Source organism: Triticum aestivum, chromosome 7D, assembly GCF_018294505.1.
Source record: "Triticum aestivum cultivar Chinese Spring chromosome 7D, IWGSC CS RefSeq v2.1, whole genome shotgun sequence".
NCBI classification, from domain to species: domain Eukaryota; kingdom Viridiplantae; phylum Streptophyta; class Magnoliopsida; order Poales; family Poaceae; genus Triticum; species Triticum aestivum.
Genome location: NC_057814.1, coordinates 475188825 through 475260913, shown reverse-complemented (window position 1 = coordinate 475260913; position 72089 = coordinate 475188825).

Here is a 72089-nt window from a genome sequence, read left to right as displayed (position 1 = left end):
GGGCTAGCAGATGTAGGGGAAAGTAGGTGTAACTGTCCATCCGGAGTAAAGGGTGATTGTTTCTGAAAGACTGTGTCTCGGTCATCCGTTTCTCAAACATCATGCAGTGCGAGAATTAAGCGGAGGCGATCGAGTCTTGTGGGGAAAAGTGCACAAACCTCTGCAGAGTGTACAAACTAATCATGGTTAGCCGTGTCCCGGGTTATGGACAACTTGAGTATCTAGTACCTGGATTATCATGTGAATCTCATCACCATGTTACTTTAATTAATTTTGTTGGGTTAATGATGACACTTAATTGGGATTGAGTTGGGGGTACCTTCTCAATGTTTAACAACCACCATGATAGTTAAACATAACTTATTCCTTTGCAGTAGGGAAAAATTGGCTTTTCGCAAAACTGTACCATAGAGCTTTCCACCAGCCATATATGCATGTAGTATTGCATTATTATGTTCATTGTTCTCTATGTGTTATATTGCCAGCATATTCCATGTGCTGACCCGTTTTCGGGCTGCAACGTTTCATGTTGCACACTTTTCAGACGACGAGTTAAGGTGCCTTAGGTCGTGGTCTTATACTCAGTGATGCCGTTGGAGTTGATGGACTCACTTATTTCCAAGCCTTCCGCTGTTATCATTTTTAGATGGCCTTAAGCCATATTTATCATACTTATTCTCTTCTGAGATATTCGATGTAATAAGTGTGTGATTGCTACTCTGTTATAAATCCTCCATTTGTACTGTGCGTGTCAGCATTACTGATCCAGGGATGACACTGGTGCACAGTAGCACAGACTGTTTGAGGTCTGGTCGCTACAACCCCAAACCCTGGGGCGTCAGTCTATTCTGCTACAAAGTCGGCGAGCGCGGCTCACTTGATGACCCTGGTTGTGCTGAACTCCAACTGGAATGCTTGCAGCTCGACATTCCATTCGGCGACTCTTCCCGCAACATTGGGGCTCCTGAGTACCCTCTCCAGTGGGTAGGCCGTGACGGCCTTGATTGGGTGGCCTTGGAAGTAGTGCCGCAGTTTACACGAGGCCACCAAGAGCGCGAGCAAGAGCTTCTGAGGCGTGGGGTACCGTGCCCTTGCATCCCGCAGTACCGTGCTGACGAAATACACTAGGTGCTCAACGTGGGCTGGCGCGTCGACGGAGCCCGGTCATCCTCTACCGCCATCTTGATCTGATGATAGCCTGAGAACGCATCCAGGAAGCATAGCAGGTCGCACTCGGCAGTGGAGTCAACGATCTGGTCGATGCGTGGAAGTGGGAACGGATCTTGGGGACAGGCCTTGTTGAGGTTGGTGAAGTCGACACACATGCGCTCCTTCCCACCTTTCTTTGGCACGACGACGGGGTTTGCCGGCCACTCAGGGTACCGAACCTCGCGAATGACACCTGCTGCCTCCAGCTTGCGGGTTTCCTAGACGATGAAGGACTGCTTCTCCGTGGATTGTCGCCGCGCTTTCTGCTTCACGGGGCACACAATGGGGCACACCCTCAAATGATGCTCGAACACCCCTCTTGGGAACCCTACCAGCTGTTTGGGTTCCCATGTGAATACTTCCTTGTTTGCGCGCAAGAACTTCACCAACACCTCCTCTTGATCCAGGTCGAGGTTGGCAGCTATGGTGAACATGGCTCTAGAGGACCCAGCTTCCTCGACTGGCACCTGCTTGGTTTCTGCCTGATCTTCAGTGAACAACTACTTCTTCTTAGCTGGTCCAGCCTCATTGAGTCCGGCGGTGGCCTCGTCAGATGGTCGTGCTGTCGCGGCGGTTTTGAGGGCAAGCCGGAGCGCTGCCAGAGCTTCTTTGGTATCTCCGACTACGGTGAGGACGTCCTTGCTCCCGGGCATCTTCATGAGGTTGTAGGCCGGATGGGTTGCCACCATAAACTGAGCCAGAGCCAGGTACCCGAGGATGGCGTTGTACGGGAGGCCAATACGGGCGATGTCGAAGTCGATCAGCTCAGTGCGATAGTTGTTGCGGGTGCCGAAGGTCACCAGAAGACGGATCTGCCCCGGGGAGCTGGCGGAGCCGCAGCCAACCCCGGAGAAGGGCTTGCTAGGGCGGAGCCGCTCGAGTGGCACGTGAAGGAGGCTAAAAGCCTCCACGGAGAGTACGTTGAGGCCGGTGCCCCCGTTGATGAGGGTCTTGGAGACAGCTACGCTGCAGATGGTGGGCGTGCAAAGCACTGGGAGCATGCCCGAGCCGACGGTGGTGACTGGGTGATCCCCCGAGTCGAAGGTCAGGTCGGCCTTAGGCGCCGCCCAACCCGGGGAAGCTCCCTGCCGCGTGGAAGCCGCGCCGATCTGGTGAAGGAACGGTGTCGGATGTGGGCTTCCGGCAAACCCTTAAGGTTCGAACACTGGGGTGCGCGTGAAGTCTTTCCCTCCTACCGATCTATGCCCTAGCTCGCTAAGATCTCGCAGACGAACTCGACGAACTCGACGAACTCGCAACACAGAAAGACACGAGGTTTATACTGGTTCGGGCCACCATCGTGGTGTAATACCCTACTCCCTTGTGGTGGTGGTGGATTGCCTCTAGGGCTGATGATGAACAGTACAAGGGAAGAACAGCCTCCTGAGGTTGAGGTGTTCTTGTGGCTAGGGTAGGCTCTCGATCAGGTTGGATCAAGCTAAGATGAGATGCCTCTACTTATATAGGCCCTGGTCCTCTTCCCAAATATCAAGCGGGAAGGGAGCCAACAACGGCGGGCAAATTTGAAGGGGGATAGCTAGTACAAGCTATCCTGACAAAAGTGGTCTTCGCCTGTGAAAAGCTCTGGTGGTGACACCGTCTTGGGCTCCACGATGACATCCGTCTTGCCGTCCTCCTGGTCTTGGTCTCATTGCACCAATATAGCAACCATTGCCTGATGCCTCGGTACTGTTCGCCTGCGCTGGCCTCCTTAGCACCAAAGAGGAAATAAGGACGCTGTGTGCACTGGCGCCCGCCTGGTGTCGTTCGTCATGGCTCACGTCACGAGGGCCTCGTGAGGTTTTGCCCCGCCTTGATATCTCCGCTCCTCGTGAGCCTTCCTGGCTAGGCTACTCCAGAGGAGGTCTTGTGTCGTCCACCTCGCGAGGCTTGGACCCTCGCGAGGGTCTTGGATGTCTTGTTGATGGAGATGGGCCGTACGGCCTACTGGCTTAGCCACGCTGTGGGCCGCAGGCAGGCAAGTGTGGGGACCCCCGTTCCTAGAACGCCGACAGTAGCCCCCGGGCCCAAGGTGCACTCGGGCTTGGCTTCGCGGCGAAGCCAAGGGTCAAGTTCCGAGCACCGCGGGCCCCAAAAGCCTGCGGCCTCGGTTGACGCGTGGCGGTTGATTGGACGTGGGCGTGTCCGCTTCCCCACGCTGCCTCGGCAACTGCTTGTCCTGACAAAAGGCTGGCGCGGGCAGTTCTTGCCTTCATTCCTTCTTCATCACCTCACTCCGGATCCCCTTTCTCGCTCTTCGCCGCCGCTACCTCCAGATCTGTTCCAGCCTTGCTCTGCATCTACCGCCCATGGCGCCGCGCAAGGTCAAGACTTCCTCGACACCGGCTTGGTACGAGCCCGCTCTTGAAGCTCCCACCGTCATAGAGAAGAGCCTCGCCTCCGTGCGTCTACTGATGGCGGGGGAGAGCAATGAGTGGGGGAAGACGGAACTCCAGCTTGCTTCCGACGAGCCGGAGCCTGAGGGGAGCACCTTCTTCCCTTTCTTCTCGAGCAGCGTCGCCATTGGGTTGGTCCCCCCTTTCTTCGACTTCTTTTATGAAGTCCTCGACCACTACGATCTGCAGGCGTTGCATCTCCATCCCAACTCTGTCCTCCTCCTGTCCATCTTCGCCTACCACTGTGAGGCGTACCTAGGCGTGATGCCGTCTGTGGCGCTCCTGCGCCATTTCTTCTTCCTCCGTGTCAGCGAGACGCACATCTTCGAGTGCGCTAATGTCGTCGCATGCGGCAAGGCCAACTCGATCTCGAGCACCGGGAAGAGGGCCGACAACATTCGTTCCAAATGGGTCATGATGGACGCCAAGCACGCCGACCCGCGTCTGGCGTTGCCAACGGCGGCGCCCCCTTCCAACGGGGGTTGGCCCAAGGCGGAGCTTGTCGATGAGCGGGCATCGTCAGTGTTGGGGCAGACGATGACCGACTTGAAGCCGGGCAACGCGAGGGCGGCCAAGGTAACGGGGGCGATGCTCCTGAGGGAGTTCTTGATGCTGCGGGTTGCCCCACTCCAGGCGCGCGCGCGCCCCCTCTGGGAGCTTGAAGAAGAGGAAAACAAGACCCGCCTGAGGCCGGGGGACTTGCCTGGCGATGAATTGGACGCCGTCCTGCGCCTCATTGTCGGAGACAACCAGAAGTACCCGCCTAGCGCCTTCGTTCCCCCGTTCCAACGCAGGGACCGGGAGGAATTTGTCGCCTCCAGGCCGACTTTTGATGCACGCGGGCTGGTGCCGCCAGCGCTTCCGGGAGCTCCTACGGCACAGAAACCGGTGGAGGTGTCTTCTGGCGAGTCCCGCGGAGAGGGGGAAGAGGAGGTGGACTCGCAGAAGACTCTGGAAGAGGTGGGGGAGACTCCCCCTCTGAGCAAGGCCAAGATTCTCCGCGCCCTTCCTGATGATGCCGAGGCCGACGCATACCAAGGGGAGAGGGAGCAACCCCTCGTCCCGACAAGGGGTAGGTCGTCGCTGGTGGCCCGTGGTGCCGCCTCCACCCCGACACCTCCTGGGGCTGGATCCGGTTCTGCTTCCGCACCGCCTCGTGCCGCCGGAGCCCGAACGCCTGCTCCTCAGGTCCCGAAGCTATCAGGCTTCAAGCTCCCCAAGCGGAAGTATGTTGCGGTGGATCAGTAAGTGTCTTAAGCTTCGCCTTGTCCTTGTTTGTACTCGCCATTTCCTGACGCTCGCCCTTGGTCGATCAGGCCGACATCTTTGGCAAAGAAGAAGAAGGAAGACGCAGCGGCCGTGCCTCCCCCCGCACAGAAAGGAGGCAGCAGCGCCCGAGTCTCCCCAGCCCTGTTGTCCTCGCTAGGCCAAGAGGAGCATCGCTGCATGGAGTCAGCCCATAGGGTCCCGCTGGCTCCGGAGGTGCCGGCGCCTGGTGCGGCTGACGAGGTCCCAGCTGCTCCGGAGCCCGCGATCCCCCAGGTCCTCGTGATGATGTCGCCTCCTCCTACTGCTGCACCTCCACTCCCAGGTTCTTCTGCAGCTGTTGCTCTGGAGCGTGCTCTTTCAGAGATGACCCAGCTGGAGGCGGATCTCCTGAGCGCGGACCCACGTCTTGTGGCCAGGCGCCTGGAGCTGGCCTCAGGCTGGCTCCACTCCGACTTGGCTGTTCGCGCGGCGCTGGGCCAGGCCGCCGTGGCTTCTGAGAAGGAGAAGCAAAGCGCTGCCAATGCCCTAGCCAATCGCGAGACGGCGCTGAAAGACGCCAAGGCCACCCGCGACCGCTGCCGTGCACTTGAGGACGAGTTGCAGAGCCTGCACGACCAGCACGCTGAAGAAGCACGCTGCCGCCAAGCGAAGGAGGAGGAGGTGAAGGCCCGAGAGGACGTCGTGAAGAACCGCGATGCCGAGTTGGCGGAGTTGGAGAAGACGCAGGCCGCCGAGCGGAGCCGGTTGGAAGGGCTGGAGCGGAAGGCGAAGGCAAGGGAGGCCGATCTCGACGCCAAGGTGCGTGTCCTGGGCGAAGATCGCATGGCCTTCGCCGACCTCGAGGAGAGGTCTAGCAAGGCGCTGAAGACGCTCTATGAGCACGGCCTGGAGAAGTCGCTGGCCACTGATGAGGACGGCCCCGCCCGGCTGCTTCCTCTCTTGGTGAAGGCGCTTGAGGAGGTCGTTGATGGCCTCGGTCCCATGGCGGAGGCAGAAGCTCGTGTCCTGTCTTCGGCTACACTCACTCGCGTCTTCAGCCATCTGCACCTTCGCGACCCCAGCGCGTCCCTTGACAAGCTGCTGGAGCCTGTTGCTGAAGATCAATGTGAGGCCGCCGCCGCAGCCGTGCGAGGTCAGGTGGAGGCCTTGCTGAAGAAGTTCCGCGGCTTTGTCTCCGCTCCTCTGTCCGGTGACGCCGCCGATCCTGCAGTGGGTGGTGAAGGCGAGAACATCATTGCCCACGGGGAAGCGCCTTCTGCAGGCGATGGCGACATCCAGGGGTGACCTGTAGCTGTTTCTCCCGTTTCGTTCCTGCAACATGTATTAGGCCTCGTGGAGGCGTTTAGACTTTTCGTTTGATGTCGTGAGGAAAATGTGTTTGTAATATTTGCTTCGAGATTTTGCGATTTCCTTCCTATTTGCTTTGTGTTCTGCGTCGGCAGAGCTCGGCCTCGTGCATACCTCAACCGCCATTGGGCCGACCGGAGACCAGGACGGACCAAGGAGTGAGGGGCTACGTGACCAGTTAGGCTCCTGAGTCGCGATGCTCAGGAGCCCCCTTGACGCGCAAATAGCATATAGGGAGAGTTCGTGAGGATAGATTAATGTTCTACGTCGGTAGAGCCCGGCCCCGCGCAGACCTCAACCACCATTGGGCCGATCCGAGACCAGGACGGACCAAGGAGTGAGGGGCTACGTGACCAGTTAGGCTCCTGAGTCGCGATGCTCAGGAGTCCCCCTTGACGTGCAAACAATTTCCATACCTGCCCTCGCCGAGGCCTCGGGAGGGGTGCACGACGCCCCGGTCTGGGGGACCTGGTTGGGTGGCGTGCGCTTGGGCGTGACCCGAGCGCAGCCCCCGTGCCCAGCCCCCTCGTGTGGCTCTCCCGAGGGGAGGCGTTGTGGTGAGGCTGGCCGCTGAGCTCTGGGCTCCCTGAGGTTGGTACGACCATGGGGCCGCCCTTAGTTGTTTAGCACCAGCGCGGAGCATAGTGCTTCCGCTTGTGCACAGGCATAGCCGCTCCTCGGCAGTGTCGACAGCCAGTGCGGAGCATGGTGCTTCCACTTGGGCGTGGGATGGGGGCCCCCTCCGGGAGGAGCCCCCGGGGCGTGTACAGCCCCGCCCTGACACGTGGCTTACATGGCAGGGCTGCGAGGTGTATCTGGGCACTCGTGAGCCAGCGCGGGAGTCACGAGGCCCTACCTCATGGCGGGTTGCGCCTGGTGTTGAGTCTTGGTGACTGTATGTTCCTGCAAGGCGGTTAGATGCAAGCACTATACGTCCTCATGTCCCGGCCCTCGAGCGAGCTCAGTCACCGCTGGTAAGCCAGGTCGCGATGCCGTGGTCAAGGCCAGGGGGTGAGGGCTAGAGAGCCAGTAAGAGCTCATGAGTCGCGATGCTCAGGAGCCCCCTTTTACGTGCAAGCGAATTGCATAGGATGAACAGACCCGTGGAGGGCGGCGATCAAGCAGGCGATAGCCGTGAGCAGGCCAAGCATGGAGAGCAATTCAGCTTGGATAAATGCAAGAAGATAAATGCCACCGGGTCCAGCCCGAGCGGCTTGGGGATGATGCAGCCCGAGAGGCACCCCCAGCAAGGTAAGCTAAACACATAAGAAAAGGGATACATGCCACAGGGACGGACCCATGTGGCCTGGGAATAATGCAGCCCGAGGGGCACTCCCAGCTAAACAAGCTTGGAAGATGTCACCTGGTTCTGTAGACGAAGTAGAGTTGGTGCAGTTGAAGGCGTGCGTCGAAGAAATGACCCCTCATGAGCCACCGGGACCCTGAGCCTCGGGAGGCTCTGGGGGCTCGGGAGGTTCCCTAAAGACCATCTCCATCTCCTCTAGGACGGCGTGGTACCTGGCCTCCTGAGCCGCCAGGACACGCCGCATGTCGCGTTGATAGGCTGACGCCACGCTCGGCAAGCCGAAGGGCATGCGAACGTAGCTGTCTGGTGGGCCCTCACAGTGGCCCACACGCGATGGCCAGAAGCGCTCCTGAGATGCGGCCCTGTTGAGCCCTGGGACGTCGATGTAGACACGCAGCCCAGCATCCTCGCCAGGATGGGGAGCTGCACCTCGTGAACGGCGGTCGCCGTGCATGGCTCTTGCGTCTTGCAGTTCCTGGGTGGTCTTGGTGACGAACTCCTGAGTGGTGGGCACTCCCTGCCCTGTGCTCTCCTGAGGAACATGTGCCGTGAAGCACGCTTCCAAGTGGTGCTCAAGAACCTCCCTCGTGAGGTTGGCAAGGTCAGAGGCCCTCCAGTGGAGAGCCCACGAGCCCTGCCCGAGGAGGGCGCCGGGCGCACTTTCCTATCCGACGGAGGGAGGCGCCCCTGGGACGGGCGCCGATCCTGATGAGGCCCCTGCTTATATAAGCTAGGGTAGGCTCTCGATCGGGTTGGATCAAGCTAAGATGAGATGCCTCTACTTATATAGGCCCTGGTCCTCTTCCCAAATATCGAGCGGGAAGGGAGCCAACAACAGCGGGCAAATTTGAAGGGGGGCAGCTAGTACAAGCTATCCTGACAAAAGTGGTCTTCGCCTGCGAAAATCTCTGGTGGTGACGCCGTCTTGGGCTCCACGATGACCTCCGTCTTGCCGTCCTCCTAGTCTTGGTCTCGTTGCACCAATATAGCAACCTTTGCCTGATGCCTCGGTACTCTTCGCCTGCGCTGGCCTCCTTAGCACCAAAGAGGAAATAAGGACGCTGCGTGCACTGGCGCCCGCCTAGTGTCGATCGTCATGGCTCACGTCACGAGGGCCTCGTGAGGTTTTGCCCCGCCTTGATATCTCCGCTCCTCGTGAGCCTGCCTGGCTAGGCTACTCTAGAGGAGGTCTTGTGTCGTCCGCCTCGCGAGGGTCTTGGATGCCTTGTTGATGGAGATGGGCCGTACGGCCTGCTGGCTTAGCCACGCCGTGGGCCGCAGGCAGGCAAGTCTGGGGACCCCCGTTCCCAGAACGCCGATAAACGGCTTGGTGTGATGGCCCGAGGGCGGCGTTCTGAGCCGCCGAGGATGGCCGCGATGGCGAGGGGCGCCGGTGCCGCGAAGCGCGCAGCGAAGAGGCAGCGCAGCTCCTCCCAAGATGCCACCATAGATCCAGGGAGGTTGTGCAGCCAGGCGCGTGGTGCACCAGTGAGGGCCATGGGCAGCCAATTGGCCATGACCTTGTCGTCGCCTCCAGCCTTCAGGACGGACTCTTCATACGCCAGCAGGAAGGCCGACGGGTCCGGCGCGCCGTCGTAACTCGGCGGCATCTCTGGCTTGAACTTGGGTGGCCACTGCACCCGCCGCAAGGCGGAGGCTAAGGCTCGGAGCCCCCTGGCCCCGCCATGGGCATCTGTCATCGCAGCCGGAAGAGCAACGCCGGCCATGGGGGCAAGGCGCGATGATGGCGGAGCGTGGATCGATGGAAGGAAGGCTTCGGCGCACCACTACCTGGCACGCCAAATGTCGGATTTCGGGTTCCGACAAAACCCTTGAGGTTCGAACACTGGGGTGCGCATGAAGATCTCCCCTCTAGCTCACGCCCTCACCGCAATCTCAAAGCTTCAGCGCGTCGAACTCATAGAGCAAAGGGACACAAGACTTATACTGGTTCGGGCCACCGATGTGGTGTAATACCCTACTCCAGTGTGGTGTGGTGGATTGCCTCTTGGGCTGGGGAAGAACTAGTACAAGGGATGAACAGCCTCCTGAGGAGAGGTGTTCTTGAGCTCGGGGAGCTTGCGTAGTAGAGAATGGTCCAAATCTCCCTCGCTACGGTGGTGGCTAGTCCTATTTATAGAGGCCCTGGTCCTCTTCCCAAATGCTGGCAGGAAGGGATGCCACAATGGCCAAATTTTAAGGGAGACAACTAGTACAAGTTATCCTAACTAAAGGTGGTCTTCGCCTACCAAAGTCTCTGGTGGTGACGCCGTCTTGGGCTCCACGGTGACCTCCGTCCTTCCGTCCTGCTGGTCTTGGTCTCGTTGCACTGATATGGAAACCTTTGCCTGATGCCTCGGGACTCCTCGCCTGCGCTTTCCTCTTTAGCACCAAAGAGGAAATGAGGACACTGCGTGCACTGGCGCCCGCCTGGCCCCGGTCGTCATGGCTTGCGTCACAGGAACCTCGCGAGGTGCCCATTGCCTTGATCTCTCCGCCCCTCGCGAGCCAGCCTGGTGAGGCCGCCCCCGAGGAGGTCTTGCATCGTCCGCCTCGCGAGGCTTGGCCCCTCATGAGGGTCTTGAGTGTTTGTTGGTGAAGATGGCCGTACAGGGCCGCTGGTGGAGCCACGCCGTGGGCCGCAGGCAGGCAAGTCTTGGGACCCCCGTTCCCAGGACGCCGATAGTGGCTTGCTCCTCCGCTTGCCCGCCTGCAGCCTCACCCATGGTACTGACAGCCTGGGGCGGGGAGGGAGGCGGGGAAGCGTGTTGCCTGGCTCGTCGGGGCACCCAGCCAGCTTTTATGTCGGAGAACTCGTCTTCGTGCTCACCGGATGCTATGGAGAGTGTGGGAAAAATGGTGGAAGTAGCATATGGCAAGCGGCGGTGTGGTGCGGTTTTGATGAGATAAGGGAGGAATGTGGTTGGTTTCAAGATTTGAGAAGTGGTATATTGTTGCAAAAAGCCCATGTGTGTGTGTGGTGTGAGAGAGAGAGAGAGGGAGAGAGGAGGAGGAGGACGGAGTACGTGTGTGACAAAGACACAAAGAGTGTATTTGCACGATCGAGAGGGCGTGTCTCAAGAAGAGATGAAAAATCTACATAGATACAAGGAGACATGTATGAGATAGTGGAAGCACGAGTGTGCGGATGTATAAACCAATCTGGAGGCTAGTCGATCAATGTTTGTGAGAGAAATACGAGTCGGGGGTGCGAAAACGAGAGTTTTGTGTGTGTGTGAGAGAGATGGTAGTCGGGAGGGGGAGTGGAAGCAGGAGTTGTGTGTGTGTGAGAGAGAGAGAAGGGGGGAGAGTTTGTCTGATCGGTAAACAAATGAATAATGTGAGTTTTATAACCGAGAAGAAGACGAAAAGGAGACCGCAACAAACGATGTGTGCAGGAGAGAGTAATTTTAGTGGTAGGAGTCATATCTAGAAAGATATAGGGTGCGTGAGAGAACCATAGAGATAAAGACAAAGTGAAAGACGAGTGAGTGTGTGTGTGTGTGGTGGTGAAAAAGAAAGCTTAGGTACCTAGTGATACCAGAGAACGATGGAGACGTGAGAGATAATGAAAACCGTGTAATGTATAATGATAGGGAGAGTGTGACACTTCTCAAGGGAGACGTCGAGCGACCATGTTTGCGAAAATAGGAGAAACATGAAGTGAGCGTGCGGGTGAGCTGGAGAAAAGAGAGTGATAGCTACATGAAGGAGCACGCGAGAGAGGTGGGCGTGAAAGGAGATTCAAATACTTAGTTACGTGTATAGAAAATGGCAACATAAAAGGGATTCAAATATTTGAATACAAGATGATGATACATGTAATTCATACTCGAACCAAAATTGATCTATCAAACATGCATACTCATATGAATTCACGTGCATCTATGTTATTTAATATCTAGATATTACTGATCCATACATTTGAGTAGAACATAATTTGGTTTAAAAATTTCGAATTCAACCTTTTGATTTTGAGATCATTGTATTTGTAAATCATATTATATATATAAAGTAATATAATTATTTGTTGTGCTTTTGAAAGTATATATAAAAAATGATGTATATAGAATTTTATTCAAAAAAATGGATGTTGCCTGAAAAAAAGGAATACAAAATGGATTGGAATTGAGTTGGCATGGTAAACATGCAAGCTTTTTCTCAAAAATTTGAACGAAGCGGCCAAACTCGCAGTAACCGCCCGAAACCAAAATATGGGAGAGGGAAATTACTGCATGTCCCTGGCATGCAACACATGTCGGCTCGATTTCAGTAGGTCTTGATAGGGGCAGGTTTGTAATTTCACTCAAACATGACATAACCGCCTCTCACCCGGATTCATACACGGTGGGCGCCAAAACACAGTGTCTCCTCGGCCGAAATTGCCTCTCACCCAGATTCATACACGGTGGGCTCCAAAACAAACTCTCCTCGGCCGAAATCTCCGTCGCCAAATATTCGGTGTATGCGAGATTACCGTCCTACCCCCAGCAGCCCAATATTCCGGTGATGTCTGAAAATTTAAACGGGGGATAAGTTGGTAACCTTCCCCGCATTTGGGACAAGCGCGTCCCAAAGACATTGTTCCCCCTACCTCTCTCCCTCCATTTCCCCATTCGTACTCCGTGGGCGCCAAAACACCCTCTCCATCCCAGCCTCCTCCGTCCGCCACCCCATCCACCGCCGTCCTCCTCCACCATGCTGGAGATGATACCCTGACGTCGTCGTCCACTACAAGAGATCGACCTCTCTCATCCACGGCTTTGGACCAGCATCCTTGCATCCTGTCCTATCGCTTCATCCCCTCCGTCGTCCACCTTGCCGGCGCCGCTCCTACGACCGTCTCGTCCACCGCGCCGGGATATTTCCCCCGCGGCCACCGTCTACCCTCCTAGATCTGCTTCCACGCTGCCGACAGCCATCGCAGCCACAACATCGTCAAATTCTCAGCAGATGCATACACGGCGCCGCACCAGAGGCGGCACTCTTTCGTATCTGCTCAACTTATTTATCACAGCAAGAAAATAGATCGCCACTGCTTTACTATGATTTCTTGTCCATCACTTAGGATCTTACTTGTTAGTTGAAAGTAAACATTGGTTGTGAAGTTGCCTTTGTTCGATTTGCACCTTTAGATCTGCCATGGCATGCTCAACACTATACTCACAATGCTTATGGTTTTCCCCTTTTATATTCCACACCAGTTAAATGACAGTAGACTAAATTTCAAAATTGGGTCAGTCAATTTTTGAGAGCTCGCCGAGTTCGCCGGAGGGAAGGAAGGGGCTCGGGTGGGTACGGTGGTTGTGGGGGTGGTGGTGGGGACTCGCTGAACGAAAAAAACTCGACGCGGGTGTGGGCGGGGGTGGCGGAGGAACACATGCGGTGGGGGCGGTTCAGGGGAGGGCGGGGGGAGGGGGTCGGGGCCGGTGGTTCGGCCGGCGGCCCGTGGGGTGTTGTGTAGGGGAAGAATCAGAGACGAGGAAGAAGAAGGGTTAGGAGACGTAGGATCTTCATCCAACTACCTGAAATGGTTGACAGACCCAAATGACGAAAGTCACGCGACTTGCATGTAGACATTCCTTTATATTTAGTACCATCATCGTAGCTGCTTACCGCTGCTCCTCAATCCATCAAGCTAAACATCGTGCCACTCATAAGTCCAAACTTGTTGCTCAAATACGAATCTGATATGATGCTGGTATTACTAAAATAGATAACATCTAAATTGTCAGCTAATTCCTACTTTACATTCGAAAAGCACATGCACCACATATAGAGAGACATCAGGGAGTTGCATTCTTAATGCGCTCTGGTTCACCATGTTTGGGCACAGCGCAACGAACATTTTATTATCCAAAATCTGCTTGCTCTTCTTTAGCATGTTCCTCTTCTGTCCTTCTTTAATAAGTACTCTCTCTGTTCCTAAATACATGTCTTTGTATAGATTCCACCATGGACTACATATAGAGCAAAATGAGTGAATCTACACTCTAAAATGTATCTGTATACATCTGTATGTGATCAATAGTGGAAAATCTCTACAAAGACTTATATTTTTGGAACAGAGGGAGTATGATAGTAGTACAGTATGTTCCTTGTAGTGAAGAGGAGCAGGGACATTTGCAGTGTAGAGATCTATTCGGTTGGTTGTGATGGACACTTTCAAATCTTTGGGCCTCTTTGATTCGTAGGATTTTGTAAAAATAGGAATAGGAATTGTAGTGGCTTGCCCACTTGAATCCTATAATATTAGCAAGGAAATGCGGGGAGCTATGTCGCCTTTGAGAGTTACACTGATATTAACCTTATCGCACCTTCAGTTGAAGAGAGATGGTCTCCGAAGCCTTTCTAGCCATACCAGCAATAGTAGCCCATATTTTCCAGCAAGTTCCACTTTCCTGATTTTACTTGTGATGCTTACAGTTTTCCCGTTATATCTACACTATGGTGTGTAGCTGCTTTGTGTCACACTAGCAGCAATCCACTCTTGAAGCTAAACAACACACCAATCATAAGTCCAAAGCTTAATTCTTCAAATACGAATTGTGATATGATACTGATATAAGTTAACAGACACACATTTAATTGGTCAGCTAATGCTCCCACTTGATTTTCCAAATGCATGTGGCCACATATAGAGAGACAACATGGAATTGCATTTCTTTGGGCGTTGTGATTCATCATGAATGGGCAACCAACATTGTATGGAAAGAAGCGGAACCTCAAGAATATGCTTCATCTTCTGTTCTTTAACATGTTCCTCTTTTGTTATTCTGTATTTAGTGCGGACAGTATGTTCCTTGTCAGGAAGGGGAGCAGGGACATCTGCAGTCAACAGCTGATAGAGCTAGCCTGTATGTGATCGATAGGCTTTCAATTAGTAGCAGCAATACAACACCGCATTTTCCAGCCAGTTCCACTTTCCCGATTTATATATGCTGGTTATGGTGTTATGTACACTACGATCTGCCTAGTTGTTGTGTGCTCTTGTTATCATAGTTTGGCAATAAACTCTCCATACAGTATATTAAGAACCTATCATATGCCACCTATCCTTATTTCCGGAGCCTATTTTTTGTGTACTTGTGCCAGATTATATTAATGCACGCACCGTATTACAACACACATGGGCTCTCTCGTTAGAATCCAGTGATAGTGTCGGAGTAATGGGCCACGGGTAGCCTAACCCGGGTCCCAGAGCATTTCAAGACATCGGGGCCGGCTGCGCCCCTCTAGCATCAAGGATGAAGCGTCGCCTTCTGGTGGCCGGCTGGATCAAGCGGCCGGCTGCCGGAAGACGGCAAGCGCGAGAGGGCGGCCCCAAGACGGGCTGACTCCTAGTAGGCGGTCTCCAGAGAGGCCGCCTCCTAGAAGGCGGCCCACGACGCTCTCAAAGTGTGCGCCCCCATTAAGAAGACAAGACAGGATGTGGCTACAGTGTAGCCCATCATCCCCGTATCCAGGGCCAGGCGCGGCCACGGTGCCCCGTACAGGCGGAGATCTCCGCACGGCGCGGCACTGTTGCCACTCCATCATTGACGTCACCCCTGTCAGGTGGAGCCCTGTTCCCACGATGGCCTGTCGGTACGGCCTGCTGGCGACGGGCCTACCAGGCCACGAGAGCCCGGAAGGCGGCAGAGCCTGGCCAGACGGACCCGAGGGAGGCCGGCTTCTAGCAGGCGGCCCCCTCCTCCATCGGAGTCCGTGCACCATTAATCGGACGAGACACGGTGTGGCTACAGTGATCTCCCACCATACGGAGGGACTGTAGCCACGCCTCACCGACCAAAATAACAGACCCTTTCCTACTAGTTTGTTGTTCCGGTTGGGAAAGCAAGAAATGGGATAATCATTTCCAGTCAATTTCTCCTAGTTTTCCGTGTGTCATTAGCATTACGGCTACAGTAACAAGCAGCCGGCAAGACCCGCAAGCAGCGGGAGCGGCCTTTTGGCCCCATACCAGGCCAGTCGGCGGGGCCCACTAGGCGACGGGCCCAGCAGCCGGCGAAGAAGCCGGCGGCCAAAGACGCTGAAAGCCGGGTCCTACACCCGACCAGATTACCATTGTACCCCTGGGGGGTAGGCCTATATAAACCCCCCAGGGCGCCCATGCAAAGGGTTCCCAACCTGTTAGACCTAGACTCACACATAGAGAGAGGAGAGAGCTGGCCCTGCTTTCTTCTACCTCTAGCATACAGCTCGAGGAGCACCATTGTACTCACTAGTGCCTTAGTGATCATGCGGAGACCCCGCAGAGCAGGACTAGGGGTGTTATCTGCTAGGAGAGCCACGAACCTGGGTAAAGTACGCCGGCGTTCGTGTCTATGCCTCATCCTGCTTCCGGGCACCGGCGACGTTCTACTTGCTCCCACCATGATAAGCAATCCCTTGGCATATGTCGCACCCAACCCCCAACATTTGGCGCCCACCGTGGGGCGAGGTGCACCATCGTCGAGACCTGTTCTGGACGGGAACCTTGTTCCTTCCTGGCAAGCGCAGACAGCCCGGCACGCCAGACGGCGTCTGCGCCGACGCGCTGCGCGGCGCGGAGTTCGCCTACGCGGCGAGCTGCCTTGCCAATCTTGTTGGCGAGATTCGCCTCTCCGACGAGCCGTATCTGACGCGGGCACAGATGGCCCCGAGAGCCGCCTCGTCAGCCTCCTCGACCAGCTCCACATCGTCAACGAGCCGGCTGTGGACTTGGAGTCGGTTGGTTCTACCGACCCGAATCTTGTCGATTCCGACACGGCGTTGCTCGATGCATTCCCCACCAACGTGGTGGTCTACGACGAACCGCTTCCTCGCGCGGACAGTGGCAGAAGCACCGTCACGGAGGTGCTTGTCATCAGCTATGGCGAGCACTCTGGCGGAGGTGGCCAGGATTCGCTGCAGGCGGCATTGCAGGACCTGGCCGCACCCATACCCGAAGACGCCGACGGCGAGGCACTGGAGGCGCATCGCAAGGCGCTCTACGACAGTGCCCAGAAGCTGGCCACGATGAGGCGCCTTTCCGAGGTCTATCAGCTCGAGGTCGACCACGCCATTGGTGGCACGCCGGCTGCTGGCGAGCCTAGTCGCATAGGCGCCATTCGGCAACGCGGGGCTGCCATCGCCAGCATGCTGGGGGCCGATCGCCCGACTTATGCCACTCCCCAGGAGAACATACGAGCCGCCCAGGCGGCGAGAGCAGACCTAGAGCACTTGGAGGGCGTTGAGCGTCGCTGCATGATGGAGCGAGTGCAGCATCTCCTTGACGCGGCTGCCACTTAGCAAGAGGCCGGCCGCCGAGTGGTAGAGCCCGTCTTGCAAGATGAGAATCAGCCGCCTCGCCGAGAGCATGGAGCGACCTCTCGGACGCCAACTGGCGGCAACCGAGGACGGCGTAATAAGGAGTCGGCTGCTAGCCGCGGTCGGACGTACATCACCATCGAGAGCGACCAAGACGGCCGCCCGCAAGCGGTGGAACGACCAGGCGACTACCAGCCTCCCCAGCGCAGAGGCAGGCGTGTCTCTCCGCCGCCTGTTGATCATCCGAGTCTCGGTGGCCGGCTTGGTCCCCGAGAAGGAATCAGAGAGAATGATGCCCGCCACCGGATCGATCGTCTCAATCGATCCCTGGCTCTAGAAGAGGAAGACGCATTGGGCCCGCCTTGTTTTGGCCCCCGCATCCGCGATGAGACCTTCCCCAAAAGGTTCACGCTCCCAAGAGATACGTCCAAGTATACCGGCTCCGTGAAGCCGGAAGACTGGCTGGTCGACTACTCCATGGCCGTCCGCATAGCAAATGGCAACAAGCACATTGCCGGGAAGTATGTTCCGCTCATGCTCCAAGGCACCGCCCGGACATGGCTGAACAACCTGAAGCCCCGTAGCATCTGCAAGGAGAGCCTTGAATGCACAAGGAGAGCTGGCGGGGCTTAGGTTGATTTCACCGAGGCTTTCGTCTGCAACTTCACCAGCACATACAAGCGGCCTCCCAAGCCCCGCCAGCTCTCCTTGTGCATTCAAGGCCCCAATGAGTCGACTCGCGACTACCTCACACGCTGGGCCGAGCTGCGCAACTCTTGCGAGGGCATGCACAAGGTGCAGGCACTCGAGTACTTCACCGCGGGGTGCCGAGAAGGCACCCTCCACTACAAAAAAAAGACACATCCGTGACACTTTGGGCCGAATGAATTTTTTTTGTCATACTTATGACACTTCTATGAAAATAATTGTGACAAAACACGGTATCATCATAGATGTGGTGGGGTCCTACTTCTATGACAAAAAATCATGACAGAAAATGGGCTTTTCGTCCTGGGCGGGCCGGAGACGCAGCTGCATGACATTCTTTGGGCCGTCCATGACGGAAAAACCGTGGTAGAAGCAATGGCAAGGAAAATATTCGGGTGTTCCCGGTTACGGTGGGTGGTCGGGGCCGAGTTATGCGCGTTTCTCTCGTACACGCACGCGCGTGGGTGCGAGGCGTTGGGCTCTAACTGAACCCGAGCGATTGCACTGCACGCTACTCGTTACTGAACCCGAGCGATCGATCGATGGCTGTTAACTGAACCCGATCGAGCGATTCCTTCGCTACTGCTGCTAACTGAAGCTGATCGAAGCTGCCTCTGGATGAACAGTGAGCGTTGCTGGGGGGTTTGGATGAACAGTTCCCGGTGGGGGTGGATGAACAAGACCCCGTGGTGTTGCATCTGGATGAACAGGACCCCGATCGATCGAGCCGGTTGGGGCTGGATGAACAGGACCCCGTGGAGGGCTGGATGAACAGGACCACCCCGTGGAGGGCTGGATGAATAGTAGATGGTGGAGGGCTGGATGAACAGTAGCCCATGGAGGGGTGGTTGAACAGGAGCTCGTGGAGAGGGCTGGTTGAACAGTAGCCGGTGGAGTAGCGCACGGTGGAGGCTGGATGAACAGGAGCCCGTGGATGAACAGTCGCATGTGGAGGCTGGAGGAGGTCGACGGTGGATGAACAGTAGCCCGTGGAGGCTGGAGGGGGTCGACGATGGAGATGAACAGTATCCCGTGGAGTCCCGTTTTGCGGAACGCCACACCCCTCCCGATGAACAGGACCCCCGTTTCGACCGTAGCGCTCCAACACAAGTCCATTTCCTCCGTTTTGCGGTACGCCACACCCCTCCGCTTCGACCGTAGGAGGTCCGTTTCCTCCGTTTTGCGGTACGCCAGACCCCTCCCGATGAACAGGATCCTGTTTCGAACGTGGCCGGTCGAACACAAGGCCGTTTCCTCCGTTCTGCGGTACGCCAGGCCTCGTTTCCATCGGCTATTCCGTCCAAGCCAGTTGGCTCCCACGCGTTCCGTTGCCTCCCAATGAACACAACGCATTCCATTGCCTCCCCATGAACAAGACGACGACACAGTTTCTCCATTCTGACCCAGCCATGTACACGAGCCCTGGCCGTACGTATGCGCGAGTAGGCGTTCGAGACCCCGCCCGTATGTACGTACATGGCCATATTTTATTTCTTGCACACTGGCCGCTGTAGGTATGTGTACATGCTACATGCGCGCCTCAACTACGACACGTGCGCGCTCTACATCGACCAGTATGTACGTACACGTTCGCGACCAGAATGACAACGCTACGTACTGGTCCCGACTGTCAGTCACTTCCTTGCGTGCGAAGATATAGCTGGTGGGTCCCAGCAGTCAGGGGGGCGAATCGTTTTTTTTGCCCGGACGCACTTCCTTGCATGCGAAGATGTAGCTGGTGGGTCCCAGCACTCAGGGGGGAAACATTTTTTCAGGAAATACGGTGGCCCGTCCGGTGGGTCCCCGCTATCAGGTACAGGAATAATTATTTTGCGCGTAATAAGGAGGCACTTCCTTGCGGCTGTCGTGGACCTGGCTGTCAGCCTCTCCACATATAGTACTCTTCCGATGGAAGTCGGTCGTTGACCACATTGACCACGTCGCGCCGAGAGCACCAAGGCGGTGGATGACGGCGAGGCCTAGGAAGGGGACGACGCGGAGCCAGAGAAGACGCGGCAGTGGATGCCCATGCGTAGAGGAGTATGAGGGTTCACTGGTTCACTGCGGTGTGAGGCTGCCGTCGCCGTAGAATAACATGGGGTTTGGGCGGCTGGAGAAAGAAGACCAGAGGTTGAAGAAGCACTACGGCCGTTGGATGGACATCGTACGGTCACTGGAGCTAGAATCGTGCATATTGACTAAGTTGACAAAGCCCTCCATCCCCGTCAACTTAGTAGGCCCACAAGTCAGCCTGCCACTATACTGGGTCCCAGCTAGCAGGGGGGTATTCTTTTTTTTTCATGCGTAATAAGGAGGCACTTCCTTGCGTGCGAAGATATAGCTGGTGGGTCCGAGCTGTCAACTGCGGTAACGTTTTTTTCGCAAAATACAGAGGCCCTTCCGGTGGGTCCCAGATGTCAGGTGGAGGAATCATTATTTTGCGCGTAATAAGGAGGCTTTTCCTTGCGTGCAGCCGTGGACCCAGCTGTCAACCTCTCCACGTACAGTCCACTTCAGATGCATGTCGGTCATTGACCACGTTGACCAGGCCGCGCCGAGAGCACCAGGATGGTGGACGACGGCGAGGCCTAGGAAGGGAACGACACGGAGGCAGGGAAGACTCGTCAGTTGTTTCCCACGTGGAGGGGAGTACGACTGTACGAGGGTTTACTGGTTTGTCGCCGGAGAATAACAACAGGTGTGGGTGAGTAGAGGGATGGCTAGGCCAGCGATGGGAGTACGGTGGGGCGGTGAGGCCTGCGCGGCAGCACAGCCGGCCGCGGGAAGGAGGGAGCAGGCAGTCCCGCCGGCGCTTGTTTGAGCGGCTAGAGCAGGAAGAGCAGAGATTGAAGAAGCACGACGGCCGTTGGATGGAAATCCAACAGTCACTGCTTGTGCATCAACCTTTTTTTAGGAAAGCCTCAAATCTGTGGAAAACAGCATAGAACCCATCTGCCATTATTTCTATTAATTTACAGCCCATTTGCTAATTCTTAAGGTTTTTTTGGATCCCATATTCTTTTTGTTAGCATTACAGCCCATATTGTGGCCACGGTTAAAAAATTATACGAAATTTTGCATATTTCGGTGCGGTCCGAACTGTTTTTAATCCCGAAATTTCGAGTCACATTCAAACTGATTTTAAAAATAAATGTATATCAATAAAAAATCCAACAAATTGTCAATGCAATTGAATATCTCAAAATGAAAAATATAAATTTGAAACTAATTGCCGGTTTGATGTGTTTTAAAAATGTACAGCCCATTTCTCATTACTGATAGGCGATTTTCTCGGCCAGCCGAATGAAGCTCTCCTCGTCTTGAAAGATTTGCAGCCCAACAGGACTGACAAAGCGACTTACTTGGCAAATCACAAAAAAACTAAGTTGTGGTCGTGGACCCAGCTGTCAGCCTCTCCACGTACAGTACTCTTCCGATGGAAGCCGGTCGTTGACCACATTGACCACACCGCGCCGAGAGCACCAAGGCGGTAGACGACGGTGAGGCCTAGGAAGGGGACGACGCGAAGCCGGGGAAGACGCGGCAGTGGATGCCCACGCGGAGAGGAGTACGAGTGTTCACTGGTTCGGCTGCGGTGTGAGGCTGTCGTCGCCGCAGAATAGCAGGGGGTGTGGTTGAGTGGAGGGATGGCCTGGCCAGCGGTGGGAGTAGTATGGGGGCGGTGAGGCCTCCGCGGCAGCACAGCCGGCAATGGGAGGCAGGAGCAGGCGGCACGACCGGCGCTGCTTTGGGCAGCTGGAGCAAGAAGACCAGAGGTTGAAGAAGCACAATGGCCGTTGGATGGACATCGGACGGTCACTGGAGCTAGAATCGTTCATATTGACTAAGTTGACAAAGCCCTCTGTCCCCGTCAACTTAGTAGGCCCACAAGTCAGCCACCCACTATGGTGGGTCCCAGCTAGCAGGGGGTATTCATTTTTTGTGCGTCATAAGGACACACTTCCTTGCGTGCGAAGATATAGTTGATGGGTCTGACCTGTCAGCGGGGGAACGTTTTTTCGCGAAATACAGAAGCCCTTCCCGTGGGTCCTAGCTGTTAGGTGGAGGAATCATTATTTTACGCGTAATAAGGAGGCATTTCCTTGCGTGCGGCCGTGGACCCAGCTGTCAGCCTCTCCACGTACAGTCCACTTCCGATGGATGTCGTTCATTCACCACGTTGACCAGACTGCGCCGAGAGCACCAGGGCGGTGGACGACGGCGAGGTCTAGGAAGGGAACGACACGGAGCCAGGGAAGACTCGGCAGTTGTTTCCCACGTGGAGGAGTATGAGGTTGTACTGGTTCGTCTGCCGTCCCCGGAGAATAACAGCAGGTGTGGGTGAGTAGAGGGATGGCTAGGCCAGCGATGGGAGTACGGTGGGGCGATGAGGCCTGCGTGGCAGCATAGCCAGCCACGGGAGGAGGGAGCAGGCAGTCCCACTGGCACTTGTTTGAGCGGCTGGAGCAGGAAAAGCAGAGATTGAAGAAGCACAACAGCCGTTGGATGGACATCCAACAGTCACTGCTCTCGTGTGCATTATTTCTAATAATATACATCCCATTTGCTAATTCTTAAGAATTTTTTTGGACTCCATCTTCTTTTTGTTAGCATTACACCCCATATTGTGGCCACGGTTAAAAAGTATACGGATTTTGGCATATTTCGGTGCGGTCAACTGTTTTAATCCCGAAATGTCAGTTCACATTCAAACTATTTTGAAAAATAATTTATATAAATATAAAATCCAAATACACGCATAAAAATAAATGGAATTTAAAATCTTGTAATGAAAAAAATTGAAACTAATTCCCGTTTGATGTGTTTTAAAAATGTACATCCCATTTCTGGGAAAACCGAATGAAACTCTCCTCGTCTTGAAAGATGTGCAGCCCAGCAGGGCTGATAAAGCAAGTAGGGCTCGTTTGGTTATTTCTTTTAAAAAAATAGAACTGGGCTAGCCATTATCAGCAAGAAAAAAACACAACTGGGCTCATGATGCGGTAAACATAAATAAAACCATGGCTAGACGGGCCACAACCCCCGCACAGCCCCGTTGGTACCCTGATCTGTTGCTAAAACTAGTATAAATAACTGCTTGTTCCTCAAAAAAAACTGCGCGACCTGCTGGGTCCCTGGTGTTAGCCGCTCGTAGTGTAATTCTCTCATTTGTTGACTACGTTGACAATGGCGTGAGCCCCAGATGTCCAACCATTAGGAGAAACCATATTTTTGGGCTTGTAATATAGAGGCACTTCCTTGCGTACTGCCATGACGCTGGTGGGTCCCTACTGTCATCCTCTCCACGTACAGTCATCTCCTTGTTCCTCTCGGTTGTTGACGACGTTGACAATGCAAGAGGGCGGTGCACCACGCACGGCGAGCGAACCAAGGCCGCAAGGCGGAGAACGACGGCGAGGCCTCGGACGGAACGAACAGGAGCTGTGGAAGATGCGCCGTCCAGTTGCAGGCGGAGGGGAGTACGAGCGTTGACTGGTTCGGGTGCGGGTGCGTGTTGGTGCTGACGTCGCTGGAGCATAACAGGACGTGTGGGGGAATAGAGGGAGAGACTGGCCAACATTGGAGGGTACGTACGATAGGGCGGCGGAGGCGCAGCCAGCCATGGGAGGCGGGAGCAGGCGGAACCGACGGGGTGGTTTGGTTTGGGTGGCTGGAGGAAGAAGAAGACAAGAGATAGAAGATACACGAAAGATGTTGGATATCAATCCAACGGCTGGTAGGCAGAATTGTTTCTTGACTGGCTAGTAAGTCGACACCACCTTGGATAGGCTATTTCCTTGTGGGTCCCAAATGTCAGAATCCAAATCTGTCACGATCATGCAGCCTTTCTTATGAAAATTTACAGCCCATTTGATGTGCTAGTTCAAAATAAGTTTGTGGGTGCTGGTGGGGGCTAATCACTTGGCTTCTGTTATGCACAGTGAGCTCAAGCAGCCGGCGAGAGTGATGTTATTTCCCTTGGTTGGGATTTGTTAGTTATTACAATATTTCACTCTAAATTAAATGACTGGCAAGCCATTTGCCTTGCTTCAAAGAAAATATGACAGTCACAGCCGAGTTGCAAAGGGCAAGAACATCTAACTCCATCTTATAAACTGTACAAAAGCATGAGGGTTAATTGTTCATCAGGTTTACGAAAAAACCAGGCTTAAAAGGGCAACAACATCTAACTCCAGCACTGTTTTCGGCAGTCACAGTCAGATGGATCGGTCAGGTCCATAGAATGAACATCATGGGTCGTGAAATTTACTGGATTATGACCACAATATGTTGTAAATAGAAACCCGGCACGTTCAGAAGCTCTTTTGCCCACCTGAAACTCCTTTTTTTCTCTTCCACATACCCATCCGTCAAAACCATGCTGCTGATAAACTTAAGCCTGATGGACAATAGTAACCTCGCATTCAGCAGGAAGAATGTGACAAATCTAGTGTTTGCACGGTTGGCTACATATCGTTCTAGCGTTATTGTCTTCAATCGAATCTCATGAAAAGTAAGAAAATCCCGATGCTTACGAATCCACAAATTGGTTATAACTTCCTTACCCCGTCCTGTTGCCTAAATAGACATGAAGATTGAAAACAGTTAAGGTCTAAAAAAAGAGTGTCGAAAGAGCAACAGCTGAACGGTTATTCTAGTACACTATATGCAGGCTTCCAATGTGCATGAAATTATCACCTTTATATACAACTTCTCCAGACATGGAAAGCATTGCAACAAGCCAATAATCTTGTTCAGATGAAAACTATTCATTTGGATATATAAGATCTTCACAGAATCCAACACCATTGATAGGCCATCCATGGAGAAACTCTTCATTGAGCATAGAACATAATATTAGTACAAAATGTGTACTCCAAGATGACATATAACTTATGCGCAGAAATTTAAAATGCAGCTTATGGTTACATGTGTAGATGATAATGTAAAGTACCTAAAGAACGGTGGAGCCAAACACCATATTGAAATGAGCACAGAGATCATGTATTACACCCAAGGTCTCCAGTTTAGGCGCAGAGAGGACGGTTATTTGCCACGGTGAATAACTAGAATCAAGGATCAACCTCTGAAGTGAAGGGGCATCTTGGATGATGAGCTGCCTTCCGTCAAAACAAATTCCAATTCTTACAAGGTTAGGCGACTTTATTTGGAGACAACCGATTCTAACTGTGAAAGCAAGCACCAAGCACTCCAGGGTAGGGCAACTGGAGTGGATGATGCTGTGTAATGAGGCCTCCGCTATACGAACCCGCACAAGTGAATGTTTCTTGAGAAATGGGAGTCAAAGGTTTAGTACCAGATTGTCTGGTAGGTCGCACAACGCAAAGGTGGCGGTGTGGAGAGAGGAGGAAAACCGCGAGATGGACATCGGTGCTGAGGTCACAGGTAGATGGCGTTCGATATCTGGTAGGTGGTTTCCAGGGGAATATTAGAACTCAAGCAGCTGTAGTTCTGTGAATTCAGGGGATTTCAGCCAGGCGTCCACCGTGCAGGGCATGGTATGCTTGCTCAGGTAGCATGACGGGATGCAGAGGCTTTGAACGGAGCCCTGGTGGGAGGAGATGATGGCTCTGGGATTTCAAAATCATTGAAGAGAGATAGATCACGACAGTCGAGATTAAGGGGCATGGCGCGCCATAGAGGGCGCCACCGAATTGAGAGGAGTTGGGTGCGGCAGCAATCCTTGGTGGGGAGAAGCGAGAGGATCTCCCCAAGGACGGCGTCCGGGAGATCGCTGATGCAGTCCACCCGAGATTCTACGGGTTCCTGGGATCCGGTGGGGGCGGGGTCGCCGCTTCTCCCCGCGCTGTCGGGTGCAGGATCTACAACAGGTGTCGCCGCTAGCGGGAGCCTCGTCTTCTTGGCGCTGGGGGTCAGCCGACTCCCTTTTCCTCGAGGGCGTCGCGTGCGCTCACGGATTTGAGCAGAGTAACGAATGACGAGCCTAGTTGAAGTGCGAGTGAAGAAGAAGGGGAGCTGGGGTTTTTCCGTAGTAGTGAGGAAGAAGGGGAGCTGGGGTTTTCTGTAGGAGTGAGGTGAGGAATTTGGGGGTACGAGTGGAGCGAGCTAACATGAGGTGGGTGGGAGTGAGGAGGAAGAAGAACACCCAGGTTTCTTTGGGGGTGGTGTGCTGGGTGTGGGTAGCGCCTCTCATTCAGTAAATATATGGAATTTTGAATTGATTTAACTATTTACTAGGGTGGATGGGCTGTTTTGTCTTGGGCCCAGAGAAACAATTACTACTAGTACAGTGGAGACACTCTACAGCTACCCAGAAAAACAATTACGACTAGTACAGTGGATACAATACCGCTTCTGGCTCCTCCTAGGTCATCGAAACGCCTCCCTCTACTGAATGCCGTTATACTTTTGTTCACCGACATGCGGGCCATGCAGCGCGCGGGCCCAAATGCCACCGACCAAATTAGAAGGCAGTATGCAGGCGGAGAGTCACCCCGGTCGTAGCGCGGCAATAACGAGCCGTCGTATCACAAAACCCCACCTCCCCGCAGTCTAAGTTTGACGGACAAAGCAACCATCATTTCACTCTTCGCTGAATCCCCTTCTCCATCACCGTCTTCAGGAAAGGCAACACTCGCATCTGCCACGTTCTTCTCTCCCAATGAAGGGAAGGTAAGCGGATTCGTGATGTTGGTATATCTTCGTTCAGAAAAAAAAGAACTTCTGCAAAGCAGTAACCGATCCTCACTTTCTTTTTTGTTTCATTGTCATTGCCATTGTGTTTTACTTTCAGTGGTCTCCTAGTATTCGTCAGTTTCATGATGGACCAAGGAGAACGAGGCAAAGATCTGTCGATATTGGAGCAGACGCGGGAGGCTGACCCCCACGAGACAGAGAGCTCCAAGAAGATGGAGGCAGCCACCGAGCCGACCCCAGATACGCTCACGGCCACTACTCAGATGGTCAACGCCCCGTTTGAGGTTACAGCCCCCGTGGCACTGCAGGAGCAGTTTTCCCCCTTCGAGAATGTGTCCCCCCCCGCGCGCTGAGCTGCCCAAGGTGATTTTCTTCTTTGTCAATCTCGATTGTGTTTTTTCATCTAAGTATGTGGTGATGAATAATGCAAAATTTTATTAGCTTCGATGCCATACTATACATAGTGGTTTAAATAACTTGTGTTTCTTTTACTGAAAGTAATTCAGAATTTGTTTCTGTTTCAATTAGAGCCCTGATGCAGAATGGATTGTGTGGTTGTACATGTCACTCGCTATGAGGCGGATGAACTGAATATACGCACTGGGAAAACAGAGTTTTTAGGCTGTTGGATCCTGGAAGCCATTTGCGCTTATACCAATGAAGAGTTGTATTCCAGCCTCACTATTGTCAGGCGTGTTGTCCAGGGTGTACTGAAGCACAAAAGTTCAAAGCTACTCCTTCGTTTGTGAGGCATACTGTTCTTGTCAAGCTTACGCAGGAGGATGACATGGCATGCTTCCACAAACAAGTTTATGAGTGGCAAGGCCACAAGGTTGTCTTCATGAAGGTTCACAGGATTGAGCTGCTGCCGGACGTCCTCGATGATGTTCATGGCAAGGTCCGTCTTGTGTCCAGCCCAAATTAGATCGAGGCATGAAATACTTGCCCCAGCTAGTGTTTAATAGTAGTTTGGGTTCTGTCTAATTATCCGAACCTTGCCTGTTATCGAGCGCTCTGGGCTAGTACTCTGTTTGAATCCGTCTATGGGAACTGCTGCTACTTTTGTGTGCCCGTGAATCAGCGTAATTGTTGCCGAAACAGATGCATCCTCACTAGTTTTATCATATGAGCAGTGTGTGTTTTGACCAAATAGAGTACTCGTTTGAGAACTGTGCGCCGACGTATACATAAGTACTTGTAAACACTGTTGCTGCTACCCCACTTATAAGCAGTGGTGCAAAACACGGCACATTGGCTCAGCTCGCTTCAACACTAGGCTATCGACCAGCTAACAATCAACAATCTGCTGTCTGACATATAAGCAACTATGTATCTTGTTACAGTGGTTCATGCAGTTAACTGAGGCCACATTGTAAATTCCAAACGTTCACACGCTAGTCCAGCGTTCATGTGGAACACTCACATTAAACTCGGCTTCATAAAAAACTTGAAAAGCATAAGTTTAGCAATTTTATACATCTCAATGATTCATAGAACATAACAAACATATACTAGTTCACAGCAAAAGACAAAGTTGTGAGAAGGTTTACAAATCAGGAAAAAACAAGCAAGGCTTCTCTGAGCAAAGGGCCTCCCGGCAGTCTTAAATTTCCCGGAGTTCACTCTGGTTTTTTCTTGTTGCCACCATCCAGGGTTAGGTTCTCTCACTCCAGAATAACCAATTATAATTGTGTTCTCAGCTGCAATGCTAAACTGAACCATGTAGTGTACTGACCAGCTGAAATTCTTGTGCATTCCACTAAATTTAAGCACCGCTATTTGCAGAAATAAGCAGACACAATGCCTCTTGTCCACGCACCTGTCCAAAAAACCGTTGTGCAGCCGTGCCAGCTAGTCCTCGGTCGATGGATGAACTGGTAGAAAGTGCATTCCGGACTAGGATGCAGTTGTTTTCGCTTGTCCCTACACTGCAATCAGGAAGTAAAACGTACGAATCAACTTCTTTTATATTGCATTGGTCATTCTACCTAGTAACTACCAATGTAGGAATACCTGGAAGACGGGTGGTTAGACGACGGCAACGAAGGATAGCCATCTCATTTTGCGCAGTTCTACTAAAACTGAGGTGTGTGCTTTTGATTGTGTGGATAGAAACGATACGGAGACAGACATCCCGAAACGATATGGAGACAGACATCCCTGTTTGCGCAAATACGAAATACGGTTATTTAAACCGTGACAGATATTTGCAGTGGCATATGATTAATAGCAGCATCTATTGTGTTATAATTGGCACTAGATTGACAGTATGAAAGTGTCCTTAAGTAAGTAGCATCACATCACATCAACACTGCCACTAGATTAACATGCAGAACAATAGCATTAGTATTACTGTCATGAGAGTAGCACATGGTCAGTAAATGTGCAATCAAATTTGTGTAGTTCCACTGGGATGAAGCAATGTTAGCGGTGTGAGATTTAAGTGTAACTGCAAAAACACAATTCATGCGAAATAAAGCAAGACGGAAGCACTTCATAAAATGGTGGTGGCATTGCTTCAATTTATCGACAGCACTAGACCATTACTTATAGTGACATGAGGTGGCATTGCTTAATGCTTCATGTGATTGTACATTAACGGTAGCGATATGGGCGTAGGGACAGCAGGGGCATAAAGTGGTGAGGCAGATGTGGTTGCCAAGAGCGGCAAACACTCAGGTAGCATGTCTGCATTTGTCCCATTTTTTATCTCCTCGGCGACATTTTCCTATGTGAGCACAGGAAATCTAGACCTGCTCATTCTCATTTGCGTTGTCCCCCAACACCCGTCACTTTCTTTCCTTTTTCAACCAAGAGATAGGTCCACTTCCCCCCACCCTTCACCATCCACCATGCTTTCTTCGTCTTTTCAACCAAGAGAGCGGCTGGGTAGCCAGTATCTACTACTTTCCCTCGTTTCCTCTTAGAATCAAGTCCTAGATTCATGCTACAACTTTCCCACTTTCTTCCCTGTTTGAACCAACTCTTAGAGTCGACTGTATGAACTACCTTTACCTCTAATAATAGTAAAAGTCTAGGTGGCTTTGGAACAGCGGACGGAAGTAGAAAAAGATCCACACGAAGCTAAGTGGGGAGCTGGACAGTAGAGCAAGGCAGGTTTCGAAGGAATATATACCTGAGGGTCATCGGCATGTGGCAAAGACGGCGTCGGGAGGCAGCATCTTGGCCACAATACCGTAGGGAGGAAGAAGGGGTCAGAGCCCTCCGGAGGCGGCGCTCTCTCGGAGAGAACGGCACGGCCACCGATCGGGACGCGCGGGCAGCCGTTGGTCTCCTCCCTCGCCGCCGACGACAGCGTGAACGATGCACCTACACCCATGCCCGGTCGAGGTTGTCCGGCCGGATTTGAGACCAGCCGTGAGCTGAGACAGAGTGTGTACACCTATGTCTTGCTTAGATCTGGAGATCATGAGAGAGTGAACGAGCGGAACCCTAGTAAAGCAAGCGCTAAGGCTCCTGCTTATATATATAGTGGAGTGATTTTGTTGTACCAGCTTCAAAAAAATGCGCTCCTACGTGTACCCGCGAGTGGGTGTGAGAGAACTAGTGTGTGTGTGCACCGCTTCTCTTCATGAGAGTACAATATACTATGCCCAAAGAACGTTCGCCACAAGAGTAATAGTATAAGTGTGTGACGTGTGAGCTAAAATAAAATGTGCGCAACGTCTTTTCTTTTTTAGAAGTTCTGAGGGTAGGGTGTGAAGAGCACATATGTGTGTGATGTCTACCTGCAGATAGACGGTGGGTGCGAGAGGACTCGGGAGGGTGTGTGTGCGTGAGAGAGAGGGGGGCACGTATCAATGCAATGCATGTGTCCGTAAATCATTATCCGACAAACGTTCGCCACCAGCCTTTTCCTGACGAACGCCGTAAGAACCGCTAGATCGGCATCCGACAGTGTCAGTTTTGCCATGTCATTTAACAGAACAGCCACTCCTCCTACACACAAATCTTCCACGTGAGTGTTAGCAACTGCCGTATGCTCCCTCCGTTCCAAAATGCAGTGCATATAACTTTATTGAAATTAACCTCGCAAACTTTTACCGCGTTTTCGTGTACCAAATTGCACATGTAGAATACCCTGTATATATCATTTCATTCATCTTCGAGAGGTAACTATAAAGATGGGGGAGGAGTCTACAAAGAAAGACCATCGTATCACCTACAGCAATTTCAACCATCCTTTGGTGTGGAGGAATATCATTGGAACTCTATATGATATGATTTTTATAGGATTTTTTCCTTTAGAGCCAATTGGTTCATGGGAATAGATTCATATACTCCACATTTCAAAGGAAATAAACATGATATCATTTCTATAGCTTTAGAGCCACTTGGTTCATATGAATGGATTCCTATACTCCCATAGTTTCAAAGGAAAATAAGCATTAGCGTATAGTCAATAGAAAAGTTCCTATGATATGAACCAAATTACATCTCTTTTCTAATCCCTCCTCATAGGAATTGAGATACATGGCATCTCTAGATTCAATAGAAAAGTTCCTATGATGTCAACCAAATGACATCTCTTTTCCAATCCCTACTCATAGGAATTGAGATACTCCATGTCATCTCTTTCCCTACAACTTCCATGTATACATCTTCTATTCCTAAATAGCTAGTACAACCCACTAGTAGCTTTTTTCCAAGACATGCAACTATGGCACAAGAACTAACCTGAAAGATGGTCGTTGGATGAAGCTAATCCGACAGTGCAGAGATGGCAAATCCGAGCACTACTGGCCGTTGGATATCATCAACAATCGACCAGATCTGCCACATGTACAATTTAGAAGACTCCATGGTTGAACTTAAGCATAATGCACAAACCTCAAAACACAAGCACTTCTCCTTTGTTCTAGAATCTTCCGTATCATAATTGATTTTTTTTAAATGAATTGCCATTATTTGTTTTTTACTCTATGCTTTACAATGCACAACCCCATGAATCTTAACATTTTTATAAAACTAATTGATTTTGAATGAGATGAACTATAAGAACTAAACGAACATCTACATCATACATATATGACTCAAAGCTTTACATGCTATAGTGTGTATTTATTCATAATTTGGTTTCGAAATCTCATGCGTTCAATGCATGTGTACCTTACCAGTTTTGAGTAGAGTAGCAAATTTCACGCGGCCCCGGGTATATCAAAATGCAGGGCCCATGCATCATCGCCTTTCGGTCGAACCTACGTCCACAATTTTTTTACGTACTATATCTCCACTGGTCCCTGAACCCAAAATGCTGCCTCGTTCCCCTAAAACCAAGCGTCCCACACATGTTTAAGGCGTCGACTCGAACTCAATCCCTCTCCCGTTTACTACGACGTGGCCCCGCACGCCCTAGTAGTACTCCTACAAACACTACCGCCGCACGCATCATCGGTTTTCTTCAAGGTGACGAGGGAGAAGCCGATTTGTAGAGGAGGCGCTTTAAAAAAAAGATCTGTATTGGAGACCCCTACCCTAGGGTGCCCTAGGTAGCTGCCGCATGCATCATTGGTTTTTTCTTTTCTTTATGCTCTTGCGCCCTAGAGTGAAATGATGGTTGCTTCGTCCGTCCAGTTTAATGCGGGAAAGGTGGGGCTTTGTGATTTGACCCCTCATCGCTCATTTTCTAATACTGCGGCGCTACGACCAGGGTGCCTCCAATTCCAACCGCTGCTCCGAACTATAATTTGGTGCATCGCACATGGAACAAGACGGTGGATGAGCCACATGTCTGCCAAACGGGTCCTGTTAAGTGTGTCGCCATTTCGTGTGCGGACTGACCCTGCTTGATTCGCTACGCCAACACGACAGGTGCAGCCTACCACTTGGTTTTGCTCCTTGGTGAATCCCGACTATATTGATCTAAAAAGATATGTACTGAACTACCCTCTCCGTCTCGTTTTTTTAGACGTGTCGGTTTATAGGGCGTGCACGTAGTTCTAGGTCATCCATTTGACTAACTAAATCTGAGTTACTATGTGATCCCCGGATAGTTAAGCTACAGTAATTCCGTGCTAATGATGGCACGTCACCACGATTACTGTTGGTAAACTCGCGATAATTCAAATCCTGTTTGAATTCAAATTTGAAGTCAAGTCAGACAACAAAAGTCTTCAAATATTAAAACCAAAATGTTCTGGATGTGAAAAATGATCCCTTGGTAATATTGGTGGAGAATCCACATTTTTATAAAATATTTTAATGCTCAAAAATAAATAAATAAATAGTAGCATAAGTGATTAAGTAAATGCCTTTTATTAACTATAAATACTAAACTATTTTATTCAGATTTAAACTTTTTTGTGGCAGTGAGGGATATTGCTTACTAATTTTGGACCAGCCACACATTTTTCAAAAAAATGGTTTAGTGCTAAAAGTAAATATAAAACACAAAAGAAAGAAAACAAAAGAGAAAACAAGAGAAAAGGATTTCAAAGTAAAGAAAAACGCCCCCCAGCTTTCTCCCTGGGCCTGAGCCACAAGGCCGGCCCACTTAATGTCGTCCCCTCCTCTGTTCATCAGGGGGGATCGTGGCAAGGCATACACGGCGCCATGGCCTGCCGTGGACACGCGCCGGGCATCCATGCCTCCCCCCCGCCTACTAGTTCCCCCGGACGCCCCTCTCTCCCTCCCCGAAACCCTAGCACCCAGATCCCCTTCCCCCTCTCGCTTTGCTCTCTCTCGCGCAAGGCCGAGCGCTTCCAGCATCCTCACCCCATCGATCCCGTAGCCACCAAGCTCTCCGGCGCTTGAGGCCATGTCCAGCTGCTGCGACGTCGTTGGCTACGTCAACTACATGGACGGGGTCAACCTTGGAGCCCCTGCATCAAGCCCTGTGACATCGTCTTCTTCCTCGGCCCCAACGAACTTCGTCATCGATTCCGGCAACGTCGAGCCCTCCCCGAGCCCACCTTTCTCATCTACAGGCTCACTGTGAGCCCCTCTTCCTTTCCCCTCTGCTTCCCCCTCAGATTCATGCCGTATCACCGGCGTCCGCGAGCACCGAACTCCACCGTTCGCCATGGCCGACGGGGGTCGAGCACCCCGTGCTCCTCTGCCCGAATCAGTGTTCCCAGTGTGCTCCTGGCACTGCCAGGAGGCCGACGAGCCCAACCGCTCTCCGTGTCGCTCCCTCTAGCCCAAGATCCACCACCGCCGTTGCTCCGGCCGCCGCCTCGCTCATCCCCTACGCCTCGTCGCACGCATCCGCGCACGCCCCGGCCGTCCCCTACTCGTTGGCCGCGCAGTGCTCGCGCCTTGTCCCGCGTGTGCCCCATGGCGGCAAGGCCGTGTCTCCCGCGCCGTTGCCCCCGCTCTCGGGCTTCCCCCGCTGCTCGCCTCGGGCCTCTGCCGCGACGCCTCCCCTAGCCGCCCGCCCGGCTCCCCTCTGCCCTGCCGCGCCATGGCCGCGCCGGTTTCGCCGACCACTGCCGCGGCTCGCTCCCACCCGGCTCCCCTGACCTCCCCCGTCGCTACGCGCTCACCGCTCCCCCTCCGGCTGTTAGGCCGTGCTCGGCCATGGCCAGGCCTCGTCCTGTGCTCGCGCGGGCGCAACTCCCCTCTGTGGCCGGTTGGGGCCACTTCCAAGTGGGGCCAGCCCTTAAAAAAATAAAAGAAAAGAAAAATTAGTTAAATAATTAATTACTTAGTTAATTAATTATTTAGGATAATTAGTCTAACTACCCTATGATAGTGGCCCCCTCACTTAAATCCCCTGTTAAAATAAAGGACAAGTCATTGTGTCAATGACATGTAGGTCCCGCTGACCATTTTGACCAGTCAATGTTGACTGGTCAACTGCTGAGTGTGCATGCTGACTGGACCCCCTGGCCTACTGTCATACACTCTGGCTATTTCAGCACTAGGTGACAAAACTTTATTCTGCTTATTATTCGAACTAAACAATTTCAGAAATTCTAGAAAATCATTAAAACTTTAATAAATCATAGAAAATAAACCGTAACTCGGATGAAAATACTTTGTACATGAAAGTTGCTCAGAACGACGAGACGAATCCGAATACGCAGCTCGTTTGTTAGCCACGCGTCCCTAGCATAACGAACATGCAACAATCCTCCTCCGTTTCATTTGCCCGAAAACGCGAAACACCGGGGATACTTTCCTGGATGTTTCCCCCCTTCACCGGTATCACCTCCTACTGCGTTAGGGCACTCCTAGCACCGTTACTTGTTGTGTCATGCATCGATATGCATCTGTTTGCATTGTATTCATTGTTTCTTCCCCCTCATCTCCCGCTAGACACCGAGACTGACGCCGCTGCTACCTAGTACGACTACGGTGTTGAGGACCCCTCCTTCTTGCCAGAGCAACCAGGCAAGCCCCCCCTTGATCACCAGATATCGCCTATTCTTTTCTATACTACTTGCATCAGAAGAGTGTAGCATGTTACTGCTTTCGGTTAATCCTATTCTGCTGCATAGCCTATCATTGTTGCTACACTTGCTACCCTTACCTGCTATCCTACTGCTTAGTATAGGATACTAGTGTTCCACCAGTGGCCCTACACTCTTGTCCGTCTGCCATGCTATACTACTGGGCCGTGATCACTTCGGGAGGTGATCACGGGTATATACTATATACTTTATATACATGACTCATGTGGTGACTAAAGTCGGGTCAGCTCGTTGAGTACCCGCAAGTGATTCTGATGAGGGTGCTGAAAGGACAGGTGGCTCCATCCCGGTATAGGTGGGCCTTGGTTCCTGACGGCCCCCGACTGTTACTTTGTGGTGGAGCGACAGGGCAGGTTGAGACCACCTAGGAGAGAGGTGGGTCTGGCCCTGGTCGGCGTCCGCGGATACTTAAAAATAACACGCTTAACGAGATCTTGGTATTTGATCTGCGTCTGGCCATTTGGTCTATACGCACTAACCAACTACGCGGGAACAGTTATGGGCACTCGACGTTGTGGTATCAGCCGAAGCCTTCGTGACGTCAGCGACTGAGCGGCGCGCGCCGGATTGGACTGGAACGCCTGCTAGGCTAGGTCTGCTTCCGGCCGCCCTCGCAACGTGCAGGTGTGCAATGGGCGATGGGCCCAGACCCCTGCGCCATAGGATTTAGACCGACGTGCTGACCTCTCTGTTGTGCCTAGGTGGGGCTGCGACGTGTTGATCTTCCGAGGCCGGGCATGACCCAGGAAAGTGTGTCCGGCCAAATGGGATCAAGCGTGTTGGGTTATGTGGTGCACCCCTGCAGGGAAGTTTATCTATTCGAATAGCTGTGTCCCTTAGTAAAAGGACGACCCAGAGTTGTACCTTGACCTTATGACAACTAGAACCGGATACTTAATAAAACACACCCCTCCAAGTGCCAGATATAACCCGGTGATCGCTCTCTAATAGGCTGACGAGGAGGGGATCGCCGGGTAGGATTATGCTATGCGATGCTACTTGGTGAACTTACCATCTACTCTCTTCTACATGCTGCAAGATGGAGGTGGCCAGAAGCGTAGTCTTCGACAGGATTAGCTATCCCCCCTCTTATTCTAGTATTTTGCAGTTCAGACCACCGATATGGCCCTTTACACATATACCCATGCATATGTAGTGTAGCTCCTTGCTTGCGAGTAGTTTGGATGAGTACTCACGGTTGCTTTTCTCCCTCTTTTCCCCCTTTCCTTTCTTCCTGGTTGTCGCAACCAGATGCTGGAGCCCAGGAGCCAAACGCCACCGCCGACAACAACTCCTACTACACTGGAGGTGCCTACTACTACGTGTAGCCCGCTGACGACGACCAGGAGTAGTTTAGGAGGATCCCAGGCAGGGGGGTTGTGCCTCTTTCGATCGGTATCCCAGTTTGTGCTAGCCTTCTTAAGGCAAACTTGTTTAACTTATGTCTGTACTCATATATTGTTGCTTCCGCTGACTCGTCTATGATCGAGCACTTGTATTCGAGCCCCCGAGGCCCCTGGCTTGTATTATGATGCTTGTATGACTTATTTATGTTTTAGAGTTGTGTTGTGATATCTTCCCGTGAGTCCCTGATCTTGATCGTACACGTTTGCGTGCATGATTAGTGTACGATTGAATCGGGGGCGTCACAAGTTGGTATCAGAGCCGACTGCCTGTAGGAATCCCCCTTTCCAACTCCTTTGCCGAAGTTGAGTCTAGTCATTGAAAAAAGTGTTACTAACATGGCTATGCGGCATACGGGCCCACGTCGCCATTGGGTGGTATTAGGATCTTTTACTCCTTGTCTATACTCTGGGACTCTGATCTCTCTTCTGTTCGGGTTAAATGATTTTGCTAACTCTAACTCTAGGATCTCATAACTACTTCCTTCCGGAGAGCCCTTAGCACGAATGATCGCCTGCTGCACCGAAGGATTCTGAAGATACTCTCCGATGTTCTCTCGAGACTTTGTGTCCGTTGCTTTTGCAATTCCCTACCACCGAAATATCCCTATGGATAAATACATACACTTGCCGTTCTTACTTTTATTCCCAGTTGATCTTGTTATTACAAGATACCCTGAAATCCTCTCTATTGTTCCGAGAATATTTTGTGCCTACTGCCTTGCAGTTCCTTGCCACCTAAATACCCCTACGGATAATTTCTTGCACCTATCGAGTATCCGCTCATCCCCAGTTGTCCGTATGTTTTACCAAGTCTTCGAAATACCATTCGATCTCCCGAAAATCCTGAGCATCCTATTGCTCTTGAAATTCTTGCTTGCCTGCATTATGGTTAATTCCATAAGTCTCGTAATCTTATTGGCATCCCTTATCATTATCATTTTGAGTCCGTTGATTCAAAATGTCGCGAATGCTTGCAATCCTCAATCAAATCCTAGACTTCATCCTTCCGGCTCAGACATCATTTGAAACATGAGCTGGTTCTCGACCCATCAAATTGCCATTGATTGTTCCCCTAAGCCTACTCGACTTATCCATCCTTAATCAGAGCCTTTGCTTCTGATCCCTTGATTTCTAAATCACAATTCCTTTGCATTTGAGCTTTGAATTAGTTAGTTGTTTCTATAATCCAATGCCTTTGCATTGTTTCTTCCTCTGGTTGAGCACCGATGCTTACATCAGATCCCTTGAGGACCATCGGATCCTTGTTGGATTTTATCCGACAACGTCCTTCATATTCAATCACTTTGGAAGTTCTTTCCCGGATACATAATGCCATTGGTAAATCCTATTCCTTGATTTCGCCAACCATGCTCTGCTTTCGAGCTGGTGATATTTACTATTGAAGCTTGTGGTATATGTTTCCACGATGCCCCGATGGGTTGAACCTATGCCTTCCTTAATATGTGTGAACTCGAAAGTTTTCACGAGTCATACTCTTCTGGTATTTTGCCAGATAAAATTTCAACAGTACAGCTTCCTCGAATGTGAGAAGTGAATCAAAGATTATGCATTGAAGAAGTGGGAGTCGACCTAGAACTTTGTGTTCATGGACATGATGTAAATCTTATCATTAAAACTTCTCTTCAATTATGTATTCCTTTTATAAGTTCATCTTATATCTAGGATCTGGCCTTTTGCAATCATGGTTCCGGCCATGTTCTCCTTTAAATACCATTTCTCGTGCAAGTTTAAGCACTTGTCTTCTGCAGAGCAATACCCCAGTCCAACCTCTACTTTGATCTGTCGTCGAGTATTACCCCCCTGGTATCTCGAGGTTATCATGGAACTGCATAACCTCTTATGAGTTCTTATTCAAGTACTACATTCTCACTAATTCCAATTTTTCACGGGCTCTGAGCTATTAAACACTCAAAGACACCGATAACTGAATCGAGCTCGCACCATGATTAAACAACTCTTGGTAACCTTCATTGCTTACGAATTTGAACCCGATCATGTAAGTCCTAGCCTGCTCGGCTATATCATTGTCGTGCTGGTTTTAACTGTGCTACCTGGTCCTTAACCCCGGAGCACAACTTTCGATGATGAGCTATGCTTACGTCGAATTTCCTCGTCATATCATTTCTCCTTGAACAACAAACTTGATTTTGAGTTTGTGTCGTACCCATGGTTCCAATAACCTTTTGCTTCATCGTTCCTTTGACATGATGTCATCACCGATCGATTACATCTTCATGAAATCTCTCGACAAAGGTGTCGTGATCATCAACAATATTCTGAACTCTTCCAAGATATCTATTGAATTCTTCATGGGAAATACCATCCTTGTCCCTTGGTAAATTGTGTTGTCATCGACTACTTCCTTGCCTTCTTTCCAACACAAACTTGTTTGTGTTGTGGTTGTACCTTGACTTCCTGGCTATACAGCTTGTCTTATGTCCTACCTTGAAGTAATACCATTTTATATGCCAAGGATGTCGCGAGAATTTCACCACTTCTTAAGAATTCTTGCTACAAGTGATACTTCTTGCCATCTCCGCTAAATCCTTGGTCCCCATGTTGTTTCTAACCAGAAAAACGACAATTGAACTATGATGTGGGAATCCAAAACTCCTAGCAACCCTATTTGCATTGGAGTTAATGGTCGACAGTTCATTCTCAGACTACTGGATAATTAATCACCATTGTAACATTGATCGTCCTACCTAAGCCCATATGTCGGGTGCACCTTTCAACCAATGTTTAACTGTGTATGTTTTCCTCCAGCAGACCTCATTATAGCATTTGATTTGACAAATGTTATCTCCTTGTTCACATAAGTGTGGAAATCCATCTTTTTGGAAATCTCAATGAATGGTCGCCGAGTCCATCAGCCACCTCCTCATCCTCTCCTTGGTTTAATGATGAACTCTTGTTTCGGAACTCGCTTCCATAGTTCAATTCCCGAGAATCTTGCGATGTCTTCTCGTCAATTTGTGTCGCACCTTTTCTTCTGAGGCATCCTGAGTCTGAGGTATCCTGACCCCAATCAGATCTGGAACTCGGTCAGATATGATGGTTGGAACATTTTCGAAGAGTCATAACATTGGTCCTTATATGACCCGCTAAGGTGATGTCATGCCTAGCACACCTGGCCGGAGGACCTATTGTTACTGTTTCCTTTTTTTGCAAGGTTATCCATTCTTCCATGAGGAAATGTAAGACTTATTCTATGAGTTTTCCTGATGGATCATTTGTGTATCCTAAGTCTGATCTTTAGCTGATGACCATGTCAATGCTATCTCGAAGCACGTCTGTGGTACTCCGATTTTCAATAAGAGCATTTGAAGAACAATGCTAAATTTTCTTTGTCCATTATCCGAATACCGTTGTTTGGGTTATGTCATGAAATTCCTCTCCCCTTACCTAAACGGTTATCTACTTTCTATCCTGTCATGGATGTCATGCTCTGCTTGTCCTTGGAAAGGATATATCCCTGAAACATGTGTTTAAACACATTTACCTTTCCATTGTTCTGTTTAATCTTGATAGACACTTTTCCCTTTCCATTGGTTTGTTTAAACCCTTTCTATGATTTATATGATCTAAGCAGTAATAAGTCATTGCTTTTGTAAGCACCTTGGTGTACCAATCTGTCAGTAAGAACCTGTTACTATTGTTGATGACATTTCGGTAGCCACCGATGGACGAGAACCTTGCCTATTGGCCTGCCTCGTTCAACGAGCAGGAAAATGGTTCTCTTTGTCCCTCGCCCTTGGTATCGATGTTGTTGCCGACATAACTGACAGGCTACCCTCTGACAGGCCTTGCTATCGCGACTGTGCAAGATGTCAGCCCCCTTTCTACTTTAAACCACATGGTGGGCCCATAACCCACAGTTCCACAAGATCGAAACCTGACTCTCCTATACACCCCCTGTTCCCAAAGTTATTCCTCGCGCCTGGCCTCGTATGTAATTCACGGGCCACCGTCCCAAGTGATCTATTCTGGTAACAGACACAATACTCAATCTCGTTGCTCTGGACCCCTTTCGCCTGTTGTTTCAGACATCGAACGATTGCCTATCCGTTTGAAACTTCTCATGGTACCTTCTTACTCTGCTCTCGATAACTTCTTAAGTTTCAATTCGAGAGATACTTATGCTTCTCCCCCTGAGTTAACCGTCTGATGATCAATTTTGTTAGAATCCGGCCATCTAGAGTTTTCCCCCCTCTTATCCTTTCGTAAGTCCCATGGAGTTCATGAAGAAAGGACGCCGACTTCATCATGATGACCTGAAGCAGAGAAATGAAAACATCAATGTAATGGATCAACCTCTTCAAGAAGAGCAATCAAGACCGAGAAGACTCGTTAGAATTTCGTAACCAAATCCCTTCCCCCTTACTCTCCATCTTAAATCTCGGGACCAGATTTCTTGTAGTGGGGGAGAATTGTGACGCCCGGATAGTTAAGCTACAGTAATTCCCTACTAATGATGGCACATCACCACGATTACTGTTGGTAAACTCGCGATAATTCTAATCCTGTTTGAATTCAAATTTGAAGTTAAGTCAGACAACAAAAGTCTTCAAATATTAAAACCAAAATGTTCTCGATGTGACAAATGATCCCTTGGTAATATTGGTGGAGAATCCACATTTTTATATAATATTTTAATGCTCAAAAATAAAAAATAGTAGCATAAGCGATTAAGTAAATGCCTTTTATTAACTATAAACACTAAAGAATTTTATTCAGATTTAAACTTTTTGTGGCAGTGAGGGATATTGCTTACTGATCTTGGACCAGCCACACATTTTTTTAAAAAATGGTTTAGTGCTAAAAGTAAATATAAAACACAAAAGAAAGAAAACAAAAGAGAAAAGAATAGAAAAGGATTTCAAAGTAAAGAAAAAGGCCCCCCAGCTTTCTCCCTGGGCCTTAGCCACATGGCCGGCCCACTTACTGCCGTCCCCCTCCTCTGTTCATCAGGGGGGATCATGGCAACGCATCCAGGGCGCCATGGCCGGCCGTGGACACGCGCTGGGCATCCATGCCCCCCTGCCTACTAGTTCCCCCGGACGCCCCTCTCTCCCTCCCCGAAACCCTAGCACCCAGATCCCCTTCCCCCTCTCGCTTTGCTCTCTCTCGCGCAAGGCCGAGCGCTTCCAGCGTCGTCACCCCATCGATACCGTAGCCACCAAGCTCTCTGGCGCTTGAGGCCATGTCCAGTTGCTGCGACGTCGTTGGCTATGTCAACTACATGGACGGGGTCAACCTTGGAGCCCTGCATCAAGCCCTGTGACATTGTCTTCTTCCTCGGCCCCAACGAACTTTGTCATCGATTCCGGCAACGTCGAGCCCTCTCCGAGCCCACCTTGCTCATCTACATGCTCACTTTGAGCCCCTCTTCCTTTCCCCTCTGCTTCCCCCTCGGATTCATGCCGTATCACCGGCGTCCGCGAGCACCGAACTCCACCGTTCTCCATGGCCGACGGGGGTCGAGCACCCCATGCTGCTCTGCCCGAACCAGTGTTCCCAGTGTGCTCCTGGCACTGCCAGGAGGCCGATGAGCCCAACCGTCGCCGTGTCGCGCCCTCTAGCCCTAGATCCACCACCGTCGTCGCTCCGGCCGCCACCTCGCTCATCCCCTACGCCTCGTCGCATGCATCCGCACGCCCCGGCCGCCCCTACTCGTTGGCCGCACCGTGCCCCGCGCGTGCCCCACGGCGGCAAGGCCGTGTCTCCCGCACCGTTGCCCCCGCTCTCGGGCTTCCCCCGCTGCTCGCCTCGGGCCTCTGCCGCGGCGCCTCCCCTGGCCGCCCGCCCGGCTCCCCTCTGCCTTACCGCGTCGTGGCCGTGCCAGTTCCGCCGACCACTGCCGCGGCTCGCCCCCACCCCGGCTCCCCTGGCCGCCCCCGTCGCTACGCGCTCACCGCTCCCCCTCCGCCTGTTAGGCCACGCTCGGCCATGGCCAGGCCTCGTCCTGTGCTCGCGCGGGTGCAACTCCCCTCTGTGGCCGGTTGGGGCCACTTCCAAGTGGGGCCGACCCTTAAAAAAATTAAAGAAATGAAATATTAGTTAAATAATTAATTACTTAGTTAATTAATTATTTAGGATAATTAGTCTAACTACCCTATGACAGTGGCCCCCTCACTTAAATCCCCTGTTAAAATAAAGGACAAGTCATTGTGTCAATGGCATGTAGGCCCCGCTGACCCTTTTGACCAGTCAATGTTGACTGGTCAACTGCTGAGTGTGCATGCTGACTGGACCCCCTGGCCTACTGTCATACACTTTGGCTATTTCAGCACTAGGTGACAAAACTTTATTCTGCTTATTATTCGAACTAAACAATTTCAGAAATTCTAGAAAATCATTAAAACTTTAATAAATCATAGAAAATAAACCATAACTCGGATGAAAATACTTTGTAGATGAAAGTTGCTCAGAACGACGAGACGAATCCGAATACGCAGCCCGTTTGTTAGGCACGCGTCCCTAGCATAACGAACATGTGACAATCCTCCTTCGTTTCTTCTGCCCGAAAACGCGAAACACCGGGGATACTTTCCTGGATGTCTCCCCCCTTCACCGGTATCACCTCCTACTGCGTTAGGGCACTCCTAGCACCGTTACTTGTGTCATGCATCGATATGCATCTGTTTGCATTGTATTCATTGTTTCTTCCCCCTCTTTTCTCGCTAGACACCGAGACCGACGCCACTGCTACCCAGTACAACTACGGTGTTGACGACCCCTTCTTCTTGCCAGAGCAACCAGGCAAGCCCCCCTTGATCACTAGATATCGCCTATTCTTCTCTATACTGCTTGCATTAGAAGAGTGTAGCATGTTACTGCTTTCGGTTAATCCTATTCCGCTGCATAGCCTATCATTGTTGCTACAGATGTTACCCTTACCTGCTATCTTACTGCTTAGTATAAGATGCTAGTGTTCCATCGGTGGCCCTACACTCTTGTCCGTCTGCCATGCTATACTACTGGGCCGTGATCACTTCGGGAGGTGATCACGGGTATATACTATATACTTTATATACATGACTCATGTGGTGACTAAAGTCGGGTCAGCTCGTTGAGTACCCGCAAGTGATTCTAATGAGGGGGCTGAAAGGACAGGTGGCTCCATCCCGATAGAGGTGGACCTGGGTTCCTGACGGCCCCTGACTGTTACTTTGTGGCGGAGCGACAGGGCAGGTTGAGACCACCTAGGAGAGAGGTGGGCCTAGCCCTGGTCGGCGTCCGCGGATACTTAAAAATAACACGCTTAACGAGTTCTTGGTATTTGATCTGAGTCTGGCCATTTCGTCTATATGCACTAACCAACTACGCGGGAACAGTTATGGCCACTCGACGTTGTGGTATGAGCCGAAGCCTTCGTGACGTCAGCGACTGAGCGGCGCGTGCCGGATTGGACTGGAACGCCTGCTAGGCTAGGTCTGCTTCCGGCCGCCCTCGCAACGTGCAGGTGTGCAATGGGCGATGGGCCCAGACCCCTGCGCCATACGATTTAGACCAGCATGCTGATCTCGTTGTTGTGCCTAGGTGGGGCTGCGACGTGTTGATCTTCCGAGGCCGGGCATGACCCAGTGAAGTGTGTCTGGCCAAATGGGGTCAAGCGTGTTGGGTTATGTGGTCCACCCCTGCAGGGAAGTTTATCTATTCGAATAGCCGTGTCCCTCGGTAAAAGGACGACCCGGAGTTGTACCTTGACCTTATGACAACTAGAACCGGATACTTAATAAAACACACCCTTCCAAGTGCCAGATATAACCCGGTGATCGCTCTCTGACAGGGCGACGAGGAGGGGATCGCCGTGTAGGATTATGCTATGCGATGCTACTTGGTGAACTTACCATCTACTCTCTTCTACATGCTGCAAGATGGAGGTGGCCAGAAGCGTAGTCTTCGACAGGATTAGCTATCCCCCTCTTATTCTGGCATTCTGCAGTTTAGTCCACCGATATGGCCCTTTACACATATACCCATGCATATGTAGTGTAGCTCCTGGCTTGCGAGTACTTTGGATGAGTACTCACGGTTGCTTTTCTCCCTCTTTTCCCCCTTTCCTTTCTACCTGGTTGTCGCAACTAGATGCTGGAGCCCAGGAGCCAGATGCCCCCGCCGATGATGACTCCTACTACACCGGAGGTGCCTACTACTACGTGCAGCCCGCTGACGACGACTAGGAGTAGTTTAGGAGGATCCCAGGCAGGAGGCATGCACCTCTTTCGATCTGTATCCCAGTTTGTGCTAGCCTTCTTAAGGCAAACTTGTTTAACTTATGTCTGTACTCAGATATTGTTGCTTCCGCTGACTCGTCTATGATCGAGCACTTGTATTCGAGCCCTGGAGGCCCCTGGCTTGTATTATGATGCTTGTATGACTTATTTATGTTTTAGAGTTGTGTTGTGATATCTTCCTGTGAGTCCCAGATCTTGATCGTACACGTTTGCGTGCATGATTAGTGTACGATTGAATCGGGGGCGTCACATACTATGTCACAAAAAGAATATCATTGGATTACTAGGCTGGTCATAGTGAGGAGTAACTTATACTAGTGTCATGCATATGACACTAGTCTAAGTTACTATCTTCATGATGCAAAGTAACATAGTAGTAGTGTCATAGAGGACTTCATTTATTTCCTTGTAGACACATCTTGTTTTGGGAAGCGCTATGTTACAGTAACATATTATGTTACCACTTCTCATTAACTATGTGCCACATAAGCAAAAGTTTCTTGGAGTGCGCTATGTTACTAGCTAAGTTACTCCCACTATGACTAGACTTAAGCGGATGTAGTTTCTAACCATATACTATTCATCACATATATAGCCAGTTAAATTCTCAACCTAGAACGATGTGCATGCCATGTAAACCGATACGGAGGAAGTATAGTAGTAAAAATGAGGTGATTTTACCGAGCGATCGGCGGGGGAGCATGGCCTGTCATGCAGTCCCACGTGTCATGATATACCAAGGCGATGCGCGTGTCCCTCTTGAGGCAGAAGCAATACTACATGGTTTGAGATGATGGCGAACCAAAGTGTGAAATAATGGTTGCTTCGTCCGTCTGGGAAGGTGCGCCATTGTGATTTGACGTCTCATTGCTCATTACTACTACTACTGGGGCGGTACGACTGGGGTGCGTCCCCCTGCTGTTCTGCACTGTTATTTGGTGCTTGACACGTCGACCCGGTTGCTATATGTCCCACATGTCGGTGACAGGAAGTACATTATTCATGAAAGCGAGCGTCGATGGAGGAGTACAAGACACGGCTTGGGTTTTTGCTGCTTCGCGTGATCCATCGATACAAACCCGGACTAAAAAAGGCGAGGGCGGGTCTTTTCCCGCGCGGAAGGCAGGGGAGTTTGGCATAGTCTATTCGAGGCAAGGAGGTGGGAAGGGAAACATGCAAATAAAGGGTGAGCGGCTTAGTTTTGGGAAAATCTGATTTTACGGAGTACGTACCCACTTGGGTTTATAGGGCTCATCTAAAAACATTCGTTTTTCCGGTTTTATAAGTCTCATTTCTACTACTAGTAGTAGTACCATCACATGTTGGATTTCGAGGTGCGTTAGATCACCCGATGCAAGAAGTGTCAAGAGAAAACTCACCAATGCATGTAGAAGTTCATGGAAATTTAGTGGTCATTCATGCATTCGTTCTAATTAATGCCTCGGTAAACATAACTTCTTGAGAAAAATGAGGGTACTAAATACTTGTGCAAACTAGGAGTATGAAATTAATTCGACCACTCACCGTCTACCTTGGTTGGAGAGATTTTGAAATTGAGCCATAAACTCGAAAGGAGGGAGTAGTAACTTTTGTCTCGATTACTATTTGTGGCCTTGTATAGATGCAAAATGTATTTTTTTTATAGTGGCCTTGTATAAGTAAATGGAGGGAGTACTAAAGAACAAATATATTCCAAACAATATGATAATCTCTCTAACCAAGGTAGTAGGGACGAGGAGTAAACGGAGGGAGTAGTAAATTTTTCTCCTCGTCCTGCGAGGGAGCGAGCGTAAGGCGTACAGTACTACTACTAGTAAGCAAGCTTCACCTCATCCTGCGAGCCACCGCACCCGTGGGCGGGGGAGACGGCATACTAGGCAAGCTTCTCCTCGTTCTGCGAGTTGACGGGACACATCAAAAGTACTCCAGAGTATAGAGCCTTGCCTCTAAGGTAGGCCCCACATGGTTTGCCTCTTTTTTAACATAACGCGTCAGGTCGCAATTTCTTGGTTCACCCGTGGTAGATGATCCTCCCTCCACCAAGTGGACAACCAGTACACGGTCAAATTACCATGTGGGCTGCCTTTTCGTACAGAAATGAGCTCCACCGTCTACCCGCGCGGGTGTGGTTGGGAAAGAGATGGGAGTACGTGCGCCGTGCGTGCACCTCTTCTCTTCGTGCATGTCCCCCACCTACGTGGGTGTGTGTGATAGATACAAACCTAGACAAATGGCTTATGCGGAATAACTACTCTTCGTATGCCATTGTAAGAGTGGACAAAATGGTGAAGGAGGAGATAGGGGAGCCGCGGAGGTGTGCGATTCTTGGCCGGCGTTTGGCCCCGTTTAAATAGGAGATTAAATAGATGGCGGACGGGAGGAGCTCGGCCGGCGTTGCGTTTAATGCCGGCCCGGTCATGAACGGATGTGTGTCCAGAGCGGGTTTCTCGGCTTCCACACGGGCGGGTTTCATGGAGGCGTTTGAATGCGGCAAGGAGGCGTGTTCAGTCGGGCGTGCAGCAAGTGGCGCCCTCGACTCTGACGTAGGACATATGTACGTAGGAATGCGGCAAGGGTACGTTTCAGTGTTGCATGCATGTGTTCGTACGTGTGTGTGTTCGTGAGTGCATGTGTACGTGTCAGTGTTGCACGCCTGCATGTGTGCGTGTGTTTGTTATGTGTACGTGTCAGTGTTGCACGCCTGCATGCATGCGTGTCTTGCGTGTGTGCATGTGTACGTGCGGGGTGAGGCTACACGTCAGTCGACTGACTTTTTCATCTCTGGTCATTAGATTTTCCAGCCGTTGGATACGAAATCAAGGGCCTGCAGTTTATCATCAAACTCCAGCCCCCTGAGCCGCAAGCCACCACCGGCCGAACCGCCGGCCCCCGCCGCCCGCGGCCAGCCCGCGCCGCGACGCCGCCCCACCCGCCCCGAAACCACTCCCCACCGCCAGTACGCTGCCGCACCGGCCATCCCTCTAGCCCCCCCTGTGCCAAGCTTTTTCACCGACGATCCCCACCCCACCGCCCAATCAACGCGCCCCCACCGCCGGCAACTGCCAACCAGAGGTCTCACGACTTCGAGTACCCACCGACCACTAATTTATTACCATTTCTGTCCTTCATATACGCGCTGGCGGGTGGGCCCTATGGTAATGTGCGCTGCTGAATGTGGACCGTTTGACTGGTCAATTGATCGTGTCATCAACAAATTACAGAGCTGTATGGTGAGCCAGTGACCGTATGATCACCGTAAAATGTATTTTATTAACACAGTACAGACTCAAACTACCATTTCTTTCTTTCATATACGGGCTGACAGGTGGGCCCCACGGTTACGTGCCCCGATGGTGCAACACTAGTTGCGCCACGTGGAACGTTTGACTGGTCAATCTATTGTGTCATCAACAAAATACGGAGTTGTACGGGTGAGCTAGTGACCGTATAATCATGACATGTATTTTTTTTAACACGGTACAGACGCAAGGGCTCATATATACGCGCAAGCACTCACCTCTATAAGTGCACACACGCACACCCTACCCCTATGAGCACCTTCGAGAGAGTGAGCCAGCATATGATCTTGAGATTTTACGAAGTCACCATAGGTGCCTCGTAGTCGAGTGGAATGTCTCCTCCCACTGAGCGCACATCGCTGGGAAATACTGAAATTAACCCAGGATAAATGCGAGCACCGGGACTTTAACCCTGGTGGGCTCGAGAAATCACTGTCCTCCAACCATCCAACCATATGTTGGTTAGCACGACATAATGTATGTGGTGACCGTGATGAGCTTATTCCAAAGTCCAGTGACCATATCATGCTTTCGCTTCAAATACAATGACCATAAGTGTCGTCACCAAAATACGGAGCACGCATCAAATGCAAAGTCCGTCGGTGTCATCAAGAAAATACGGAGACGTATCGTGAGCTTGATACCGTATGATCACCACGAGAATGTATACGGTGACCGTAATGAGCATATTTTGAACTCTAGTGACCGTATAGTGCTTTACCTTGAAATACAGTGACTGTCATGGGTGAATGTGTTGTGGGCACGCATACTTTTAGAGGGCCGAGAGATAGTTTGTGTGCGTACGTGAAAGTGGTGTAGAAAGAGGGGATGTCCGGTGGAGACAAGGAGAGATATGCCCTTCGTTTCTCTTTCCCGTGACTAATATTTTAGGAGAATATATAAACATTCACAATGCAGAACAAATATTTTTGGATGCACCATGCAATTAACTTTCATGTATAACATTGTAATATTGTATATGCTTATTTTCTAAGTGGCCGATTGCGTGTGTGCTGTGGTGGGTCAACATGAGGACTCGTGGGTCGGTTCCATCCTATGCCACATAGGTTGGACCGAGATGCGTTATACGAAGACCCGTGTGGAGGACTCGGCGTACAACACGAAGCTAGCTACCAGAGTCACGGAGGACTCTATCCCCACTGGTGATAAGCCGACTATATATGATTTGTAACCCTAGGCCCCTAGTATGTTATAGAAGCTTGGGGCTAGTTCGTCGATAGTATACACAAACCCACAATGCCTGATATTCATGTGTACTTTATACACACCCCTATCACTAATATACAGTACCAGGAGTAGGCTTTTTCCTCAACTGCAAGGGTCCGAACTCGGGTAAAACTTTGCCTCGTATTACCATCCAGCCTAACAGTCAGGGATATCCTACCGAATGATATGATGGAATCATATCTGCCAACTACTAAGAGAGAGGTCTGTCTGGGGGGCAATGTGTGCGAGAGAGGCCTTAAGATAATGTGCGTGCGGGAGACACGTAGGCACATATATATATGTGCGTATAGAGGGCTAGTAGAGACCGTGCGTGTGTATATATGCATGTGAGAGAAATAGTGTTTTCCAACTGAGATTAGTGAAAAGAGTGGTACATAGTAGTCAGAAAGAGAGAGAGAGATACAGAGAGAGCGTGTGCGTGAGACTCCCCGACACCCCGCGAGAGATTGTGAGCATGTGTGAAAGAGAAATGCCGATGCATATAAAGTGTGTGAACTTATGCGGTAGATAGAGAGATATATAGCGCGTTTGTGAGAACGGGCCGAGGCATAGTGCATCTACGTGTAAAAGGCGGTTCTACGAATTAAATTAAAATATAAATGGCATTATTATTTTTTGATGAGATCATGAATTTTGCAAATTGCGTATGGACGAAAATCAGTCTATCAGACAGCCATACTCTATTGAATTCTAGCATGTGCATGTGTTTATTTCATATTATCGGTCCATAGAGTGAGAGCGGTTTGAAATACAGGCAATGGATGCTTTTGCAATTCATATATAAACATTAATTAGTGCACTACATGTTGTTAGTGTGAAGCACTTTATACATTTGTCACTTGCATGGATACATTCGAAATTGCTAGCTATGAAATAGAATACATGTCGAATTCAACATAAAGAGGGTTTCGAAGATTCGAATTCATTGGAAGTGCATTCATCTATTTGAACCCGAGATAATGGCATTTCTAAATCAGATGTAAAAGGGGGCATCCATCTTTGTTGTGCGTTTGAACATGCTATATATATTCATACGCATGTCTAACTTTTTTTTTGCAACCAAGGAGATTATATCTGGAACCATGCATGAACTGAGGTAAGTTGCATATTTTTTAATATATACTCATGTACAATGTATATTCAAATGTACCACCTCCATTCCAAAATAATTGTAGCTTTAGGATTTTCAAGAGTAAAGATTTGTGAAGTTTGACAAATCCTGAATGTTCAATTCAAGAGAACCGAAAACGTTAATGCTTCTGCTCCCAAATATTGAACGAAGCGCCAAATAGGCCTCTGGTCACCCGAAACCGCGCAAGACTAATGTTTGGTGGTAGGAAATTATTGTCCTGACTCTGGCCCATGTATCCTATCGGCCCGATGTCCAAAGGTCTAAACCGGGGTAGGTTTGTAACTTCACCAAGACGCCAGTCTCAATCGCCTTCGAGAGGCATTCATACGTCGTGGGTGCCTAAACACCCATGCGCTCGGCCGAAATCTATCCCGCCCGCATTTGGGACACCTGAGATTACTGTCCTACCCCCAACCCGCAATATGTCCGAAATTTAAGATGGGGGCAAAGTTTGTAACTTTCCCCAAATTTCAAACAAGCGCGTCCCAAACCGAAACATTGTTCCCCTTAGTTCCCCGCCTCCCTCTGTTTCCCCATTCATACTCCATGGGCGCCAAAACGCCCTCTCCACCAGCCGCGAAACCCCAGCCTCCTCCGTCCTCCACCCCATAGTGCCCAATCCACCACCGCCCTCCTCCATCACGCCGGAGCTGGTACCCCGACGTCGTCATCCAACGCAACCGCAACCCCAATGCCCTGAAGGACTTAGCAGCTGAAGCCATGGTAGAGCTGCCTCCACGACGCCGACGCCGACATGTGCCGTACCAGAACTACTCCGACCACGTCGTTCTGCGCCTCACTGCTGCCGCTCCACTATCGCAACCGTCCACCGCACCAGAGTTGTTCCCGCTACGCCGTTGTTCGCCGCCTCGGATCTGCTTCTCCGCTACCGACAGACGGCCACCGCACCACACTCAACAACTTGGCCATGGGTTCGTCCAAGGCTGCATCGTCCTCCACAACTTCTCGTTTCAAGCGAACCGCAAGAAGATCGTTGGAAAAACAGAAGGAGGACACATCACTACCAGCAGAAAGAGGTACTCCTCTTCCCTTATTCGTGCAAACCTTATGTCTCTGCTCACACCGTATTCATCCCACGAAAGAAACTAGTTGAGCGCTTCTTACTGCATCTTCTTCGTGATACTAAATGCACAAGGTTTCCTCCCTTTACTATTTCACCTTTGCTAGAGGTCAGTAGCCCGCCTGGATTTGAATTCAGGGTCAGTCAAACCACAATTAAAAGAAGCAGCACCCGCTTAGGCGCACGGAGGACCTAGTCTGCATGTTCGCTGGGGAACCGACGCATCAGTGTCTATCATAGGGGTGTGGGGAGCAGGAGCTGCTTGCGCCCGATCTGGAGGTCGGCGGGGCTTGAATGGATGGCCGGGGGCGGTGCCAAGCATGGCGGTGCGGTGAGGTCGAGGGGAGGGCGTAGGCAGGGGACTGGGCCGGTGGTCGCTGCCGTTTCGAGGAAGATCGTCAACACTGACTGGCTGGAGGTAGATGAAGGCGATCTGCCCATTCTTTGTACATCGGACGGTGCAGAAAAAATGGACTGGCCTATTTGTTTCCAGTCGAATGTTATTTTCATATAATTATGTAGTAATTTAGTGTGCCATGCATGTTGTAGAGCTATCATATGTCTCCCGTCATTTATTTCTCACCGACCTGCTATCTGCTACCTTTACACTGTACTAATTGTGCACACACTTCACCCATACTCACACTATTGTTTTTTTATGCATGGGTATTTCAAACTCTGACGTAGTGTTGATGAATGCTGAAAAGAAAAGATAGAAGTCGCTCTAGTGTAATTCGAAGATAAGCACTAAGCTTTTCAGCGCTCTAAAGGATGCAGTGTCAGCAGTTGGAGACATTAAACGTAGCTCTGCAGTTGATGATCTCAATTGCCACACACAACCATCCCAGGTGCTTGCTTTAACTTCGAGCTGTCAAATGTGGTTGCATGTTGCATATGGTGTCTAGCTTGTATTGCTTCCAATTTGGTTAAATTGCATCTGCTTACTTTACACATTATACCTTTGATAATGACATGCCTTCCTGTTTTTGATACATACTACATATGTCTATTAACCATGTTTGTACATGAAACTAATGCTCTTTTGTATCCCTCGTCAATCACTTCTGATGAGACAGTCACCCGAGTGGGTTACTGTGAGACGCCATACTCTTTTAAAGAGTGTAGTGTCATCCTCCACACATGATTCTCAAGAAACAACAAGGCTAAATGAAGATAGTCAACGTAGCTCTCTAGTTGATGACCACAATTCCCCCACACCACCATCACAGGTGCTTGCTCTAACTTCACAATGTGATATGTGGTTGCATGTTGCATACGGTGTCTAGGTTGTAATGCTTCTAATTAGGGTAACTTGCATCTGCTTAGTTTACACATTATACCTGTGAATATGACATGCCTTCCTATTTTTGGTACACACTACATCTATGTGTTAACCTTGTTCTCACATGAAACTACCTCTCTTCTGTATCCTGCATCAATCACTTACGATGAGTCACCTTTATTCATTGCATATTATTTCTAGCCTGTTGCCATGTATTGCTTCTAATTTGGTCAAATACATTTGTTAGGGCACCCTTTTAGTTTGGCAGAGTGATATTGGTTTTATCTTTCATATGGTTTCTAGCTTGCATTGATTCTAACAAGTTCAAGCACCTTGTGCTTAGTTTACACTTTATACATCATACATGTCAATATGTCACGCCGTCCTGTTTTTCATACATATTCCATCCTCCTATCATGCGGCTGCCTTACATGAAAGTAGTGTTCGTCAGTATCATGCATCAATGAGTTCTGAAGAGCAAATTTTATTCCTTTTTCTTGTGGGTTTCACTTGACAAGACAAAATCAAGAAAGAGGAAGGAAAAGAGTAAGGAAGGCGATGATGGTGGTCCTCTACAGCAACGTAAATGGAGCATTCGTACCGATTCTCCTTGTACTGACAGTGCATTACAAGGTCCAAGTCTCCGCTCCCCTACTCCACCATCCAAGGTGCTTGCTCTAACGTGGCAGTGTGATATCTGGTTACATGTTGCATATGGTGTCTAGCTTGTATTGCTCCTAATTAGTGTGAACTGCATCTGCTTAGCTTACACATGATACGTGTGAATATGACACGCTTTCCTGTTTTTGGTACATACTATATCTGTCTATCATACCATGTTCTTACATGAAACTACTCTTCTTGTGTATCCTGCATCAGTTACTTATGATGGAACACCTTTAAGTTGGGAGTGTGATATTGGTTTGCGTCTTGAATATGATTTCTAGCATGTATTGCTTCTAGTTTGATGAACGCCACCTATGACGAGACAGTTTTAACTTGGCAGAGTGATATTGATTGCACCTTTCATATGGTGTCTAGTTTGCAGTGTTCTAATTTGTTGAAGTGCCTTCTACTTAGTTACCACATCATAGGTGTGAATATGTCAAGCCGTCCATTTTTTCGTACATATTCCATCCTCGTATCATGACTTTGCCTTTCATCAAAGTAGTGTTCGTCAGTATCATGCATGAATGAGTTCTGAAGAGCGAATTATATTCCTTTTTCTTCTTGGTTTGACCTCACAATGCAAAATCAATAAAGTTGAGGGAAATCGGCAAGGCATTGGATGATGGTGGTCCTTCCGAGCAACTGAAACGGAGGTTCTCTACAGATTCTACTCTGCCATCCTCCCAACAAGATTCGCAAGACACCGCAAGGCTAGACAGTTAACGTAGCTGTGTAGATGATGAGCACATTTCCCCTACTCCACCATCACAGGTGCTTGCTCTAACTTGGCACTATTATATGTGGTTGCATGTTGCGTATGATGTCTAGCTTGTATTGCTTCTAACTTTGTTGAATTGCATCTGCTTACTTTACACATAATGCCTGTGAATATGACACGTGTTCCTGTTTCTAGAACATACGTGTACATGATGAGCACGTCTCCCCTACTCCACCATCACAGGTGCTTGCTCTAACTTGGAACTATTATATGTGGTTGCATGTTGCGTATGATGTGTAGCTTGTATTGCTTCTAAATTTGTTGAATTGCATTTGCTTACTTTACACATAATGCTTGTGAATATGACATGTGTTCCTGTTTCTAGAACATACGTGTACATGATGAGCACATCTCCCCTACTCCACCATCACAGGTGCTTGCTCTAACTTGGAGCTGTTATATGTGGTTGCGTTTTCTGTATGATGTCTAGTTTGTATTGCTTCTGATTATGTTGAATTGCATCTGTGTAGCTCACAACTTATACCTGCAACAATCACTTACCCATAAGACACATTTAACTTGGGACTGTGATGTAGGTTGCATCTTGCATTGTCTTCTAGCTTGTATTGCTTCTAATTTCTTGAAATGGCACTTGCGACGAGACACTTTTTACCTGATAGAGTGATATTGGTTGCATGTTCATATGGTGGCTAGCTTTCATTTCTTCTAATTTTGTTGAAATGCCTTCCGCTTACTGTTTTTTCATACATATTCCATCCTCCTATCGTACGTGTGAATATGAAATGCTGTCTTTTTTTGTATATATTCCATCCTCCTATCCTACGCTTGCCTTACATCAAAGTAGTGTTCGTATGTATCATGCATCAACCAGTTATGCAGAGCTAATTTTATTCATCTTCTTGTGGTTCTGACTTCATAAGGCAATATCAGAAAATAGGAAGGAAAAGAGTAAGTTAGGGGATGTTGGTGGTCCTCCGCACCAACGCAAACAGAGACTCTCTAGATTTGCCACTGCTACTGCTAATGAAGTTGAAGTCCTAAGTCTACCTGATGAGTTCATCTCCCGTTCTCCACCATCGCAGGTGCTTGCTCTAAGTTGACAGTGTGATAATTGTTTTCATGTTGCATATGTTGTCTAGCCTGTATTTCTTCTATTTTGATTAAATTGCACCTGCTGAGTTCATACGTTATACATGTGCATATGACATGGCGTTCTATGTCTAGAATACACTGCATCTATCTATCATACCATGTTCTTACATCAAAGTACTGCTGTTGTGTATCCACATCAGTCACTCATGATTGGACACTTTTAACATGGTAGTTTGATAGTGGTTGCATCTTGCATTGATTTCTACGTTGTACTGCTTCTAATTTTTTGAATTGCCACTTATGACAAGACACTTTCAACTTGGCAGAGTAATATTGGTTGCATCTTTCATATGCTGTCTAGCTTGCATTACTTCTATTTTCTTGAAAATCCTTCTGCTTAGTTTACACATCGTAGCTGTGAATATGTCATGCAGTCCTCTTTTTCATACATATTCCATCCACATACGGTTGTCTTACATCAAAGTATTGCTTTTCTGTATTATGCACCAATGAGTTCTGAAGAGCGATTTTATTCTTTTGTGTTGTGGGTACGGCTTGACATGGCAAAGTCAAAAAAGGGCAAGGAAAATAATATAGTAGGGAGTGGTGTTACTCGTCGGGTGAAACGGAAAAGGACCTGACGTCCAGATTCTGCTGGTACTTATAGTGCAGTAGAAGGTCCAAGTCCACCGGCTAAATCTACAAACACAGTATCACCTACTCCACCAGCTGCAGCATCTGCTTCAACTGTAGCAGCATCTCAACGAGTTACTCGTTCGTTTGCTCCGGAACTGGCCAGTTCCCAAGCTGCCTTCACACCTAACACTACTTCCGAAGCCCTGCTGACACAACAGGACTTGGCAAGATCAGATGAACCTCATGAGCATCAACAACAAGATGGTACCTGACCGAGTCAAGTTGTAGTTGCATGCTCCTTTATATGTACTCTCACAGTTTGATGTACCCTAACACTTTCCATATTCGTTGTTGAACTAGCACCACGACGCAAGCGGAAACAGATATCAGGGATAATGCTTGACAGATTAACAAAATCTAAAGGAGGAAGAATGGAGATCAATTTTGAGGTAGGTTTAAAAAGGCCACGTGATGCTACAGAGTCAGCCAAGTTAGTATCAGAGGAGGCCGTTGCCGTTAGGTGTCATGCACATTTCCTCCCAACGTGGATCCAGTACAGGAATGAGAAAGACAATACACAGTTTAACACCTTCCTTGACCATTTATCCGTAAGTAATGTTATTCATCGCAATTATTAATATTGTCTTGCTTTGTCCCATACTTTCTAGCTTCCTCCTAATAAGACTCACATTCTTTTTTCAACAGATGAGGTTCAAGTTGGATCCGAAAGATGATGCAACTAAACAAGCATGCATTCATGTTTTTCAGTCTGCTCTATGACAGTATCGGTACCACCTTAGAAAATCTCACTTTGAAGGCAAGGCTAACAGTGAAATCGCCCAAACATCTCCAGTGGAATATATTACAGATGAAGACTGGACAGCCCTCGTTAAACACTGGTATGATCCAAAGTATCAGGTAGGCTATATGTATTTAATCAGACCACATGTTGAACTTGTATTTATGTATGTTCCTTACAAGTGTATCTTCTTCTAGGCTAACAGTTTGAAGAACAAGACCAACCGTTCTAAAGTGAAATTCCAACAGACAACAGGATCTCGTAGCTATATTGCACAGTGCGAGGCTCTTGTAAATAGCTGCTACTTCCTTCTTTTTTATGTGCCATATTATCGTATATATATTGACTTGTTCCAAATACAGAGGAAAGCATGTGCGGACTAAAAAGAACCTGAACTGAATGTAGTGCAAATCTTCAAGGATTGCCACACCAGCAAGATGAAGGGCATGAGCACACCAGTTCAAGCCGTTGTTGTAAGTCCTTACTCCTCCTGCATTTGAACTGATTGGTACTGTGATGTGTTCATTTAACTACTTGGTTTGCAGCCAATGTCAGTTACTCTGTTCACTTTTATACACAGTTGTCTTAACGTATCATTTCACCTTACATGGTTTAAAAGAGATGAAGGATATTCTTTTGGTCTTGACCTGTATTCTAGTTGTTATGTTCACGTGCGCACACAATGATAAGATAGCATGTTTGTTTTATATCTGTTTGCCCATGATATGAATCATGTCATACTATGTTCATCCTACTTTAAGCCATGTCTCTTTATCCTTAGATGTCAACGAATGTGAGGAAATAGACAATATAGTAGGCACGCTACATGGACATATGTTCCGAATGTGATTTTATTATGTAGTTGGCACTACAATACATGCTAATGTATTACAGTAGTTCACCAAAATAAGTTATGTATAAACGTGTAACCTACTTTGTTTGTTTTTGTCTCATTAGTAACTTATCTGGTACACTAATCTACAAGTTCAAACTTTCAGGAAGCTATGGAAAAAATGATTGAACAACCACAACCACCTGAAGGTGACGAGGCTACCATAGGCACAATGTCACCTCTTGCTGCAGTGCGTCAGTATCTCTCCACTAACAGTGCAAAAAGCACCTTCTTGCGTAATTCTGGGTTGGTTGTCAAGGTAACCTCGTCCAAATCGCCTACTGAACAAAATCTTCCTGCTAGACAGAGTGATACATCTGTGCTCCAGACACAAGTCCAATCCCTAATGGACGTCGTTTTGGAAACAAGAATAGTGGTTGACAAATGTCGTCAAGATATGAATGGTTTTGAAACCAGACTATCAGACATTCGCTTCGTTGTTCAAGAGCAATGGCGGAAAAAAGGTGAAGATCGTGCTGCTCCATCAGATTCTACAGCCTGAAACATTAGCACTCAGGTCAAATGATCTGTGCTTCTATACATCTGATGGTGCTTTTATCTGCAAGGGCTGTAAACTTTATGCCAACAGGCCTTTTGTTGTATGGTTGGAATTTATTTTGTTGTGATACATCATTTATGATGCTGCCAGAGGTTGCAATAATTACGACGCTATTTTTGTATAGTGTAGGTTTATCTTAGTAATGTATTCGGCCGAAAGCTTCGTAGGAGCCCAACATGCCAACATTCATCGGGCCCATTCCAATTGGGCTAAAAACGATTATGGGCTGAAATTGGCATGTAGCCCACTAAAAATATCTGGGCCTAAATCAGCATAAGATTTCATATTTTTCTGGTAGGCCTGTGCCCATAGTGGGCCTTTAATAGGCCTAAACATAATTTGGGCCCTCAGTAACAATAGGCCGTTTACAGGTGTAAATATTTCGAGCCCATAAAAAACATGGGCCTTTAAAAGACCGAAAGTGAGATTGTGCCCTGATTGTGCCAAATAACCCACTGGTCTTAGCAGGCCGAAATGGTGGCCCATTTACGATGCGGATCTTTCACAGGCCAAAATTCAGACGGGCCGTAAATGCGGCGACCTAATACACGGGCCTTTAGCAGGCCGGAAGTTCGGTCGGGCTAGATTATCGTCATTTTTATATGGGCCGTTAATGGGCCCGATGTGACGTTGGGCCACATATGGCCCATGGATTTTGTCGACGTTAACAGGCCGAAAATCACAACAGGCTGAAAGTGGCCCAAATCTATAGTGGGCCTCTAACAGGCCGAATGTCAGACATGGCCGAATATGACCCAAATCCTTCACGGTCGTTTATGGGCCGAAAGTTTCAATGGCCTGTAAATGGGCCCAAATGAAGCAGGACCTTTAACAGGCCGAAAATACACTGGGCCGTAATTCGGCCCATATACTTAGCGGACTGTTAACGGGCCAGAAGTGACCATGGGCCGCGATGATGACAAGTTTAGGACAGGCCGTTGACGGGCCGATTTGACACTAGCTGTACGGGCCTTAACTGAGAATGTTGGGCCTTTAGCTGGGCCGGCCCATTATGGTCTGCAAAATCTTGTGGGCCTTTAGCTGGGCCGGCCCATTATGGCCTGGCTACTAAAAGAAGAAGATGGCCGGGAGAAAACGGTGCCGCCTGCGAGCGCGAAGGACGCCAGCGCGGCAACCAAGCAGGAAAGCTAAGTCATTCAGAGCCTTGAGCTATTTCCTTTTGTATATAAGGTTATCATCCTCGGAGATCCTGCCTATGTATGGGAAACCTGCACGCAAAGGGGCCCTCCCGCGATTGGCAACGTCCTTGTTCTGTTTCGAGTCTGCTCAACAGCTCAAGCGGCCGCGTCGAGAGTGGCGGGGTAGCCTTCCGCACCTGGCAACACTCTCGATTCTTACTCGAGTCAAGCTCGACAGTTCGAGCGGCCGCGTTAGGGGCGGTGAGGAGGTTTGCCCGGCAGCAAGCACACCCGGCAGGCCAATGGGGATCCGGCCTCAAGACGCCGCCCTGGGTTTACGCGCCGGCAAGCCTACCCGATAAACGTAGGGTGGACATACAGAGAGAGGTCGAACAGGAAAATAACATGCATAATATCAAAGTACTGCAAAGTTATATTACATCAAATTGTTTCTGCGGTTCTAACTAAAGATAGAAATTGTCTTGGTCATGAACCTGCCGTGGCGATAAGAAATGTGGTGCCTAGTCCCGGCGCTGGCCCTCCACCCTTTGAATTCCGTCGATGAGGCTGATGGTGGGCTTGATACGCTCCCTGAGCGGCGCGAGGTCAGTACCCTCCGGCAAGCTGTCCAGCGCGGCATCAAAGTCAAGGGTAGGGTTCCAGTGCGCCACCTTGGTGAGGACCTTGGTTCTGGCACCCCGGCAGAGCCTCCGATTCTCGTCGGCCATTGAAGCCGCCCTGTTGGAGTGGAACTCCTCCAGGGCCTCGAGAACACCCTCGAAGAACAGGGTCAACTTGGCGTTGGTGGTCCTGCCGCGCTCTGGGGGTACCTCAGATTTGGGATCCCCATGGCGGCTAGCTGCATGGTGATCCTGCCGGCGACGTCCTTGAGGCGGCTGATCCAGCGATTCTCGCCCTCCATGAAATCCTTGTGGCTGGCGGCTTTGTTCCTCCGCTGCAGCTTCTCGGCCTCCAGATCCATGGCCAGGGTTTCCTCCCGAGCCTTGGCCTCTGAGAGCATCTCCTCGAGGCCCTCCAGCTTCAGCTTGAGGTCTTTGATGGAGTTGTTGGCCTCGGAGAGCTCCCCGGCTCTGCTGATGGCCACGCCCTGCGCCTCCATAAGGGCGCCGTTGAGCGTGTCCTTCTCCTGGGACAGCTTCAGGGCCTGCTCCTTCAGCCTGCCCCGCTCCACCTCCAGCTCCTTCACCTTGCCGGCGTGAACCAAAGCCTGGGCATCGAGCGCCTCCCTGTGGCTCTGCTCCAGCTCTTGGGTCCGCTGCAAGACAAGTTTCTCCACCTCCTCGGCCTTGGCGTGGAGTTTAGCATCGATGTCCGCCTCGCGCTTGGCGAGATCCTCCTCCTGGGAGTTCAGCACGGCCTCGTGCTGGGCCTGGGCGGCCTCGGCGACGGCGGCCAAGTTCTCCACCATCTCTTGGGCCTTCTCGATGTCAGCCCGCTTCATGGTGAGCTCCACCTCGCGTTTGGCCAACTCGCCCTGGGCGGTCTTCAGCTCTTCACAGGCTTGGCAGAACCAAGTCTGCGTCTCGGCGACGCGCACCTTGAGGTCCGCCTCCGCCTTCTACGCCACGGCCATCCTGGACTTGGCCTTGTCCAGGCAGGCGCGGTGGAGCGCCTGGAGCTTCCGGAAGCTGGCGCCCATGGCCTGGAGGAGCCGCTCCTCCTGGGAGCCATCGCCACCAGTGCTCGGCTCGTCGACGACCTCGAGCCCGGTGGCGGCAAGCACTTCGTCGTCGAACACCTCCCCCTCGACGGGCGTTCTGGTGCTCGACACGCCTAGAAGGTGGACGAACAGATCGTCGCCCACCCTCAGATACTTGCCGGAGCTAGAGGCAGCAGAGGAGGAAGGCTGGTCATCGACCACCTCCTCCTCGACGGTGGCCTTGTCGGTCTCTCCGGCGGGCCCGTTGCCGGCCTCCTCGGCAGTAGCCTTGTTGGGCTCCCCGGCAGGCCCTTTGGCGGCGTCCTCCGCATCACCACTGGCGTTTTCCTTGGCGGCGATCTTCTCGGCCGCCGCCGCGGTGTCCTTGGCCACGTCCTCGATGACGGTGTCCAGATCCTCCCGGTCGGCCGAGAGAGGATCTGGATATCAAGAAGAGGGTGAGGTAGAGCCAAGATCAAAGATTCAAAAAGAAGAGAAAGAGCAGGGACGGAAGGCCGGAGACTTACCATTGCCAGGCTGGGAAGCAGAAGTCCCCTCCCCGCCAACATCTGGCGCCGAGGCGAAGCCACCAGCGCCCAAGTTCTCATCCTACTCCTCCATGTGCGTGGGCTCGATGCTTGGCGCCCTTGCCGGGGACGCCGCTCGGGGCGGTGTGGTTGATGGGGGCGGCGTGTTGAGAGTGGCCCTCTGTGGCTCCTCCTGCTGCTGATCTCCTCCTGGATACGCGGCAAGGACAGAGCCAAAGTATCATACCCCTGACACATGTCGACGAGGGGTGAGCGGTGAACTTACGCTGGGGGCTGCGCCGGGGGCTGCTGTCCGGGCTGCTCAACACCACCAGTGGCACCCTTGAAGCACCAGCCGGGGGCTGGCCGCCCGCCGAGGCCTTGGACCTCTTTACCCTCTGGGCCAGCGTCTCCGCGTCCCTCCTAGGATGAAAACAAGTCAAGACATGCACCACGGACTGAGGAAACAGAGGTGGCGAAAAGAAGCAAGTTGCTTACTCGACATTCATCTCCTCCTATGTTGCCTTCCTCTTCCTCCTTGGGCTGAGGGACCCGTAGTCGAAGTCGACCTCTGTGCCGACGTTTTCCGGAGGGGCGAAGAAGGTGGAGTCAAGCTACGCCTTGTCGAAGAGGAGGTAGGTGCCTTCTTCTTCGCCACTACGGCCTTCGCCAGCTTCCTCACCGCCGCGCCCCGGGTATGGCGTGCGGACCCTTCCTGGGCCCGCTGTGACGGGACAGCCTTGCCAGGCCGGACCAGCTCGCTAGAAATGGCCCGCCGCAGGACTCGCCCGCTTCCCGTGGCCGGAGGGTCGACAGCAACGACCTCCTCCCCCGATGACTCGCCGACAACGTCTTCGACGACAGGAGCCCCGGCGCCGGCACTGCTGGCCTCCCCAGCGGCCTCCGCCCGCTGGGCAAGCTCCTTCTCCTCCGCTTCCACCGCGGCCTTGTCCTCCACGCCGCCGGCGCTTCTGGCCTCCTCGGCAAGCTTCGCCTTCGCCGCCCGGGCGGCGATGTAGTCCAGCTCCACCTGGGTGGTGTCCTGGATGAGCCGCGGCTCGTCGGTGACGTACCCCTCGTGCAAGGAGTCAAAGAACTACTGCACCTGGATGTCCTCCGGCTCGACCCAGCTCGGGCCGGGGTCATGCGCGTTGCAGAGCGGCATCATGGCGATGATGTTGGTCCGGCGCGAGTTATAGCTCACCGGGACCAATCCTGCCGGCAACCGGAATAAGGGCCCCTTGGCAACCTTGCCGGCCTTCACGGCGGCCCTCGCAGCCTTGCCAGTCCACTCGACCTCATCGTCATGGCCCATGTCAAGCTGAAAGAGCCGCTGGTAGAAGTGAGTGTGCCCCATCACCGTGAAGTCGTGGTCGAGGCCGGGGCGAAGCCTCATAATGTCGGCGGCGTTCGTGAAGAGCCAGGCCGGCCGCCCCTTGTCGTGCATCGGAGCGATGCGGCGGCGGATGAAGTCTGCCCCGATCTTCTCGAGGGTGAGCCCGGCCTCGGTGAGCCGAAGGATCCTGGTGGTGGCGATCGTGAGCTTCTCGTCATCGGCGTCGACGTCGCTCCAATCGCTTCTGCGGACCGGCGGCACCCGGCGAACCTCGCAGAATGCTGGCGGGTCTTTCTCCTTGATCCAGCACCACCGGCCCCGCCATTCTTCCCACCTCTCCTTCATGGCGCCCTCCGGGTACGCCCCCTTGGACCATGGGATCCAGGTGATGCAACCAGAGATGGCGCCCCCCGGTTGGATCCGAGGGGAGAAATAGTGGCGGAAGAGCACTGTGTTGGGATGCACCCCAGCGAAGCCCTCGCAGAGGTGGGCGAAAAGAGCCATGCACACCACTGTGTTTGGAGTAAAATCCAAAAGGTGGAAGCCGTAGGTCTGCATGACATCGCTGAAGAAATCGGAGAAGGGAGGACAGAGCCCGCAGGAGAAGTAGTCGACAAAGAAAGGGTACAGGTTTGGGGCGGCCTCGGTGCAATTGGCGGCGATGACGCGCGTAGCTGGATGCCCCGTCTTCTCTCCCCCATCTTCACCCCCCACAGGGGTTTGAAGGCCTCCCGGAGCTCGAACACGTCGACCATCGAAGGGAAGTAGGCGAGCTGCGTCCTCTGTACCGCCAGCGCGCTCTCCGGCGGCTCCGCCGCTCCGGCATCCTTGGCGACTCCCTTGCCCTTGGTGGATTTGGGCGCCATGGCGGCTAGGGGGAGCGAGAGACAGAAGGCGGCGGAGACGCAGCGGCGGCGAGCAAGAACGAAGCTTAGGGTGGAAGGAGAAGGGGGCCGGGGCTCTGAGATTGGAGAAGGCACAAGGGGGTAAAATGAGGACCGCGCCCGCAGTTATTCCCTTTTACGGGGAAGGCGCGGGCCGCCTCTTTTCCCCATTAACCATGATGTGACGCACGCGTGCGGGAACCGCCCCACGCATGCCGCCCATGTCACGCGCCACTCCCCCGTGCCGCGCGTTCAGCGCCGGTCGTGGGGAAGCGCAGCAGACGGGAAAATTACCGCGGTAAAAATCCGTCCCTCCTGCCCGCGCACAGTTCTGGGCCTGGCCCAACAATGTGTCGCGCTTATGTGTGGCCCAGGCCCGGGGGCTCCTGTCGGTGTACAGAAGTAGGGGCGCACCTTTGTAGCCCTTTACTTGTGCGCGGGCAGTCAGAGCCACGCGCCACGGCCACACGTAGCAGGACAATGGAGGTAAGCCGGAGAGAAGCCGAAGCCCAACACAGGACGATCAAGGCAACGCCAAGGCCAAGAACATAAAGAAGCAGAGAGACGGAGCAGTTTCCCATGGCAAGACCCTTGCCGGAGAAAGCCTCAGCAGCCCCGGCAAGACCCTTGCCGGGGCAGCACGCCCAAACACCAACAAAGTGAGCCGCCCTTGAGCCACAGGTTCCAACCCAACCAGCTACGATTGGGCCAGGGCTCGGGAGGCACCTCTGTGGTGGCATGCAGATCTTTGTCAAGACCATAGATATATGAGATCAAGATGAGGACCAGAAGACGGCGACCCTCGGCAGGATCCTTGCCAAGGAAAGCCACAAGACCCCCGGCAAGATCCTTGCCGGGGACGACTGCGCATCGCGGCAAGACCCTTGTCGGGCCACCCAGCAAGACCCTTGCCAAGAACGCCAGCAGGGCCACCGCCAGGGCCGCACCAGCCAAGCTTCCTCCGCCGTTCGCATGCAGCTGCCAGCCCAACCAGCTGGGCTGGCACCTGCGTGGCAACATGCAGCTCCCAGACCAGATCAGCAAGCACATGCGTGGCGGCATGCAGATCTTCATGGAGACCCTACCGCCACGCCACCTCAGCTGCTTGCCTGCCTACATGGCGCCGCATGCATCGCTGGCCAGGGCGCATGTCGAAGCGAGGGGGAGCAGCGACGGACGGGATGGGCCTCGCCCCCGTCCCCGATAAAGCTAGGGGACACCAAAGCAACGCATTAAATGCGTCTTGTCCTGTAATACGAGCGATAGGCTCATAGTAATGTATGCCTTTCCACCTTCTGTGTACCACTATGGCAGCCCCTTTCGACTATAAAAGGAGGCCCATGGCGTACTGGAGAGGGATTCGGCTCTTGGGAACTACTCAGCCACCGTAGCTAGTTCGAGGACTCAAGAACACTCAATACACCCACCAAAGCAGGAGTAGGGTTTTATGCATCCTTGCGGCCCGAACCTGGGTAAACGATCCTTGTGCTGATTACTAATCCTGCTCTTCTTGCAACCCTGTGCCCGGCAACCGTCTTAGGGATTCTTGTGATCCCATAGGTGTCGTTTCCCACCGACACCAATCGGAAAGATCCAGATAGACGTCCTCTTCGGAGACAAAGATCACTTCTGCTGAGGGCCAGTCTGGTTTGAGGTGGTGGACCTTGAGAGCCCCTATCAAGATCATGGCGGTCCCCCACTACGCTTACCTCAAGATGAAGATGCCAATTACCAAGGGAAACCTAACCATAGTCGGGGACTACAAGAAGTCGTCCGCTTGTGCAGCAGACAGCAGCCGGCTAGCCGAGTCCCTCGTGATTGTAGCAGAGAAGCGGCTCCTTGACTGGGTTGTGGCAATGGCAGGCAAGCAACCGGAAATGTCGCCAAACCCCAAGGAGTCGGAAGCTGAGGGCTCGTTCAAGCCGGCAAAAGAAACAAAGAAGATACCCTTAGACCCGGAGCACCCGGAGAGGCACGCTGTCATAGGTCTTTGCATACCCTTGTACCTTGACAGCAAATAGGAAAGCGAGCTCGTCGATTTCCTCTGTGAGAATCAGGACATCTTTGCATGGTCTCCTAAGGACATGCCGGGTGTTCCGCCGGATTTCGCCGAGCACAAGCTACATGTCCGACCTGATGCCAAGCCAGTCAGGCAGCCCTTGTGCTGCCTATCAGAAGAGAAGAGAAGAGTCGTTGGAGAAGAGATAGCCCGGCTTCTAGCAGTCGACTTCATTATGGAAGTGTTCTTCCCATAGTGGTTAGCCAACCTAGTCCTTGTGCTGAAGAAGAATAAGTAGTGGCGCATGTGTATTGATTATATGAGTCTCAACAAAGCTTGCACCAAAGATCCATTTGCTTTGCCAAGAATTGATCAAGTGATAGACTCCACAGCCGGATGCGAGCTATTGAGTTTTTTGGATGCATACTCAGGGTATCACCAGATCAAGCTGAACCCAACCGACAGGCTGAAGACCGCCTTCATCACACCATTCGGAGCCTTCTGCTACCTGACCATGACGTTCGGCTTGAGGAATGTTGATGCCACATTTCAGCGTTGCATGTAGAAGTGTCTCCTCAAGCAACTCAGCAAAAACGCCCCTGTCTATGTGGATGACATTGTGGTGAAGACGGAGAAGCGTGGCACTCTGTTAGAAGACCTCAAGGAGACCTTTGAAAACTTGCGCCGCTTTCAAATCAAGCTCAACCCGGAGAAATGCGTCTTTGGAGTACCAGCCGGCTAGCTTCTTGGTTTCCTGGTCTCAGAGCGCGGCATAGATTGCAACCCTGTGAAGATGAAGGCCATCGAGAGGATGGAGGTACCCACCCGACTGCTGGATGTGCAAAAATTCACCGGCTGCTTGGCATCCATCAGCCGTTTCATTAGTCGGCTGGGCGAGAAGGCTCTTCCCCTGTACCAGCTCATGAAGAAGACCACTTTTTTCGAGTGGAATGACAAGGCGGACAAAGCTTTTCTCCAGCTCAAGAAGGTGTTGACCACTCCGCCTGTCCTGGCGGCTCCGACTGCTAAGGAGCCTATGCTTCTCTACATCGCCGCCACTAGCCGGGTGATCAGTACAGTCATAGTTATGGAGCGCAAAGAAGACAGCAAAGCACTACCAGTCCAGAGGCCGGTATATTACCTGAGTGAAGTATTGTCCGCCTCCAAGCAGAACTACCCCCACTATCAGAAGATGTGCTACGGCGTGCATTTCGCCGCCAAGAAGCTAAAGCCATACTTTCAAGAACACCCAATCACTGTTGTCTGCACTGCTCCACTTGCCGAGATCATTGGAAGCCGAGATGCTTAGGGCCGAGTGGCCAAATGGGCCATAGATTTGGCCCCTTACACCATCTACTACCAGCCTCGCACCGCCATCAAGTCCCAAGCACTGTCCAACTTCCTCGTCGACTGGGCCGAGACCCAGTACCTGCCGCCAGCGCCGGACTCCACCCATTGGTGGATGCATTTTGATGGTTCCAAGATGCACACTGGTTTGGGAGCCGGCATCGTCCTCACCTCTCCCAAGGGCGACAAGCTCAGATATGTGTTGCAAATTCACTTTGCCGCCTCCAACAACGTAGTTGAATACGAAGCCCTCATACACAGGCTCCGGCTTGCCAAGGAACTCGGCATTCACCGGATCCTGTGCTATGGTGATTCCGACTTGGTGGTCCAGCAGTCGTCACGCGACTGGGACGCCAACGATGCAAACATGGCAAGCTACCGCTTCCTCGTCCAGCAACTCAGTGGATACTTTGAAGGGTGCGAGTTCCTCCATGTGCCGTGAAATGACAACGAGCAAGCAGATGCTTTAGCACGGATCGGCTCCACCCGGCAAGCAATACCAGCCGGCGTCGCCCTACAGCGCCTCCTCAAGCCGTCTGTTAAGCCGTCACTAGAATCAGATTCCATCTTCATGACGGCTGCTCCCGAAGCAGTCGGATCCGACTTGGGGACTATAGCAGTCGACTCGGGGACTTCGGCAGGCGGCTCGGGGGCTGCAGCAGTCGCACCCGGCCCGGGGACTTCAGAGCCCGGCCCGGGGACTGCAGCAGTCGGCCCGTGGACTTCATTGACACAGCAAGCGGCAGCCGACTCCAACCGCCGCCTCCCAGCTCAACCGCCCTCGTGCAAATAGCAGTCCTGGCAGTCGAAGAAATAGCAGCACCTTCATGGGCGCAGCCCATCCTCAACTTTCTGGTAAACAAGGAGCTGCCGACTGATGAGATCTCGGCCCGACAAGTGCAACGTCGAGCAGTAGCATACACCATTGTCAACAGAGAACTTGTGAGGCGCAGTGTCACTGGTGTGTACCAGCGTTGCGTGGAGCCGGAGAAAGGCCAAGCAATCCTCAAAGATATCCACCAAGGCGAGTGTGGTCACCACGCGGCTTCAAGATCACTTGCTGCCAAAGCTTTCCGCCATGGTTTTTTCTGGCCGACTGCTCTAGAAGACGCCAAAGACCTAGTCCAGAAATGTAAGGGATGCTAGAAGTTCCGCTCCAAGCCACATTTGCCGGCTTCTGCACTCAAGACCATCCCCATTGCCTGGCCCTTTGCCGTCTGGGGGCTGGACATGATGGGACCATTCAAGACGGCATGCGGCGGCATGACTCATCTGCTTGTCGCTGTGGACAAATTCACCAAGTGGATAGAAGCAAAGCCAATCAAGAAGTTGAATGGTCCGACTGCTGTGACTTTCAACGTAGACATCACCACCCGGTATGGCATACCACACAGCATCATCACCGACAACGGCACAAACTTTGCCAAAGGTGCCATTTACTCGTTTCCGCGCGACGCAGGGCATCTGACTAGACTTAGCGTCCGTTGCCCATCCGCAGTCAAACGGCCAAGTGGAGCGAGCAAACGGCCTCATTTTGTCCGGCATCAAGCCCTGACTGGTCGAGCCTTTGGAGTGTTCGGCCGGCTGTTGGCTCGATGAGCTGCCAGCTGTTCTCTGGAGCCTGCGCACAACTCCGAACAAGTCAACCAGCTTCACGCCTTTCTTCCTCGTCTATGGTGCCCAAGCCGTCATCCCGACGGACATAGAATTCGGCTCCCCTCGAGTCACCATGTACACTGAGGAGGAGGCAAAAGAAGCACGAGAAGACGACGTCGATCAGCTGGAAGAGGGCCGGCTGTTGGCACTCAGCCGGTCCACCATCTACCAGCAGAGTCTACGCCGATACTACAATCGGAAGGTCAAGCCAAGATCCTTCCAAGAGGGAGACCTTGTGCTCTGGCTGATCCAGCGAACAGCCGGCCAGCACAAGCTCTCGGCACCTTGGGAAGGCCCCTTCATCATCAGCAAAGTTTTGGGCAACGACTCCTACTACCTGATCGATGCCTAGAAGCCCGGAGCACGCAAGAGAGACGACTCCGGCAAGGAGACAGAGCGGCCGTGGAATGCAAACCTCCTTCGAAGATTTTACAGTTGATGCAGTATGTACCACGCTACCTTTTGTATTAAGTATGAAGACTCCGGGTGTAACGCCCACGATGCGGCTATATCTCCCACGTGTCGAGGCATGACTTAGAGGCATAACCGCATTGTGGTTTTGTCGCAAGAAGGGTCATCTTCACACAATCCCATGTAATGAACAAGAATGGGATAACGAGAGTTGGCTTACAATCGCCACTTCACACAATACATAAATATAATTCATACATCATCCAAAATCCACACATAGACCGACTACGGTCAGATCCGAATGAAAAATAAGATAACCCCAAATGCTAGATCCCCGATCATCCCAACTAGGCTCCACTACTGATCATCAGGAAAAGAAACATAGTAACGACCACATTCCTCATCGAACTCCCACTTGAGCTCGGTTGCATCATCTGCACTGGCATCGTCGGCACCTGCAACTGTTTTGGTAGAATCTGTGAGTCACGAGGACTCAGCAATCTCACACCCGCGAGATCAAGACTATTTAAGCTTATAGGAAAAGATGGAGTAATGAGGTGGAGCTGCACCAGGCACTAAACATATATGGTGGCTAACATACGCAAGTGAGAGCGAGAAGAGAAGCAACGCAACGGCCGCGAAGCTAGAATATGATCAAGAAGTGATCCTGAAACTACTTACGTTCATGCATAACTCAAACCGTGTTCACTTCCCGGACTCCGCCAAGAAGAGACCATCACGGCTACACACACGGTAGATGTATTTTAATTAAGTCAAGTGACAAGTTCTCTACAACCGGACATTAACAAATTCCCATCTGCCTCATAACCACGGGCACGGCTTTCGAAAGATAATACCCTGCAGGGGTGTCCCAACTTAGCCCATCATGATCTCTCACGGTCAACGAAGGATAAACCTTCTCTCGGAAAGACCCGATCAGTCTCGGAATCCCGGTTTACAAGACATTTTGACAATGGTAAAACAAGACCAGCAAAGCCGCCCGAATGTGCCGACAAATCCCGATAGGAGCTGCACATATCTCGTTCTCAGGGCACACCGGATGAGCAGTCCGTACAACTAAAACCAGGCCTCAAGTTTCCCCGAGGTGGCGCTGCAAAGGGCTCTAGTTTGGACCAACACCCGAAGGAGCACTGGCCCGGGGGGTTAAATAAAGATGACCCTTGGGCTCGCGAAAACCCAAGGGAAAAGGCTTAGGTGGCAAATGGTAAAACCAAGGTTGGGCCTTGCTGGAGGAGTTTCATTCAAGGCGAACTGTCAAGGGGGTCCCATAAATCACCCAACCGCGTAAGGAACGCAAACTCAAGGAACATAATACCGGTATGACGGAAACTAGGGCGGCAAGAGTGGAACAAAACACCAGGCATAAGGCCGAGCCTTCCACCCTTTACCAAATATATAGATGCATTAATTAAATAAGAGATATTGTGATATTTCAAAATATCCATGTTCCAACATGGAACCAACTTCAACTTCACCTGCAACTAGCAACGCTATAAGAAGGGCTGAGCAAAAGCGGTAACTTAGCCAAACAATGGTTTGCTAGGGAAGGATGGTTAGTGGCTTGACATGGCAATATGGGAGGCATGATATAGCAAGTGGTAGGTAGCGCAACATGGCAATAGAACGAACAACTAGCAAAGCAAAGATAGAAGTGATTTCGAGGGTATGGTCATCTTGCCTGCAAGGTTCTCAGAGTTGTCGAAAGCTTGATCCTCGTAAGCATACTCGACAGGTTCCTCGTTCATGAACTCGTCTCCCGGCTCTACCCACAGCAAGAACACAAGCAATGGAACCACAATCAATCATGAGAAATGCACAAACAACATGATGTAAAACATGCATGATATGCGAGAGATGATATGCGATGCGTATGCGTGCTCCGGAAGAAAAATGATGAACAAGGCAGTAACTTGACAAACCAAGCATGCCACTGGAAAAATGAGTTGATTTCGGTTCAAATCGATATAGGAAACGGATGCACGGTTTGCAAATGGCAAGCAAAACAACAATGACACGATTCTCCGATTAACAGCATGATAGCACTTAGAATGCAACAAGTAGCTATGCTACAACACTCCAATATAGCAACAAGACATATGGCAGTGATCTACAGGAGATTCTTGACAAAAGATGAACACTGAGCTACAGCTAGATCACACCACGACAGGTTCAAACAAGCATGGCAAAAGTGCAAAAGATATCAGGTTCACAGACTTGGTGAAATTACTGGACATGACTGAAACAGCATCAGGTAGCAATGTTCAGAGCAAGAAACACACATGCTACAGGAACTTAACATGGCAAAACAAGGCATGGCATAAATCTACTAAATGCATAGAACAAAAGTCCCTTACTGACCATAAGCCAAAAAGGACCAGAAGATATGATGGCAACCATGTAAACATAGCAAGTTTCGTTAACAGGTTTCAGACTTGGCAGAAAACAGAGCATGGCAGAAATAGTATTATGAAGGCATCTTGGTGAGTTTGATTCCCTCACCACAAAGAAATGCATGACAAAACAAGCATACCTACAGCAAAATGGCATGTTTATAAAGCTATCAATGGCAAGAGTAAATACATAGCAAGAATTAAACAACTACAACAACCTTGGAAAATTGAATATCATGTTAACAATCTTCCAGAAACATTTTATAGCAAAAGTAGAGCAACACTGATACATGCTATGTCACTCCATAATTGCAAACAAGGGCATGGATGGATAGAGAACAACTATATCTACAAAACATCCTTACTGAGCATCACCAAAAGGAGCATGGATCTCACTGTAGACACATGGATACGTGGCAACACAATAACAGCAGAAACTGACAGCAAAATCCTGTCCCTGAAATCAGAAACATCATGAAGCCTAGTTTGCATGCTTGTGCTAGTCACCACATAGATCACAAAAATGCATGGCATACACCTCTGTAAATATGGCATGGCATAGATCAAAACACCTGTAGAGCTCATGCCCATAAGATTCAGACATCAATTGCAACAAAAATAACAAATCACCAAGTTCTAATAAGTAACAGCAGTTAACAGCATATAGCACTCTTGCACCAGAGATTTGGGCATCAACATGGACTCAAATGAACATGGCATAATGAAACAAAATGAAGAGAATCTCGAGACCAACATTTCGATACATTACACGCATGGAATGGAGCTATATGCGAGGAGTTATGATGCAATGAAGTGAGCAACATATTGCAATTATCTCGGGACTTAGAGAAAAATGGGGAGAGGAAGAAGTCAACCGCTCCCGATCTGGATCTGGCGCGGACGTCGAGGCGGGCGGCGGCTCGTCGCCGGAGCTGCCGGAGACGAAGGGGAAGAGGAGGGCGCCGGGCGGCGAGCTCGCCGGCG